This window comes from Ranitomeya imitator, chromosome 3 (assembly GCF_032444005.1).
Source record: "Ranitomeya imitator isolate aRanImi1 chromosome 3, aRanImi1.pri, whole genome shotgun sequence".
NCBI classification, from domain to species: domain Eukaryota; kingdom Metazoa; phylum Chordata; class Amphibia; order Anura; family Dendrobatidae; genus Ranitomeya; species Ranitomeya imitator.
In genome coordinates this window covers 196,741,584-196,813,672 of record NC_091284.1, presented here as the reverse complement: position 1 = coordinate 196,813,672, position 72,089 = coordinate 196,741,584, and positions in this window count along the sequence as shown.

Sequence of the window (72,089 nt, the reverse complement as noted above, 5' to 3'; positions counted from 1 at the left end):
ACATACAGTAATCAGACTAGTTCCCTGGATCAACACCCTATCAAGGAAACTAGTATATATAACCTGTAACATTATAAATTTCAAGAAAGTCATCCAGTCCCCTCTTAAATTTAAGTAATGAATCACTCATTACAACATTATACGGCAGAGAGTTCCATAGTCTCACTGCTCTTACGGTAAAGAATCCGCGTCTGTTGTTATGCTTAAACCTTCTTTCCTCCAGACGTAGAGGATGCCCCCTTGTCCCTGTCTCAGGTCTATGATTAAAAAGATCATCAGAAAGGTCTTTGTACTGTCCCCTCATATATTAATACATTAAAATAAGATCACCCCTTAGCCTTCATTTTTCCAAACTAAATAGGCCCAAGTGTAATAATCTATCTTGGTATTGCAGACCCCCAGTCCTCTAATAACCTTGGTCGCTCTTCTCTGCACCCGCTCTAGTTCAGCTATGTCTTATACACCGGAGACCAGAACGGTACACATTATTCTAAGTGTGGTCAAACTAGTGACTTGTATAGAGGTAAAATTATGTTCTCCTCATGAGCATCTATGGCTCTTTTAATGCATCCCATTATTTTATTTGCCTTTGTAGCAGCTGCCTGTCACTGGCCACTAAATGTGAGTTTGTCATCCACCCATACACCCAGGTCTTTTTCATTGACGGTTTTGCCCAGAGTTTTAGAATTAAGCACATAGTTATACAACCTGGCTTCTCCATGTGTCTTTGAGGGTTCATTGACTGTCAATGGAGAAAATCTGTATTACTTCAACTAGGGCTGTGGTCCCTTAAGCTGGCATCCTGTAGAATCTTTCAAATCTTGATCCCTCCAGTTGGAGTCATGGTGTCCTGGCTGTTGTTCTGTAGAGTCTCTCTGCAGAAGGATAAATGTCCCTATTTATACTCATATCTGTCCTCCAGGCCATCACCCATAGTTTAGGGTAGAGATTGGGAAGATGGTATGGGGCCAACTCTCATTGTTTATTTAGTCAATCTGCACAGTTTGTCCTTTACTTTTTGCAGGTCAACAAGCTACATGGACTTATACAATGTCTAATCAACATATTAGCAAACATTTATTGTTTAATGAATCTGTGCCCCTGTCCACCAAGGATAGGAGCACAAGGAAATGTAGGAGCTGATATAAGAGGTACACACTAATCAAAAAATGTAATAGCTTGAGAAGAAAGTTATTACATTAAAGTAAAAAAAAATAGCCAACTAATCAAGAGTATAATTAATGATCCAGTAGTTTACAGATTAAAGGGATATCAAAGACAGCTTGGTAGTTATTAACCAGATGAGCCAAGGGTTTTTTTTTGTAATTGAGTATAACTAGCATGTATAAAAGAGAAGGAAAAGATAGCAGAAAAAAAGAGTGGTTAAATATTTTGGTTAGGCAAATAATTTCAGTCAGGGAGAGAGACTGGATAAGGTATGAATGAGTAAAACTATTGTTTTTGGGTCAGATGCTGAAGAGCATAAAGAGGAAGTGTTGGAGAGTGGGGTTCAATGCTATTTTGTGGCTTGAATCTAAGTAGTAGGACCCCCAGCAATTGTATGCCTTTCATCTGTTCTATGGATAGGATGGGTAATCTGGCAAGCTGAGTCCAAAGGTGATAGACACTTGCCTCTGCAGAAATAATGGGCAAAAGAGTCTTAAGAGTGTAGACCTCAGACCTGTAGAGCAGCAGGATAAGCTTTGCAAGGCTATTGAAGCCATTTCTCTGTGAGAGCTAGCAGTTTGAGGCAAGTACTATACCTATGAAAGCTTTTTTTCTATCTGGAGGATCTCATATGTATTTGGCTTTATGAAACAACTTCTTTTAAGATTAAAATAATTAAAGGGCATTAATACATGGTGGTCAAATTACCTGTACAAAAAACTGGTAGAGTTAGCAGTTTACAAGAAATGGTGGGTTTACATTGTTTACATCTGCATGTGAATTTTTAAAATCTATTTGTGAAGGTGCAATAATCAGCAGTTTGTCCTTTTTTTATACTATTTCTGAAAATATTCTTTGTGATTGACAACATAGCAAGGTACAGATCAGTGTAACGATCTCCAAATAAAATGGTTTTAACCACAACCACAGCTGTATGCACTTTCACATCTGAATGTAATACAGCTTAAGTGGATTCTTAAACTAGTTATAACTTTTGGAATGTTTACTGGCCACCAAACACTTGAAAATGTTTTCCTACTGGAAAAAGCACAACCCAAAAAGATGTAAACTTGGATATTATCAAGTAGGAACATGCAGACGTAACATATGAACATCCAGTGGATACCTGGCCTACTTTATAGTAAACATCATGTCTACTACATGTTTGACATCAGGGACATATTCATGTAAAATATGTCCTATATGAATTGTAACTAAATGTACTGACGATATTCTCATGTGTGTACCTAGAGAGACTGTATCACGTTGTTGTACAAGATTTATGGGCATATATGCAGACCTCTCCAAGATTCATGTTTCTATTAGTCCTGCACCTGGTGACTTTATATTTAGGCAAATAATTAATTCAATATTTGTAATCATTTTTCAGGATGCCTAGTAATTATGAGAAGCACTATTGTTTATGAGTATCATTGCCCATAGTAATTTTGCTATATACTAAAAAGGTGTTTGTAAAGGATTTCTTTTTTTTAAACACTGCCGCTATTGATTATTGGTTGTGTTTGTATTGCAGCTCTAATCTATTAATTTAAATAACACTAAGAAACCCTTTAATAACCCTTCTGACTTTAAATAATAGGCATTGACAAGATTAAAGATTGTTTTCCCATCTTTAGGTAATGTTGAGTAAAAACATGTATTTTTGCAGTTTATTCAAAATTTGCAGCCATTCTTGAGATATTAACACTTTTTTTGTTTATGTAAGTTTACGTACAGCAGCGGTTGCCAAACGTGCTCAGTGCTTACAAGCTATTTTGTATTGAGTTGGTAAGTCCTGCATTAAAGCTGACTGGGCTCACTGGATCTCACAGTTGTAAAGATGAGATGGCAGGTTATCTGCCTTGCCTATGATTCCAGTAAGAAATCTATGAGACAGAAGATACGGTAATTCAAAGTGGTGTAAAATCAACACATTTCAAAATCATCCGAACAGGTTGTCCTGGAATCATCAGCAGCGCAGATAACCTGCTATCTTATCTTTACTACATTATTATCCTTTATGGGTTTGCAGCAGCTGATTATTAATTAGTGACGGAGCCAAATTTTTAAAATCTGACCAGTGTCACTTTATGTGTTAATAACTCTGGAACGCTTCAACAAATCCTGGGGATTTTGAAACTGTTTTTTCGTGACACATTATACTTTATGATAATAGTAAATTTAGATGGATATGTTTTGTGTTCATTTATAAAAAACATCAGAAATTTGAGAAAAATGTTAAAAAATTAACAATTTTCAAACTTTGAATGATTATCCCTTTAATCCAGATGGTCATATCACAGCAAAACATTAATAAATGCATGTCTGCTTTACATCAGCACCATTTGTAAAATGTTCTATTATTTTGTTGGCATTTTAGGGGGTTTCAAAATGTAGCAGCAATTTTTCAAGGAAATTTACAAAATTTATTTATCCATGTTTGAAGTGCCTTTAGGGGTCTCATATATTGGGAAACCCCCAAACGTGATACCATTTTATAAACAGCACCCCCTGACATATTGAGAACTGCAGTCAGGTAGTTTATTAACCCTTCAGGTGATTTTCAGAAATTAATGCAAAGTGGCATGACAGAAATGAAAATGTGTATTTTTACCACCTAAATGCCGCTAACTTCTGAACAGGTCACTGTAGGTGACAGACTCTAAGGCCGCTATTTGGTCATGAATTGCCATGGCAAACATCAGAACCACACAATCATGATCTGAGGGCACCAGTTGGGATAAATAGGAAGCCCCCACACTCTGTTAACCGTTTATATGATGTAGTCACTATTGACAGCAGCATCTATGGGGTTAAACATATATAGACGGTGACAACACTGACCATGGCTGATGCTGCAAGTTGTCAGCTATAGTGTACAGCTGACAGCTGCTGGATTGTCACTTCTATGGGGAGGCTATTCTCTTATATCTGAGGTCATTTAAAAGACGTATTGGCTGTCATTAAGGGGTTAAGCCTTTACAGTGGTTGTGTCTTAGACAAGGGGAGCATCTCCTGCACTGTAAATAATCTCATCATACTTGAACAAGACCATCTTGCACTTTACGTTTTCTCTCTTGCGTATTCTAGATTTCACAGTTAGCTCCTTAACAGGTGCCAGTTTTACTGCAGTGCTTACAATCGATGGTTGGTTTCCTAGCAAATGAGCTGAAAATAAATATACTCACAATTTTAATAAGCAAAAAATTGCAAATACGGTTATTTTTGCACGCACTATCCCCCCAAAAAATCTACGAAAATGGGAATAACCCTTAAATGTTCAATTAGAGAAAAGCTTCTCCATATTTCATGTTTACTTAGTTGGCTATGTACATTACTTTCATTTAAGCCGCGCTTCTACATAGCATAAATGTTGTTTTATTCCATTGCATTTTTTTGCAAGCAAAGAGGATGTGATTCATTTAAAACTCATGATCACTGTGCATTTAAGGACACTGTTTAAATTAACTTCTATGGAGGGCATGTTAAAAAATTCAATTACGGTACGATTTTGAGTGCAGAATTCCATTGTTTCTGCACTAAAAACACACAAAAAAACCCACTTATTGAAATCTGCACCAAAAAGTGCATGAAAAATGGGAAAACACCTTAAAAATGTAGAAAAAATGAACACATCAGAGCAGGTTGCTATTATGTTTTTTGAGTGAGACAACTAGAGAAAAAAATGCAGTGGAAAATAAAACACATTTTTAGTACACCGGAACTTGATCTCAAGAAGAAAACAAGTTGCCTCTGTTGCATTAACTGTAATCAGCAAGGCTGAAAAAGAACAGAAGTCCATGGATAAAAGTATTCATACCAGGGCAAAATAAAACTATGAGGCAGTAACAAACAGCAACCAAAAAAACTTAACTCCAAGTATCAGAATTAATTATTAGATTATTTACCCATCAAAATAATACAATAACTTACAACAGTCCCAAAATTCATTTAATCAATCACACCCTTAGGAGGCAAAGTTTTTTTTAGTCCTATCGCTCTTAATGTAAATCCATTGGATAAGAATGGTGAAACCTACTTTCCATATTTTGTAGCCTAGTGCTACCCCACCAGAGGGAACCACATATATCTCCTCCGCTGGGGGCAGATCTAATGGAGGACGTGATCCCAAAAGATCATTCAAACCTGTCCGATGCAACATTTGTTGTGCCAACATGTGCGCATGACAGCCTGGCGGGTCAGACCACAACACAACACTTGCAATATCGGCCCGAAGAGAATTGTGCAAAAGTTTGATGGCAATAGATACATTTTTACATCTTTTCTGCCAACAGTTGTCATCTATTGCATTGCCTTACACTTAAAAAATGGAGCCTAACGAAAATGATATATGTGAACCCAGCATTAGAACAATAGGAATTGTTAATAACTTTCATAGACATTTTATTCCATTTTTCAATCCAGTATGGCTCCACACATGAGAATTTTGTTAATACAATATATTATTATTCCTACTTATTATTATTATTATTACTTCTTATTTTGATGTCTTTTTCTTATATCCAAGTTGTTTCATTAATGTAATTTTTATTACCCCCATAAATCAAATGAATATGGTATAATATTCAGATAACTGCTATAAGTTTTAAGCACTTTGGATTTTTTTCATGGTTATGTCAGTAAAGAAGAGAAATATTAGAAAATATCAGACAAATCAGAGCACATGAGCTGTGGCTTGGATGACTACTGTGCTGTAGCTTAATCTTACCATGTGCATTTGATTATCTTTTGTCTACGCATTCCAACAAATGTTCAGCAGCATAGCTTACGGTAGACAGCTTGCAGAATGCCATTTTGGTGATCCATCGAGGGTCAAATGTGAATTAATGCGCAGATAATCCCCCACAGCCTTCTGCTTAGCCCTTAGACATTGCCTAATGATTGGAATAATGTAACATTTTACTCGTCTTACTGAAAGATGTGGCCATTCAATGAGCTTTAACTCAGACAAGCTATTAATGGACTTTGTTTTATAGCTATGATAGTGATGCATCATATTAAGTGTGAATTTAAAGGGACATCTCATTGAGTTACATTTACTGTTTACCTGTAGCAACAATGTTTTGTACATTTAATGCAATAAAATAATAATACAAAACAACCACGATTTGCATGTAATTTTTTCTCACATAATCACACCACGGACAAGACCACAGATGACCTTGTCCGAGGATGGAAATGTAATATGACTGTGAGAATTAGTAATTACCCTGAAAACCCTTGGCAGGTACAGACTGTAATTATCGTAACCTGTAGTATGTTGACAGAGATGTGGTGGGAAACTTGACATCTACAGGCTCTATTTTTTTTTACCATGAATGTTCCTGCTATTAAATTACTTTCATGAAAATTCTTATTAAAAGTGAGTTTCCACCTTCAAGTGATTTGTCATTGACAGGACAACACTTATTCAGAATGCAGCTTGCCTAGTGTTAAGCTAATTTCTCTAGGTGTGGCTACTAAAACCATATTGCAGGCAATCAAAAGGATTTAACCTCTTTAAGACTTATGACATATAGGTATGTCAAAGGTTGCCTCCCGCTCTTTGATGCGGGCTTTGGCACTGAGCCAGCATTTTTTCAGACACATAACAGCTGATTTGGTAATGTTAGGGGTCGAGTTCCCGCCTCTGCACAGGGGGAATCTCGAGCCATCTCCTCTGAGATCTCCCATTCCTCTCCAGCCACAGTGGAGCCTGATCAGCAGAGACGTCGGTCCCAGCATCTGGTTCAGCCTGATACTGTGTGGATGGTTTCGGCTGCTTTCCCAGGCTCGGCCATTGTAGCCAGTACTGTTAACGGCGAGCAGATGTCTCTGGGACTAAGCCCTGCTTTTTCCCTTCTGAGCATGCCCAGGGTAAGACCTCTCATTGGAGGTCAGGGGTCACATGCTCAGGAACTGCTGCAGCTCCCATTGGTCCTCTAGGAAGGTCCTGAAGTTGCTCTGGTATTGTATCAGCTTACATTGGTCTTCTAGAAAGTTCCTGAAGCTGCTGCAGCTATAAAAGGTTTGCATAGCCACCTGGCCATGCACTAGTATCACTTCATGCTATGAGCTTGCTAATTGTGGGTCACACCTGTATGATTGTATTCAGGGACCCAGCTGAAATGAGCCCCTAGAATACCGGCACCTCCAGTGAGGAGTTTTTGTGTGCTTCTCTGTGTGCGTGACCACTGACTGCCATCAGCTCAGCAGTTAGCTGTGTTCCCCTGTAACGCTAACAGGGCACAGCGTGTTCTTTTCTGTGTGACTCAGTGAAGTAACGGAGTTCACTTATACCGCCATATAATGCCATCATTTTCTAGCAGCAGGTTGTCTCCTGTGCGGAGGACCCCGAGCTGCGAACGCACCAATTATAACATCCATATTAACTTGGTGAGTTCCGCCAGTCCTCACAGATTAGCTGTCATTTGCCCCTAACAGCTGCTGGTGGAATCGTTATCCACCCATGGCTGTTAACATGTTAAATACCGCTGACATTCTATGAACATCACAAACCCCGCTCATCGGTGTCCCTGTCACATGATCACGGGGTGCTGAAGGGTTGGCATGACAACAGAGAGTCTGCAGGAGACCCCCATGGTTGTCATTGCACATCTATATGGAATGATCATTGCTGCTACACATAGCAGAGCTGAAGATCAGAAGATTGCAGGCTATTGAAGCAAGTGAAAAGTAAAAAAAGAAAAAGGTTTTAAACATTTTTGAAAAATTAAAAAAATATAAAAGTTCAAATCACTTTCATTTTGCCTCAATCAAAATAAAATAATAAAAATACACGTATTTGCTATCGCTGTGCTCATAAATGTCCAATCTGTCAAAATATAAAAAGAATTAATCCGATCAGTAAAGAACATAAAATGGGAGGAGTCCAAAAAAACTGATATATTTAATAACCAGCAAAGGCTAATCAGACTGCTGTGGTCAGATATTAATAGCCTAGGAAGGGGCCATGGATATTGGCCCCCTCGCCTACTAAAAACACCAGCCCTCTGCCTTCCAAAAATGGTGTATTCATTAAATGAATTCTGACGCTTAGCCTCAGCTCTTCCCACTTGCCATGGTGCATTTGCAATTGTTATAATGGTATTGGGGTTGATGTCAGCTGTGTTATCTACGCTGAGATCAAGCCCAGGGGTTAGTAATGGAGAGGCATCTATCAGACAACAACATTAATAACCACGTAGTGAAAATTGATAAAAGACACACACAAAGCAAAGTCCTTTAACTGAAATAAACGCTTCCTGACCCTCTTTTACCCATTTATTACGAACAAAAGAAAAATAAAAAATCCAAGATATACTTACCTGTCCACCAACAATCCAATAATGCACATGTCCCACGACGAGCTCCAACTTAGTTGAATTGCTGAGTGGTAATAAACATTACCGTTCAGCAAGGCAACAAGCTCACACTGAGCTGAGCGTGAGAACATGACTGAATGTGACCAGCTGTAAGCCGGTCACACGCAGCCAGTCACAGGTTACCAATGGTCACATGGCGTTCTCAAGTTCAGCTTATTGTGATCTGGCTGCTTTGCTGAGAGGTAACCTTTGTCACGGCTCTGCAATGCAACCAGACGTAGCTCAGTTGGACCTTGTCGTGAGACATGCATTACGAGCAGAGAGGTGAGTTTGATCCTTTCATTTTGATCTTAATAAATAGGTAAAAGAAGGTCGGGGAGTATTTATTTCATTTAAAGAACTTTTCTCTGTGTGTTTATTTCAACTAATGGACTTTACTCTGTCTGTGTCTTTAATAAATTTGACAACTGGGTTAGAATTGGGGTGTCTGATAGACACCTCTCCATTACTAATGCGTGGGCTTGATGTCAGCTGACATTACAAAGGTGACATCAATCCAAAAACCATTATCCCATTTGCCAATATACTATGAGCACCCCTCTGTTGTAATAACCAGCCAAGATAAAGCTGACATCTGAGGGTTGCAGGGCCTTCACTCCTCTTGGTATCTGTTGAATTATGGGTTATGTCTTTATAATCTGTACATGTTTCCTCTGATTTGTAAAATGCGGGAAAATAGGTTGGCTCTATAGAAATAAAATGTTTAATATTATTATCTATAAGTATTTATCTATTTTTTAGGTGTGACAATTTTAGGATTACAGTGATGTACATATAAAATGTTTTATGCAGCTCATTTCAAATATTATAACTTTTTTGTCAGTAAAGCAAATGTCACACAGTTTGTGGTGGAACCTACCTCAAATGTACTTTTTCGGCAACATTTTTCTTATTTTAATGATTGTCTACGAAAGAGCTCATTTTATCCAAATGATCCAGATGATATCATAATGAACCTTGGAAGTAATTTGGAAATAACATGTACACAAGGGTGTTCTAAATATAGTAAAATAGGCAGGGGATCAAATGGGGTTTAGAGCTTATGATGGCTTAGGAACATGGGCAGACTGGGTGGGCTAGGCTGTTTGTCTTTGGTATCTGATAGGACCATTTCATATTTTCTGAACAATGTACAGCTCAAATAGTGTGACATCTATCACAGACCTGGTCAAACCTATTTAAATATTACAACTCAGCTTATTAACTTTCTTTTCATGGGTTGCGTGTTGTCAGATATCACTCTGAGAGTCCATTCTGGAAGTGTTTTCCCTTATTGTACATTAAACCTAAAAGAATAAACACAACTTTGTGTGGAAATAAGAAAAGCTGTATTTTTCCTGCTGTTCAGCCAATAAATCTGATTCTTAAACTACTATCCATTGCCAAAACATCAATGTTTTAATCCATTTGTATATAGTTTATTTCTGTAAGAGCAAAACAAATGAATGGCTGTGAGGTTAATGAGTTATAGGGAATTTTTAAGAAGCTTCTCATGCAATTGCAGGATTGTGATAGAGATGGTGATGAAGTCCTAGCCTGTAGCATACTGTAACTATACAGAGTGCAAAGCTAGTAGTCACAACAACTAGACCCTACTTACAGTGGGGAAAATAAGTGCCGTAGTTGATACACTTAGAAAGAATGGAGAGGCCTGTAATTGTAATCTTAGGTACACTTCAACTGTGAGATGCAGAATCTAAAAACTAAAAAACACAAAATCACATTGAATGATTTTTAAATAACTAAATAACATTTCATTGCATAAAATATATATTTGATCGCCTACCAGCTAGCAAGAATTCTGGCTCTGACAGACCTGTTAGTTTTTCTTTAAGTAGTCGTCCTACTCTGCACTCATTACCTGTGTTAATTGCACCTGTTTGAACTCATTCACCTAAGGGAGCTATCTAAGGACTGATGTGCTCCATAATTCTCTTCTCGTTCTCTCAAGGAAAACAGAAGATAACTGTAGACAGAAACATTTAGGTATCTTTGCTACTGCTACTCAACTTTCCCTGACGGTCTCAGAGGCCTACTGCTACTGGCAACACGCATGACGGAGAACCAACCAGGAGTCTACACATTTTTAAAAAATAGTGGCAGACACTACGAAAGTAGAATCAATTTCACCACAGTAGAAATAGTATAATAGGGACTGACAGGTCTTCCACTACGCCCAATCCATCAGATGGACTCCCAACCAGGAGTGTTCACATTTCCAAAACTTATTGGAGAGACAATACCAAAGTGGCATCAATTTCACCACAGTAGAAATAGCATAACAGGGACTGACAAGTTTTCCACTATGCCATGCTAGCAGATGGACACCCAACCTGGAGTTAAAACATTTTAAAACATGAGTGGCTGACACCACAAAAGTGGAATAACTGTAACGAGAATAGAAATAGTATAATTGGGACTGTCACATCTTCCACTACAGCCAAACCAGCAGATGAAGACTAACCTTGACTCACCTAGTTTATACAGTCTGCGATTGGGATGTCCTTGGACATCCATGACTTGTTCATCTTAATGAAAGTTAGGTGGCCTACACTTTCAGGGGACAGCTAGTTATCCATCAGTATACCACCAGCAGCACTGAAGACACGTTATGAGAGAACGCTTTTTACCTCTACTCTAGTGTTGAGCGATACCTTCCGATATCCAAAAGTATCGGTATCGGATTGTATCGGCCGATATCCAAAAAATATCGGATGTCGCCGATACTGATACCCGATATCAATGCAAGTCAATGGGACCAAAATATCGGAATTAAAATAAACCCTTTCTTTCCTTGTAGGTTAATTCTGCATGAAAGAAAACAACTAAGAATAATGTAGGGTGTATTGGGGGAGGTGGAGGAGACATTAAAGGCATAGAGGTTTAGACCAATCAAATGGAATAGCAGAAATTAATTTTTTTTTACAGACGTTCGGAGTTACAAAGATATTGACTATGTTAAGATTATTTATATTTTGTCAGATATTTATGTTTCACTACTTCCATGCTGATCACCTTCATTTTAACTTCTTCCACACTTTCTTGTTCAACATCCTCAGCAGCATCATCTTTTCCATCAACTTCCTCTTCACCTTATTCATCTTCTTCTTCTTCACCTTCTTCGTATTATTTTTTTTTACATTCTTCATATTCTTTTTATTCTTCTTCATAATCAACTTCTTCATCTTCTTCATATTCTTCTTCATCATATTCTTATTTGTGACAGCCAGGCCTTCCTGTAGTTGTTATCTATCAAAGTTTGAAGATTACATCTTCTGTTCTGCCTGTCACAAAAGATTTACAACAGGATTTGTCCACGTTCAGTTTGGCCTGAAGCAGCAGGATTTTTCCAGGGGCACCACGAGGAGGAACGGACTCACCCCCATACACTGCTGAGTCTTCTTCTGCTTATAAGTTATAATTTAGATAATATCTTTTGCTCTGATTTTTAGTCTTATGCTTAATGTTCTTCTGCTTTTTGTTCTGCAGCTTCTTGTTCTTCAGGGTCGTCATCTTTAGGGTCTTGAACTTGGAAATGTAGCAGAAGGTACAAGAGCAAAAGACCCTTCCGAGAACCAGCTGACGGTACTGGAATCCGGATGGCTAGCCGAAGGTAGAAGAGCCAATGGAACTACCGAGGACCAGCTGACCGTACTGAAACCCGGTTACTAAACAGGAGGTACCCGTGCCAGAAAGCACTACCAAGGACCACCTGACATTGGTGGAACTCTGATACCCAGAAGGAGGCACCTAAGCCAAAGGCTCTGCCTGGAACCAGCTGACAGTATTGGAACCAGGGGGACCTATTCAAGCTTGTGTTCCTAAGAACCAGCTAATGGTGCTGGAACTCAGATAGGCAGCAGAAGGTCCACAGGAAAAAAATTGCTAGGCCGCGAGCCGCCTTAGTTACCGTAAACCCACAGTGTACAGGGGAAGCTTGTCCTATTGGCACAAGGGAACCAGCCTTCATTGCCAGTTCCCGCAGCCCACATAGAAAGCACCTAAACTGCAGGCACCATAGAGTCGGCTAACCAGACCTCAACACAACAGGACAACGTATTGGAGGCAAAGTGCCCTTGACACTACCCGGAAACAGCTGTCGTGCTGGAACCAGGCTGGGCAGCAGGGAGTAACCGTGCCAAAGACACTTCTGAGCAGCAACTGGCGGTGTTGGAGCCAGGGACAGCAGGAGGAGCAGAGTGTAGGCTGAAGCCTGCACTCGAGGCAGTTTAATATCTGTTGTTGTGTCAGTGTGGCGGTCGCTGGACACATTGCCGGATACACAGCTGGGGTTCAGCTGACGTTACTGAAACCCAATAACACGGCAGCTAGTGTTGACTGTGCAGACAGCACTTCCAGGCAGCAACTGGCGATGTTGGAGCCCAGGGACAGCAGGAGGAGCAGAGTGTAGGCCGAAGCCTGAACTCGAGGCAGTTTAATATCTGTTGTTTTGTCAGCGTGGTGGTCGCAGGACACATTGCCGGATACACAGCTGGGGATCAGCTGACGTTACTGAAACCCAATAACACGGCAGCTAGTGTTGACTGTGCAGACAGCACTTCCAGGCAGCAACTGGCGGTGTTGGAGCCCAGGGACAGCAGGAGGAGCAGAGTGTAGGCCGAAGCCTGCACTCGAGGCAGTTAAATATCTGATGTTGTGTCAGTGTGGCAGTCGCAGGACACATTGCCGGATACACAGCTGGGAATCAGCTGACGTTACTGAACCCCACTGACACATGAGCAAGTGTTTTTCTCTGTGCAGCCAGCACTTCAGGGCACCAACTAGTGGTGTTGGAGCCCAGGGAATCCAGGAGGAGCAGAGTGTAGGCCGAGGCCTGCACAGGAGGCAGTTTAATGACTGTTGTTGTGCCTGCATGGCGGTCGCAGGACACATTGCCGGATACACAGCAGGGGAGCAGCTGGCGTTACTGAACACCACTGACACATGAGCGAGTGTTTTTCTCTGTGCAGCCAGCACTTCCGGGCACCAACTGGCGGTGTTTGTGCCCAGGGAAAGCAGGAGGAGCAGACTTTAGTTATTGCCGCACACACAGCAGGGGAACAGCTGACTTTACTGAACCCCAATAACAGAGGAGCGACTGTTGACTGTGCAGACAGCACTTCCGGGCACCAACTGGCAGTGTTTGTACCCAGGAAAAGCAGGAGGAGAAGACTTTAGTTATTGCCGCACACACAGCAGTGGAGCAGCTGACAATGCTCAACCCCACTAACACAGGAGCTAGTGTTTTTCTCTGTGCAGACAGCACTTCCAAGCACCAACTGGCGGCCCAACGTTAATCAGGGTGTAGGCTGAGGCCTAATTGGAGCAAGTTTAATATCTGAAGTAGTGTGAGTGTGGATGGAGCAGGAGAAATTGCCGGATACACAGCAGGGGATCAGTTGACATTACTGAAACCCAATAACACTGGGCCATGTGTTGACTATGCAGATGGCACTTCTGAGCAGCAACTGGTTGTGTTGGAGCCCAGGGATTACAGTTCAGGTGGTAGAAACATGAACACAATAGTAGACCTGGATACTGTTGCCAACCAAGTATTTAATCTGGAAGAGGACTGGCAAATTCCTGTGAGATCCAGGCCTTGTTCATTTTCAGAAAAGTAAGCCGGTCAACATTATCGGAGGATAGTCACATGCGACGGACTGTTAGTACACCACCTGCGGCACTAAAGACGCATTCTGATAATACACTAGCAGCAGGGCAAGCCAGCACCTCCAATGCATACTGGCTAAGCTCTGGCCATGTATCCAACTTAGAGACCCAAAACTTGAAGGGGTAAGAGCCGTCTGGGAGTACAGAGAGGGCAAGCCATGTAGTCTGCCACCATCTGACGGAAACGCTGCCTCCTGCTGACTGGAGCCGTCTGTGATGGTGTAGACATTTGTGGCGGGCACACAAAACTTTGCCACTGTTGGGCCCTATTGGTCTTGCCTTGTGCTGAGGCACTGCTTCTGCTCCCTGTTTGTGCTGAGCTTCCTCCACTGCCTCGATGCACAAAGCTGCTTTGTAAAGCACTAGCAGAACTCCTCTCGATTGGACTGGAGAAGATGATGGACTGCACCAGTGTGTCTTGGTACTACCGCATTTTACGCTCCCGGTTCAACGGTGTTATGAGGCTTTGAAAGTTGTCCCGGTACCGAGGATCTAGGAGGGTGTACACCCAATAATCAGCCATGTTGAGAATGTGGGCGATGCGGCGGTCGTTTCTCAGGCACTGTAGCATGAAATCAACCATGTGCTGCAGACTGCCAACTGGCCAAGAAACGCTGTCCCCTGCTTGAGGCGTGATCTCTGCCTGCTCTGCATCACCCCACCCTCGCTCTACATACTGACTACTGGTGAGTTGTGTAATTCCCTCCTCTGGACTGATCTCTTCCTCCTCCATTGACTCCTCCTCATCCTCCTCACAAAGTGTCCCCTGCCCTGGCCTTTGTGAGGAACCACATGGCGCAGACTGTCTAGAAGCAGATGGCATTTCTACCTCCTCATCCTCCACCTCTTCCACCACCTTTTTCCTTAGCGCTTGCACTGTTCTTTCAGGCAGGCACGTAAGGGGACAGTCATGCTGACTAGTGTATCATCTGCACTCGCCATCCGCGTGGAATCATCGAAGGTATGCAAAACCTGGCAGACGTCCTTCATAGTGGCCCATTCAGTGGTTGTAAAGTCTGAACAGCGCGCACTGTGACTTCTTTGCGCCTGATGCAGCTGGTACTCCATTACTGCTGGCTGCTGCTCACACAACAATTCCAACATATGTAATGTTGAATTCCACCTGGTGGGTAGGTCACATATGATGCGATGTTCCGGAAGGCGGAATCGGCGCTGCAGAGCTGCAATGCCCGATCTTGCCATGCTGGAACGCTGCAAATGAGCACACTCTAGGCGGACCTTGTTCAGCAGTGCATCAAGATCTGGATAGTCCCTCAAAAAACTCTGCACAACCAAGCTGAGCACATGTGCCAGACATGGGATGTGAGTGAGGTTTCGGCCATTGTCACACACTACCATGCCTGGCTGGAGATTCGCTGGCACAAACCACACGTTGCTCTCCTGCTTGATGGCATTCCAGAGCTCCTGTGCTGTGTGGCTTCGATTCCCCAAAGAAATTAATTTCATTACGGCCTGTTGACGTTTAGCCACGGCTGTGCTCATATCGGTCATAACAGGTAAACGTTCACAGGTCAAGGTGGAGATAGTCCATGACAGCTCCTGCAGCGATGATTCTGAGGAACTGGAGTATGAGGAGGAGGCAATGTGTACAGACAGGATTCCTGCAATCCTTGGAGTTTCCAGAACACGTACAGTGCCACTCGCAAGATCTGTACCCTTATCCACAACATTGACCCAATGGGCAGTGAGGGACAGGTATTGTCCCTGTCCATGGTGACTGGTCCACGCATTGGTGGTGAGGTGGACCTTGCTACTGATGGCATTTAGTAGCGCATGTTTAATGTTTCCCTCCACATGCTTTTGCAGGGCAGGGATGGCTTGCCTGCTGAAATAAAAGTGGTTGGGCACATTGTATTGTGGGACTGCCAATGCCATCAAGTTACAGAAGGTGTCAGTCTCCACCAGCATGAATGACAGCATTTCAAGGGACAGTAGTTTTGCAATGCCAGCATTTAGAGCCTGTGCTCGGGGGTGGTTTGTCAAGAATGGCCGCCTTTTCTCCCATGCCTGTGCTACCGATGGCTGTAGACTGGGCTGGGAGTGTGAGGATGACTGGGAACGTGGTGCTGTGGGTGGAATTACACTGGGTCTCTGGACAACAGTGCCAGAGGTTCTTCCATGGCGATCCTGGGAGGAAGCTGAACCAGCTGTGTGTGAGCTGGAGGAAGAGGCAACAACACATGCTGAAGAGGTGGTAGTTGCTGCTGTTGGTTGGCCCAGGTCTTCAGTGTGTTTTTGTAACTCCACCACGTGCTTGGTCCGCACATGTTTCCACATATTTGTGGTATTGAGGTTGCTGACACTTTTCCCTCTTTTGACATCTGCAACTGTGTCAAAAAAGGACCAGGCACTGCAAGTCTTGGGAGCACCCGTTTTGGCATTTGGAAGAGGCATGCTCCTAATGGGTGCCGAAGTGGAGGCTACAGGTACCGCAGTCTTACCCCTTCCTCTCCCTCTTTGGGCCATTCGGGGAATCTCTTCCTCAGAGCTGCTCCCACCACCTTCCTGTACCTCACGCCACGATGGGTCAAGGACCTCATCATCTTTATTACGCTCTTCCACCAACTGCTTCTCCTGGGTAGTCTCGGCAGCACAGTACGCACCAGAAAATGGCACCTGAGTCTCATCATCAGATGCGTACTGAGGTGTGCTGACTGGAGGCACTGGCCCACCCGCCTCTTCAGAATTAGAGAGACAAATCTGTTGGGCATCACTGCATACTGCCTCTTCTTCCATTTCTCCAATGCTGCTTAGCTGGTCCCTTCTTTCCAAGCCAAGAGATTCAGTGAACAGAAGTAGAGATGGCTCCTGTCCTGGGTAATTTGGCAGGTGGTGAAGAGACAGATGGGTGCTCTCCAGTGCTCTGTGCCTGAGAGGATGTGGCACTAATTGAAGTCGATGCTTTAACTGCCATCCATCCGACAACGGCTTCAATTTGTTCTTCCCGCAGCAGCGGGGTACGGCAATCTCCTACAAAGCTGCGCATGAAGGACTGTTCCCTGCTGAAACTGGGTGATGATGAGTCATGGGTGCCCGCAGCAGGCACAGAATCCCCACGTCCTCTCCCTGCTCCACGCCCACGCCCACGTGCCTTACTCCCTGCCTTCTTTATCTTTGTAGACTGATAAAGATGGGCAGAAAAGTACTAATGGCTTAGTGTGCTTGTTCCTGAACAGCTCCTAATAGGTATAAGAAACACTAATTTTCAAAAGTGTGGACTAGACTATTATATGAGCTAATGTGGCCTACATAACTGTAAAGTGGTGTGTTTGGTGAACTGTATTAATTTTTTTATTTTTTGCAGAACAGACTACAGAGTGAGCTACACTCACACACAGACCGTGCAGACAGCCGTGAACGGCGCTGCAAGGCCAGAAAAATCTCCTCTATGTACTCCTATATAGTGTTTTTCCACAATCTACCAGGATACGGATGGAAATCCACTAATAGGATAAATTTAAACAAATGTGCAGCAGGCTGCACTAATTGAGAAACGGACAATGGAACGGTATGAGGCAGTGATGCACCCTGAGCTGACTACAACCGGCTGTGGCGGTAGAACAGACTACAGAGTGAGCTGCTCTCACACCGACACCTTGCAGACACCTGTGAACAGCGCTGCAAGGCAAAAGCATGGTTCTCACACAGCGGTTGCTAAATTAGCCTGGGTAAAGCACAATGAAGCAAATCGCTATAACTAAACTGGCCCTCAGTCAGAACACAGCGTCCTGTCCCTAGCTGAATTCACAGCAGAGTGAACCCAAAATGGCAGCAGCGACTTTTATAGCGCATCATGCCATCATTTCAGCAGCCAATCACAGCCATGCCAGTAGTTACATGCCTACCATGCAGAACAGGATGTGCCCACACTTCTAATTAGAGTTGAGTGAACATGATCGGCTCCCTCCTTAATCGGCAAGCTTATAGCACTTGCCGACTAGTTGTATAGGGAACCTGGCTTCCTGGATCCTGCTGTCTGCCGCCGCAGCTACATGTGCCGCGGCTGTGTGACAGGTACAACACATGCATGGAGAGCCTATATGTTGGTAGGCGCTATAAGCTTTCCGACTAAGGAGGGAGCCGATCATGTTCACTCAACTCTACTTCTAATCATTCCTCATTGGCTGAATTCTGGCTGTTTGAATTATGGGAACTTCCGATTCCGGTATCCGATATACTGAAAGTATCGGAACTCGGTATCGGAATTCCGATACCGCAAATATCGGCTGATACCCGATACTTGCGGTATCGGAATGCTCATCACTACTCTACTCAGTTTTTTTGCCAAGTTGGCGGATTGTGTGAGTTGGCTCATCCTTTGCAGGGTCAATAATTGCCCAGACTAGGCAACCCTTGCCACCCCTGCCAGCTGCAGATGCAGTTGTGGCTGAGAATGCATTGCTTGTCGTGGCTGCATCACAACGTGTCTGCGACATACGGCGCAATGTATGTCGCCGTTGTAACATTTTCTGCCTCAGATGACCTACTCTGCTGTGTGCCTCTATGTTCACGCCAACTGGGATCTAACACGTCATCATCATTATCCTCTGTGTTAACACATTCTTCGCCCTTGAAGTCACCCTCCTCCTCTTCCTGCCCTGACAGCACAGTACAGTCCGTGTGAGCCTCAGATATGAGTCTCATCAGGATCACTTCCCCCCATGCGTTAAGATCTGATAAGGAGGGTCAGGATGCTAAAAGTTCTTTTCTAGTGCAGTAATGCAATTCAATTTTTAAATGTCATGCGTGCATGCTATAGCACTACAGAGTGCTACTTTATTTGTTTAGTTGTATATGGAGATGGCTACTCTTAGTAAGCACCTGTACATGCCGATTTCTGTTTGGAAGTGATGGTAAGTTTTTTGATATTTATATGCATTATCTCTCTGACTGAGCACTCCATCCCTCAGCCTCAGGCATTTTTAATTACAGCAGGATCTTACCTTCCCATAGAGATGCAGACTTTAGTCTAAGAGAGGATTCACATTAGGCAGGTCCTGGCAATGAGAGTATCCTTGTTATGGCTGGCGGGTACATATGAAATGGCCAATTTATGCTCTAAGTAATCTCAATTTTTCATATTTTCTAGTGCAGTAATGCAATTCAATTTTCATATTTAATGTTTGCATGCTATAGCACTACAGAGTGCTAGTTTATTTATATAGAGGGTCAGGATGCTGTTCGGAACCTACTTTGTCCTGCCCCAGATCCAAGCTAAAAAAAATTTTAGGCATCAGTGCAGATTTCCTCCTCTTGACTCTGTAAAACTTTTGGTTACACTTATGATGACCATGGCATAGAATGTGTGAACAGCTCTTCAGACTCGCCAATCTGTGGTTCTGTACAGTCAGTTGTACGGTTGGAGAGTTGAGATGCAGGGGGAAACAAGGGAAATTTAGGTGCCACCTCTGTGGACTGTTGTGGGTATGATGTTGAGGTTGAGGAAGGGGAGGAGAGGCTACTTGAAGCTGCGCTCGCCATCCACTTGAGCACATGCTATTTCTGGCTTCATCACCAAGGTGTACCGCTGTGCATCTGCCAAAGAAAGGTAGTGGAGTAGCCCATCCAGTAGCATAAGTTGTCAGATGTCTTTACATAGAACGTGATGTTATTGGTTCACTAGTGCTTTCACTAACCTTACCACATACTCCACGGACACCTTGAACACAAAGCCTAATTCCCCATCACTTTATAACAGCCATGTTACTCAGATAGTAAGGTATTAGCACAGTATTAGCAACAAAAAAATAGATTTTAAACTCTGCACCACCTTGTTAGGGGTCGAGTTCCCGCTTCTGCACAGGGGGAATCTCGAGCCACTTCCGCTGCGGTCTCCCATTCTTGTCCAGCCGCAGTGGAGCCTGCTCAGCAAGGACGTCGGTCCCAGCGTCTTGCTCATTCTCACTCTGTTCTGAGAGTTAGTGCTGCTTCTCCAATCTCTGCCATTAAAGTCAGTGCCGGTCAGCAGCGAGCGGACTTCTCTGGGACTAAGTCCTTGTCTGCATGTACTGAGCATGCCCAGCGTAAGGTCTCCCGTTGGAGATCGAGGGTCATGTGCTCAGGCTCTGCAGCACATTCCATTGGTCCTCTTGGCAGGTCCTAGAAGGGCAAAAGTGCTGTGGCCACTTCCTGTGCTGCTGCTATATAAACTGCGCATGACCGCACGGCCATGCGCTAGTATTGGAAGGTGTATGGCTGCTACCTAGCGCCCGACTTAGCCTACAGCACTAAACACACATCACAGCGTCCTGTAGCTGTGCCTGCCAGTACGGCGCCGTGCGCCTGCCTTGCGCTTTCCATACCCGAGTCTGGGTGGTTAGTGGCGTCCGTTAGTGCGGCATCGCTCGCACTCTTGTGCACATAGATTTCTTAAGGTTCTCTACACACCCAGTTGCGGTGTTACGCCAGCAAGGGTCTAATCGGGCTCCAATCCCTTCTGGGGTTAAGTCCGCTGACCACTTGCTCGCGCACTAGTGCGGTACTGCGGTCCTGTGAATTAACAGGATCGCTTTCTTCACGCTGGGTGAGGTTTAACCCACGCATGTATACTTTAGTGTACCGCCATATGGTCTGCAAATTGCTAGCAGCAGGTTCTCACCTGCACGGTGGACCCCGGACTGCGAACGCACCTTTATCATCTGTCTTGGTGCGTTCCGCCAGTCCTAACAGAATACTAGCGCCAGGGTCTGGCTAGTAAAATGGCGGACGATCAGCGTTTACAGCGGTACATCCAGCAGCTGGAGGGAAGGTTGGCGGCTCTTGAGCGTTCAACCTCAGCTGTGGATGTTACTGCTGTCGCTGTTCAGGCTGCAAGTGTGGCTGCAGCTACCTTGTCCACTGCCGCTCCTGTACCGACGCTATCTCGCCTCCCGCTACCAGAGAAATTTTCTGGTGACAGTAAGTCCTGTAGGGGTTTCGTGAGTCAGTGCTCAATACATCTCGAGCTTCTGGCCTCTCGTTTCCCTACAGAGCGGGCTAAGGTGGGCTTTATAATTTCCTTATTGTCGGACAGGGCGTTGCAGTGGGCTACGCCGCTGTGGGAGCGTGGCGATCATGTGGTGCAGAGTGCTCCGTTATTCCTGAGCACTCTGAAACAGGTCTTTCTAGGACCTCGTGTCACCCATGACACGGCGCTCCAACTGTTGGCACTGACTCAGGGCTCGTCCTTGGTCAGCCTTTTTGCCGTCCATTTCCGCACTCTGGCATCTGAGCTGGAGTGGTCGGATAAAGCCCTTATCCCTATATTTTGGAGGGGGCTGGCTGACCACGTTAAGGATGCTCTGGCCACTAGGGAGATTCCCGCCACACTGGAGGAGTTAATAGCAGTATCTACTCGCATTGACCTCCGTTTTCACGAGCGGAGGTTAGAGCGAGCCCAGTGTAGGCAGAGGTTTCGGCTGGCTCCCACCTTCGCCAAACCTTTGGAATCTCCAGTTCAGGCTCCTGAGTTCCAGGAACCTAAGGTGGTGTCACGAGCGGGATCTAAGTCCCAGACTGCTCGTGCACTCCAGGGTTGCCATGTTTGCCAACAGTCAGGACATCTTGCCACCAGATGTCATCAGCGGTCGAGGAAACGTCAGCGTCTAGTGGTAGTAGGTGGAGGTGCACTAGACACTGCGACGTTTGCCTCCAAATTGTCCTTTAAGGGGACAATTACCTTTGGCTCATCCTCCCACTCGGTAGACCTCTGCGTGGATTCTGGGGCGGAGGGCAATTTTATGTCTTCTGCCTTCGCCCAACGTCACGCAATACCCCTGGTTATGCTATCCCAACCAGTAACGGTACGAGTGGTGAATGGGTCGACACTCCCCGCACAGATAACACATCAGACCATCCCTGTTACTCTGTCCCTGTCGCCATCCCATCAGGAGATTATTTCTCTGCTCGTCATTCCTGAGGGTATTGATGAGGTCCTGTTGGGGATACCTTGGCTACGGTACCACTCTCCTCACATCGAGTGGTCCTCAGGCAGAATTCTGGGATGGGGTGAATCATGTGGGGGTAGGTGTCACCGAGAGTGCGTTCAGGTTGCTACTACTGAGGTACCCGCAGATCTATCCTCTCTTCCCAAGCAATATTGGTCTTATGCAGACGTGTTCTCCAAGAAGGCGGCGGAGACCCTTCCGCCCCATCGCCCCTATGACTGTCCTATCGATCTCTTGCCTGGTGCTGAGCCTCCCCGGGGTCGAGTCTATCCATTATCTCTCCTGGAAACGGAGGCAATGTCTCAGTACATACAAGAGAATCTGGCAAGAGGGTTCATCAGGAAGTCAGTGTCACCTGCTGGGGCAGGGTTCTTCTTCGTGCAGAAGAAGAATGGAGAACTACGTCCATGCATAGACTACAGGGGTCTTAATGCTATCACAGTTAAGAACAAGTACCCTTTGCCGTTGATATCTGAGCTTTTCGATAGGCTTCGGGGAGCTAGAGTGTTTACGAAACTAGATCTGCGGGGTGCTTACAACCTGATTCGCATCCGTGAGGGGGACGAGTGGAAAACGGCATTTAACACCAGAGATGGGCATTATGAGTATCTGGTGATGCCCTTCGGGCTCTGTAATGCACCTGCCGTTTTTCAAGACTTTGTCAACGACATCTTCCGGGATATGCTTTCCACCTCGGTTGTAGTCTATCTGGATGATATTCTCATCTTTTCTCCAGATATTGACTCCCACCGGAGAGATGTTGGCAGAGTCTTCGACCTCCTACGGGCAAACTCTCTTTACGCAAAGTTGGAGAAGTGTGTGTTTGAGCAGGAGTCCTTACCTTTCCTGGGCTATATCATCTCCGCCCAGGGATTGGCTATGGATCCTGCCAAACTACAGGCTGTGATGGACTGGCAAGAGCCCCATTCTCTTAAAGCGGTGCAGCGCTTTATGGGGTTTATAAACTATTACCATCAGTTCATTCCCCACTTCTCAACTCTGGTAGCTCCCTTGGTAGCCCTCACCAAGAAGGGAGCGAATCCCAAATTGTGGTCGGAAGAGGTCTCCAAGGCCTTCACTTCTATTAAGTCCCACTTTGCTAGCGCTCCCATCTTACATCGTCCCGATGTGGATAAGCCATTCCTACTGGAGGTGGATGCCTCGTCCGTTGGTGCTGGAGCAGTCCTCTACCAAAAGGATGCTCAAGGTCGGAAGCATCCATGCTTCTTCTTCTCCAAGACCTTCACGCCAGCGGAGAGGAACTACTCCATCGGGGACAGGGAGTTGCTAGCAATGAAGTTGGCCTTTTCGGAGTGGAGACACCTTCTGGAAGGTGCGCGGTTTCCCTTCCAAGTTTACACGGACCACAAAAATTTGGTCTATTTGCAGACAGCCCAGCGGCTAAATTCTCGCCAGGCCAGATGGTCCCTGTTCTTCTCCCGGTTCCACTTTTCCCTTCATTATCTCGCCGGGGAGAAGAATATCCGTGCTGACGCTCTCTCTCGCTCCCTTATGTCAACTGAGGAGGAGGAAGAGGAGCCTCGGCTTATTGTCCCTTCCGAGAGCCTGAGAACCGTGGCGCCGGTTTCGCTAGAGTCTGTGCCTCCGGGCAAGACTTTTGTGCCCATTAATTTGCGACCGGAGGTTCTCTCTTGGGCTCATTCGTCCAGGGTGGGTGGACACTTTGGGACAAAGAGGACATCTGAGCTACTGGCGAGGACGTACTGGTGGCCGCATATGGTCCGGGATGTCAGGGATTATGTTCTGGCGTGTGTCTCCTGCGCCAAAAATAAATCTCCGCGTCAAAGGCCAGCTGGTTTGCTCTATCCCTTGCCGGTGGCAGATAGGCCCTGGGAGATGGTCGGGATGGACTTTGTTGTGGGTTTGCCCAAGTCTCGCGGCTGTACCATCATTTGGGTCATCACCGATCATTTCTCAAAAATGGTGCATTTGGTGCCGCTGCCGCGGTTACCTTCTGCACGGGCCTTGGCAGCGTTGTTCATTAGACATATCTTCCGCCTACATGGTATGCCAGACAAAATTGTCAGTGACCGGGGTCCCCAGTTTGCGTCTCGGTTCTGGAGAGAGCTCTGTCGTCTTCTCAGTATTGAGTTGAATCTCTCTTCCGCTTATCATCCCGAGAAGAATGGGTTGGTAGAGAGGGCCAACCAGACCTTGGTCACATACCTGCGACATTTTGTTTCAGCCAGGCAGGATGACTGGGCATCCTTGCTATCATGGGCAGAGTTTGCACTGAACAACGCCGTAGCCGACTCCACTGGACAAACCCCATTCCTCCTCAACTATGGTCAGCATCCACGGGTACCTGTGCCTATGCCCGTGTCTTCCGCCGACTCCAGGGTGGCAGACTGGGCTGTGGAGGCACGGGATATTTGGGACCGCACTCAGGATGCCATTCGGGCCTCTAAGGAGAGAATGAGGTCCTCCGCTGATGCTCATCGGCGCCCCGCTCCGACCTTTGCTCCTGGCGACTTGGTGTGGCTCTCCGCCCGTAACATCAGGCTGCGAGTTGAGTCCACTAAATTTGCTCCTCGCTACTTGGGTCCATTCAAGGTCCTCGAGCAGGTTAATCCTGTGGTCTATCGTTTGGCCCTTCCACCACGCCTGGGTATCACCGACACCTTTCATGTGTCCCTCTTGAAACCCGTGTATATGTCCCGGTTTTCCGAGTCATCTGCTGGGACATCGGGTTCGTCTACGGACGATTATGAGGTGAACGCTATTTTGGGGTGCAAGGTGGTGCGTGGTAAAAAATTTTATTTGGTGGACTGGAAGGGTTATGGCCCCAAGGACAGGTCCTGGAAGCCTGTTGAGCACATTCGGGCTCCGCAGCTCATTGCTGCCTTCGAACGTAGCGAGGCCCAAGGAGGGGGGGCCCTAGGAGGGGGGGTAATGTTAGGGGTCGAGTTCCCGCTTCTGCACAGGGGGAATCTCGAGCCACTTCCGCTGCGGTCTCCCATTCTTGTCCAGCCGCAGTGGAGCCTGCTCAGCAAGGACGTCGGTCCCAGCGTCTTGCTCATTCTCACTCTGTTCTGAGAGTTAGTGCTGCTTCTCCAATCTCTGCCATTAAAGTCAGTGCTGGTCAGCAGCGAGCGGACTTCTCTGGGACTAAGTCCTTGTCTGCATGTACTGAGCATGCCCAGCGTAAGGCCTCCCGTTGGAGATCGAGGGTCATGTGCTCAGGCTCTGCAGCACATTCCATTGGTCCTCTTGGCAGGTCCTAGAAGGGCAAAAGTGCTGTGGCCACTTCCTGTGCTGCTGCTATATAAACTGCGCATGACCGCACGGCCATGCGCTAGTATTGTCTTACAATTGCTTATGTGTGTATGTTGTGAGTGCAAGTCGTCCTTGGAAACCCCTACCCTATTGAATGTCTGTTCGCGGAAGGTGTATGGCTGCTACCTAGCGCCCGACTTAGCCTACAGCACTAAACACACATCACAGCGTCCTGTAGCTGTGCCTGCCAGTACGGCGCCGTGCGCCTGCCTTGCGCTTTCCATACCCGAGTCTGGGTGGTTAGTGGCGTCCGTTAGTGCGGCATCGCTCGCACTCTTGTGCACATAGATTTCTTAAGGTTCTCTACACACCCAGTTGCGGTGTTACGCCAGCAAGGGTCTAATCGGGCTCCAATCCCTTCTGGGGTTAACTCCGCTGACCACTTGCTCGCGCACTAGTGCGGTACTGCGGTCCTGTGAATTAACAGGATCGCTTTCTTCACGCTGGGTGAGGTTTAACCCACGCGTGTATACTTTAGTGTACCGCCATATGGTCTGCAAATTGCTAGCAGCAGGTTCTCACCTGCACGGTGGACCCCGGACTGCGAACGCACCTTTATCATCTGTCTTGGTGCGTTCCGCCAGTCCTAACACACCTCTGCAAACAGCTGAATTTCAGCAGCAGTAAATTCCAAGGTGAAATATAGCATTCTGCATCGCGTTAGTCACAGAAGAAATAATTTTTTGAGTGTGCATGAGGCCTGTATGACAAAGAAGATATGCTACAAACAATTTGAAAGTCAAATGTCCCCCACTGTATGACATTAGGAACACAAGAACTTTTTGATGGCCTCTGGATCAGACCTCTATAACACACTAGATGCTACAAACTATATTTTAAAGTATTGTCCAGTTCAATTCAATAAACCTTTACCAGAGGGTAAGAAACTTCCCTAAGATAAATCTTTCAATTAAAAAAAACGAGGTGTATGTAAACCAAGGTAAAAAGGGAGTATTGCACACAAATATAAATTAAAAATTATTTTTTATTGAGATTTGATAAAATAGTATATTAAATTAAGAAAGATACAGAATAAGCTGGAGGGACCAGAATTTACAAGTATTGCTAGAACATGATGGCATATTATCTCATGGAAAAATTCATTGGTTTAAAGTGCATAAATAATAAGGTATAGTACCATTTGAAATAAGGATGCTTTATAATCAATTGTATCTTATTGCGCAAAACCCTGTTGTGATAACAGCTGTTCAGGAATAAGCACACTAAGCCTTTAGTACTTTTCTGCCTATCTTTATCAGTCTACAAATATAAAGAAGGCAGGGAGTAAGGCATGTGGGCGTGGGCGTGGAGGAGGGATAGGACGTGGGGATTCTGTGCCTGCTGCGGGCACCCGTGACTCATCATCACCCAGTTTCAGCAGGGAACAGTCCTTCATGCGCAGCTTTGTAGGAGATTGCCGTACCCCGCTGCTGCGGGAAGAACAAATTGAAGCCGTTGTCGGATGGATGGTAGTTAACACATCGACTTCAATTAGTGCCACATCCTCTCAGGCACAGAGCACTGGAAAGCACCCATCTGTCTCTTCACCACCTGCCAAATTGCCCAGGCAGTCAGAGAGCCCAGGACAGGAGCCATCTCTACTTCTGTTCTCTGAATCTCTTGGCTTGGAAAGAGGGGGCCAGCCAAGCAGCATTGGAGAAATGGAAAAAGAGGCAGTATGCAGTGATGCCCAATAGCTTTGTCTCTCTAATTCTGAAGAGGCGGGTGGGCCAGTGCCTCCAGTCAGCACACCTCAGTACACATCTGATGATGAGACTCAGGTGCCATTTTCTGGTGCGTACTGTGCTGCCGAGACTATGGTGGTGGGAGCAGCTCTGAGGAAGAGATTCCCCGAACCGCCTAAAGAGGGAGAGGGAGGGGGAAGACTGCAGTGCCTGTAGCCTCTACTTCGGCACCCATTAGGAGCATGCTTCTTCCAAAAGCCAAAACGGGTGCTCCCAAGACTTGCAGTGCCTGGTCCTTTTTTGACACAGTTGCAGATGACATTTGCTTATTCAAATGCAAGGTGTGTCATCAGAAAGTCAAAAGAGGGAAAAGTGTCAGCAACCTCAATACCACAAATATGTGGAAACATGTGCGGACCAAGCACGTGGTGGAGTTACAAAAACACACTGAAGACCTGGGCCAACCAACAGCAGCAAATACCACCTCTTCAGCTCGTGTTGTTGCCTCTTCCTCTAGCTTACACACAGCTGGTCCGGCTTCCTCCCAGGATCGCCATGGAAGAACCTGTGGCACTGTTGTCCAGAGACCCAGTGTAATTCCACCCACAGCACCACGTTCCTAGTCATCATCACACTCCCAGCCCTGTCTACAGGCATGGGAGAAAAGGCGTCCATTCTCGGCAAACCACCCCCCGAGCACAGGCTCTGAATGCTGGCATTGCAAAACTACTGTCCCTTGAAATGCTTTTTTTCAGGCTGTTGGAGACTGACACCTTCCGTAACTTGATGGCATTGGCAGTCCCACAATACAATGTGCCCAGCCACTTTTATTTCAGCAGGCAAGCCGTCCCTGCCCTGCAAAAGCATGTGGAGGGAAACATTAAACATGCGCTATTAAACGCAGTCAGTAGCAAGGTCCACCTCTCCACCGATGCGTGGACCAGTCACCATGGACAGGGATGATACCTGTCCCTCACTGCCCATTGGGTCAATGTTGTGGAACCAGGTACAGATCTTGCGAGTGGCGCTGTACGTGTTCTGCCAACTCCAAGGATTGCAGGAATCCAGTCTGTACACATTGCCTCCTCCTCATGCTCCAGTTCCTCAGAATCATCACTGCAGGAGCTGTCACGGTCTAGCTCCACCTTGACCTGTGAACGCTTACCTGTTACGACCGATATGAGCACAGCCGTGGCCAAACGTCAGCAGGCCATACTGAAATTAATTTCTTTGGGGAATCGAAGCCACACAGTGCAGGAGCTCTGGAATGCCATCAAGCAGGAGAGCAACGTGTGGTTTGTGCCAGCGAATCTCCAGCTAGCCATGGTATTGTGTGACAATGGCTGAAATCTGGTGGCAGCTCTGGCCCTAGGTAACCTCACTCACATCCCATGTCTGGCACATGTGCTCAACTTGGTCATGCGGAGTTTTTTGAGGGACTATCCGGATCTTGATGCACTGCTGCACAAGGTCCGCCTAGAGTGTGCTCACTTGCGGCGTTCCAGCATGGCAAGATCGCGCATTGCAGCTCTGCAGCGCCGATTCCGCCTTCAGGAACATCGCATCATATGTGACCTACCCACCAGGTGGAATTCAACTTTACATACAGTATATGGCAAAAAGTATATAAAGTGCTATGCAGTGCATATGGTTATAAATGAAGAAATCAGGGTCTAATCTGGCTCAAAAAGGCACACATGTAGCAGACCTAGTCCTATACCTGTGAACGCAGTGTTAAACAACCAAATGCATTGGTGATTGAATGATGCATAGGAAAAGGGGGGAGACAAGATAAGAGAAAAAAACTACCGTATATACTCGAGTATAAGCAAAGATTTTCAGCCCACTTTTTTGGGCTGAAAGTCCCCCTCTCGGCTTATACTCGAGTCATAACCAGGGGTCGGCAGGGAAGGGGGAGCGGAGGCTGTCTAATAATACTCACCTACTCCTGGTGCGGTCCCTGCAGGTCCCTGCTTCCCCGGCGCCGGCAGCTTCTTCCTGTACTGAGCGGTCACATGGTACCGCTCATTACAGTAATGAATATGTGGCTCCACCTCCCATAGAGGTGGAGCCACATATTCATTACTGTAATGACCGCTCAGTACAGGATTTTCCTGCGCCCTGATTGGCTAACCGCAATGTGCACACATGAAATTAGGAAAAAAAATTAAAAAGTTTACAAGAACGCTGTGCCTCTGAGCTCTGCAACCCCCCTTGCCTCATCAAACACATGCAAAACACTCATGATACACCACTATTATCGTTGCAAAAGTGCTGAAAATACTTTTGTGGCAATGTAAATATTTTCCCGCACTTTTTACCAAATGATAGCTATTTTTACCAATTTTATAAAATTTTGCTTGTTTCCGATCACAAATCAGAATGTGCTATATTCGTGCCGAATTTATGTTTGGTGATTGTTTTCTGAACAAATTCGCTCATCACTATTCCCAACCTGTCATATTCCCTACTTCTATTGCTTGTAATTATTTGGTATGTTTAGGGACTGACCACTGCACAACCCCCTCACCACATTTCTTTATGACCAGCCTATCAACTCTGCCTGTGCTATATCCTGTATCTGGCTCAGTTTTAAGAATCTGATAATGATTAGCACAGGCCTCTCGCCTCTGTTTCATACCTGAATGCATTTTTAAGCAAATATATTGTGAGTAAGGAGTCGGACCTGTCTGCTCAATTTATCATCTAAGTGCAGCACTCAAGTGTACTGCCATGAATTAAGGCAGAATTGAGCCAGAAGGGAACTGAAGGTAGCTGGATAGATAGTCATAATAAACAATGTTTCTTTTTGTTTTCACTCTCATTACCATAGTCCTTCGCTTCATAGTAATCCCCCTAATCCCTATACTTAGTATGAAACGGATATTCTCCCTTTCATCCTCCCCATACATCTCACCTCCTTCTCAGAACTGTTCTTTAACATACAATAACTTCCACCTACTAACACTTTCTCTACTTCTCACTGCCGGCGATATCTCTCCAAATCCTGATCCTCCTCACCACAGTCAGTTCTGCCTCCCATCCATGACCTATCACAAATTTTCCCACAGTTTCTAACCTTATACCCATACACCCAGCCGCTGTTCCCCCAGTCCATCCAACAGGAACTATGTGGAACATTCACTCTGTCTACTACAAACTTTCATAAATCCATGATATTTTCATTACTAACAAACTTTCCTTCCTTGGCATCACTGAAACCTGTCTCACCCCTTCTGACACAGCCTTTCCAGCTGCACTTTCTTGTGGTAGGTTCCATCTTTCCCACACCCCAGCAACAAACATGGTGCAGGAGTTGGCTTTATCATGTCTGATAAATGCTCTTTCACCCCCAATTCCACTGCCACCCTCCGTTATTCTTCCTTCTTTTGAAGTGCAATCTGTGCGCATCTGCTCCCTTTCCAACATCCAGCTGGCTGTCATTTACTGCCCACCAAGGCCATTCACCATTTTTTTACCATGTTTCCACCTGGCTACTTCATTTCCTTTCTTCTGACATCTGCACAAACATCATGGGTGACTTCAACATCCTCATTGACACTTCCCACTCAGCTGTCTCTAAGCTTCTATCTCTCACTTCCTCCCTCGGCCTTGCTCAATGGTCTTGCACAGCCACTCACAAAAATGACCACACACTGGACCTAATCTTCACCCGCCTCTGTTTCCTATCTAACCTCTCCAACTCAACTCTCTCTCTGTCGGACTACAACCTACTTATATTCTCTTCCTTCTCCTCTCCAGGTGCACAATCCACAGTGCATAAACTTGCACACTATCTCAGAAATCTCAAACACCTTGATCTACACTCACTTTCTGAATCCCTTCTCCCTCTCAAGTATAAGTCCCTAACACAATAAAGTTGCTGCTGCTGCCTTATATAACACCACAGCAGCTGCAGTTCTTATATCAGTCACCCTACTCACACACACCAAAGCTTGCACAATCAACAGGCAACCCTGGCACATCAGCCTGACTAAAGAACTGAGGTGGGTTTCCAAGGTTGCTGAGTGGAGATGGAAAAGATCATATTCCAACGAGAATTTCATCACATTCAAACAGTCCCTTATTACTTTCAAATCCACCTTCACCTCAGCAAAACAAACATACTTCTCATCTCTCATATCCTCCTTGTCTCACAACCCTACACAGCTATTCAACACTTTCAATTCTCTCCTCCATCCCCTAGCGCCCCCTCCCTCTCCTCTCATCTCAGTTGAAGACTTATTCATCAAGCAGAAGATTGATAACATCAAAGTTTTGGCCTATAGTCGTCACAGCACTTCCTCATAACTACTCAGCCCCTACCTCCAAAACCAGCTTCTCCGACATAACAGAAGATCAACTTTCCTCTCTACTCTCCAGACCACATCTAACCACTTGTGCACTTCAACTGATCCCATCCCTCTTCATTCCAAACCTCACAACAGTATTCATCCCAACACTAGCCTATCTCTTCTTGCTATCACTGTTATCTTCCCCTCTTGCGTCAAACATGCCTCCATCACACACATCCTCAAAAATCGCTCCCTTGACCCATTCTCTGTATCTAGTTATTGCCCCATATCACATCTCGTCTATGCCTCAAAATTACTGGAAGAACACATCCATCTTGAACTGTCCTCCCACCTCTCCTCCTACTGCCTCTTTGACCGCATACAATCTGGTTTCTGACCGCATAGTCCCACTGAAACTGCCCTGACAAAAGTCACCAATAACCTACTAAGCACCAAATCCAAATTACAGAACTCTGTCCACCTACTCCTGGACCTCTCCTCTGCCTTCGACACAGTGGACCATTACCTCCTAGAACAAATTCTATCATCACTTGGCATTACAGACTTGGCCTTATCCTGGATCTCTTCATACCCAACAGACTGGATATTCAGCATCTCCCACTCACACACCACCTCCTCATCTCACCCTCTATCTGTCGGTGTCCCCCAAGGTTCAGTTCTAGGACCGCTGCCCTTCTCAATTTACACCTTTGGCCTAGGACAGCTCATAGAGTCTCATGGCTTTCAGTATTTTTTGTATGCTCTTGACACACAGATCTACCTGTCTGGACCTGAACCAGCTTTTTGACTCAGCCACTTTTAGGTGGCAAAAATATCAGCTTGATAGACCACTAATGTTAGAAAGATTTAAGGGTAGTAACACAGGTAGTTGACTGATAAATTCATGCACAGTAGAAATTTGATAATGGCAAAGTAGCAGTCAGCCATGGGCCATGCATGAGGTATTGCATGAGGTAACAGAGGGCCACCATTTAGAGCTTTGAATTAAAGTTTAAATTAAGATGAAGTGGCTGAGGGACTGGTTTAAGCCTGCTATGCTGTGAGCCCTGATACCTTGTGGAATAGCTTTTTTGCTCAGCCACACTCACAAATATCAGCTTTGTAGACTACTATTGTTAGAAACATTTAAGGATAGTAACACAAGTAGTTGAATGAAAGTAGGTGCAGGCCTGCCGGTCAGGGAGCCCTACTGCTACAGGCAATCCACCAGATGGAGACCCAACTTGGAGCCTTCACATTTCAAAAAAAAAATATTGCCACACATCACTAAAGTGGCATCAATTTTCCCAGAAATACTATAATGGGGCTCTGACACCCCTTTCACTACACGCAACTCACAATATGGGGATACACCTTGGAATCTCCACATTTCAAAACATTATTGCCACGCACCTCTAAAGTGGAATTTTCTCAGAGTAGAAATTGTATAATGGGGCTCTGACACCACTTCCACTACCTGCAACCCACAAGATGGGACCCAACTTGGAGTGTCCACATTTCAAAAAGTTATTGTCCCACACCACTTAAGTTGCATCAATTTGAAGCATTTCAAGGTCCTGGAGTGGCCTAGCCAGTCTCCAGAACTGAACCCAACAGAAAATCTTTGGAGGGAGCTGAAACTCAATGTTGCCCAGCAACAGCCCTGAAATCTGAAAGATCTGAAGAAGATCTGTATGGAGGAGACGGCCACAATCCCGGCTGCAGTTTGTGCAAACTTGATCAAGCACTACAGGAAACATCTTACCTCTGTAATTGCAAACAAAGGTTTCTGTACCAAATTTTAAGTTCTGTTTTCCTAATGTACCAAATACTTATTTCATGCAAAAGAATGCAAATTTAGGAAAAATAATATAATGTGATTTTCTGCATTTTCTTTAAGATTCTGTTTTCACAGTTGAGCTGTACCTACGATAAGAATTACAGACCTCTCCAGTCTTTGTTGGTGGGAAAACTTGTAAAATTGGCAGTGTATCAAATACTTATTTTCCCCCTGTAGTTAAGGTTCCCATAGGTTTCCAATGCTACGCAAAAGAACATCATAACTGTGTGCATGTAATGTGGTGGCACAGTTACATAATCAAGTGAAGAAAACAGAGGTGCGCACACCTATTCCACCTCCCTCACGCTGAACTGCGTTCATCAGCCACTCCGGACTATGGGTGCAAAAAGAAAAAGAAGAGCACTCACCATCCGTACAAAAGGTCCGTTCTTTATTTATGGCTTCACAATAAAATAGCAGGACATGGCAGGGAGAAACAGTGGAGAAGGACGACGGCCGTTTCGCACCGCGCTTCTACGTATCCGATGTTAACAGGTTGGTAGACTACTTATGCATTTCCGCTCAAGGAGTACTAACCCTGCTGTATGTGTCACCACTCTTCAACACTCCTACTGGTAAGTAAAACTTTAAAATCAAACAACGTAAAACATACATAACTGAGAACAAAGACTAAATCTGAGAGCACTATAAAGACCATATAAAACACCAATTACCAAACGACATTGCAATAATTATCTATAGAAAGACAGACATAGCTGTCCTTTCATTTAACCCTAGAGGGCCCGTGGCATTAACTCTCAATATCCACCTCCCCTCCCTCCTCAACAGCAGCCTATTTTGATCGCCCCCTTGCTCTGGTAGCGTTACCTTCCCGCAAACCGCAAGCAGGTTGCATCCCCGTCGTCGTTCTCCACTGTTTCTCCCAGCCATGTCCTGCTATTTTATTGTGAAGCCATAAATAAAGAACGGACCTTTTGTACGGATGGTGAGTGCTCTTCTTTTTCTTCATGTTTTTTACATAATCAAGTGTTTCAGAGTTATCTCACTATAAAACCTCAATTCTAAAAAAGTTAGGACAATGTGCAAAATGTAAAGAAAACAAGAATACGATGATGTGGAAATCTCTTACAGCCAAGTTTTATTTACAACAGAATATAGGACACAGATGAAAATGTGAAAGTTGGACATTTCACCATATTCCATTTGAAAAAAAAATGAACTCATTTAAAAATTGATAGCAGCAGATCTTAAAAAATCGAAACAGGGCCATGTCTACCGTTGAATAACATTCTCTTCTTTTTTACAATCGTCTGTAAAAGTCTGGAAACTGAGGACACCAATTGCTGGAGTTTTGGGAGACGAATGCTGTCCCATTCTTGTCTGAGATAGGATTGTAGCTGCTCATTTTATAAAGCATCAAATATTTTCTATTAGTGAAAGATCTTCACTGCAGGGGGCCAGTTCATCACCCCAACTTGTCTTCTCCAAAGCCACACAGTTGTGATGGAGACAATGTGGTTTTGTATTGTCTTGCTGCAAGGCTTTCCCACAGTTTGATGCTATCTTGATGGAACATACAGTATATTGTTCTGAAACCTCTTTATAATGCTGATCATTGATAGTGCCTTTCAGGATGTTTAAGCTGTCCATTCCATAGGCACAAATGCAACACCATACCATCAGAGATGCAGGCTTTTGAACTGTGCTCTGAAAACAAGCTGGATGGTCCCTTTCATCATGAATCTTCAGGATACGGCAAACGTGGTTTCTGTAAAACTTTGATTAATCTGACAACAGAAAATTTTTCCAGTTTGCCTCAGTCTATTTTAAATTAACTTTAGCCCAGAGAACACTGCAGCATTTCTGGATTTGTGTAAATATGTAACTTTTTATATGATAGATCCTTGACTTGTATTTGTGGATTACAATACAAAGATGTGTTCACAGAAAATGATTTATGGATGTATTCCTGAGCCCATGTAGTTATTTGTATGACTAAATCATGCCTATTTTTATGCTTGAGGGCCCGTAAATGACTAGCATGTGGATTTCTCCTGAATCTCTGAAACTTTTGATGATAGTAGGTACTGTAGATGGTGAAATGTTCAAAGTCTTTCAATTTCATGTTGAGGAACATTTTTCTGAAACTGCCCAAAGTTTTTGTAATTATTCACTGTTAACCCAGTGTGCCGTCAGCGAGATGTACCTGGGATTGCACATTGGAAGAAATAGTGGGGGCAGGGGACTGAATACCTTGGGACAACTGCCGCCATTAGGTTGTGGAAAGCTTCGGTCTTCATGGGCCTAAAAGGCAACATTTCAAGCGCATGCAGATAAGAAATTTGTGAATTTAGTACTGTGGCCTGTAGGGTGTTGGAGGCGTACTTCTTCTTGCATTCCAATGACTCTTGTATGGACAACTGAAGGCTGCGATAGGCCAAGGATGTGGACGTGCTTCATGATGGTGTTAGTTGAGTCTGGGTAATGGCAGGTGCAGGGCAGGAGGCATCTTCACATGCACCATGGACAGGGGATTTAAATTCACGCACAACAGTGGAAGAAGGAGTGGCGTTACCTGCAGACACTGTTAATGGTGCCTGTGGTTCGGCCCACAAAGTTGAGTGCTTTGCTGCCATGTGCCTGGTCATGCTGGTGGTGGTCAGGCTGGTAGTTTTGCTACCCTTGCTGATGCTGGCATCGCAGATGTTGCAAATGGCCTGTTTGGTGTTATCGGCAGAGTCTTTAAAAAACAACCAGACTCAGGAAGACCTTACAGTTGGACTGGCAACTTCCGTCATGTTGGTGTTGCGTGGAACGGTTGCCCGCCTTCTGTCTACAGACAACACACTCCGTCTTCCTGCCTGTTGGGGTGCTACGCCTTCATACCCCTGTGTGCTGCTGTCCTCGCTCTGCATGTCCTCCTGCCAGTTGGGTCAGTTACTATATCATCCACGACCTCTTCTTCCTCTTCTGCACCCTGGTCCTCCTGCAGAGTTTCTGGCAATTGTGTCTCATCATTGTTTACCTCTTGTAACACGTTAACACCATTGCCGTCATGTGACGACCATGAATGCTCAAATATTTGGGCATTGCTACATGGAATCTCATCTTGCCTCTCTTCATGTGGACCAGGAGAGAGGCACGAATCGATAAATGGAAAAGTGAGCAACACTTCGGAGTGTTCAAGTGTTGGATTAATTGTCTCAGGGCACTCAGCATGGTGGGAGGAAGAAGGATCAGGGTGAAGAATATGTGGTGCAGAGTCACGGCTACTCAGACTTGACGATGTGGAAGACGGTGCTGGTGGTGGTGGCAAAGTGACTGGAAGCAATAGCCGCCATCCAACCAACTACCTTTTCATGCTGCTCTGGTGTCAAGAGTGCTGTTCTGCCGTTCCCTATGAATTCTGACAGGAATCTGTTGAAAGAAGATGTGGGTGATTGTTGTGGCCCACTTTCAGCTTGCCCTCGACCTCTGCACGCATCATCACCATCCCCACCACTTCCCCGTCCCTTTCCACGCGCCTTACCGATTTTAATAAAAAGTTGAATGCAAGCTTTGACTCTAATGTAATGACTCAATTTGTAGGCCACAGATAGATGTGGCGTGTCACAGAGATATCAGACTGATCAATATGTGGCTGGTATTTTTTATTTTTTACCATAAAAATAGTGTTTTGAACTAGGGTAGCAGACAGCAAAAAAGTGTAATGTAGGCCTGAAAAGCAATTATTTGTAGAGCACAGATAGACCAGGCGTCTGAAGGAGATAACAGACTGCTCAGTACGTGGCCTGTATTTTTTTATTTTTTTACTCCAAAATAGTGCATAGACCTAGGGTAGCAGACAGCAAAAAAAATGGAATGCAGGCCTGAAAAGCAACTACTGTATTTGTAGAGCACAGATAGATGCGTCTGACGGAGATAGAACACTGTTAAATATGTGGCCTGGATTTTTTGGGGCCCACCAAAATTGTGTCAATAAGGCTAATTCAGACTTGCTTTGTGCACTGCACGTCACTATGCGTCGTTTTGTAGAAAAAACGCATCCTGGAAAAGTGCTTGCAGGATGCGTTTTTTCTCCATAGACTAACATTAGCGATGCAGTGCGACGCATTGCCACACGTCGCAAATAGGGTTGAGCGAAACGGGTCGTTCATTTTCAAAAGTCGCCGACTTTTGGCAAAGTCGGGTTTCATGAAACCCAATCCGACCCCTGTGCGGGATCGGCCATGCGGTACGCGACTTTCGCGCCAAAGTCGCGTTTCAATGACGCGAAAAGCGCCATTTCTCAGCCAATGAAGGTGAACGCAGAGTGTGGGCAGCGTGATGACATAGGTCCTGGTCCCCACCATCTTAGAGAAGGGCATTGCAGTGATTGGCTTGCTGTCTGCGGCATCACAGGGGCTATAAAGGGGCATTCCCGCCGACCGCCATCTTACTGCTGCTGATCTGAGCTTAGGGAGAGGTTGCTGCCACTTCGTCAGAAGCAGGGATAGCGTTAGGCAGGGTCCATTAACCACCAAACCGCTTGTGCTGTAATGATTTCCACTGTCCAACACCACCTTCGGTGTGCAGGGACAGTGGAAGCTACATTTTTTTCTTCTCAGCGCTGTAGCTCATTTGGCTGCCCTAGAAGGCTCCCTGATAGCTGCATTGCTGTGTGTACGCCGCTGTGCAAACCAACTGCTTTTTTCAAAGCACAAATCCTGTTGTTCCTTCCTTTCTGCACAGCTATCTTGTTTGTTTGTCCACACTTTTTATTTAATTTGTGCAGCAGTCCACTCCTTATTGCTGCCTGCCATACCTGGCTGAGATTACTGCAGGGAGATAGTAATTGTAGGACAGTCCCTGTTTTTTTTTTTTGTGGGAGATTAAGATTGGCATTCCTGCTAGAGTGCCATCCCTGTGCCATCTCTCAGTCAGTGGGCCATAGAAAGCCTATTTATTTTTTTGCTTGATTTGGGTTCTAAAATCTACCTGAAAAAATCACTACATCAATCAGTGGGAGAAAAATATTGGCCTCAGGGCTTGTGTGCCACTCCTGACTCCTGTGTGTGCCATCTCTCATTCAGTGGGTCATAGAAAGCCTATTTATTTTTTTGCTTGATTTGGGTTCTAAAATCTACCTGAAAAAATCACTACATCAATCAGTGGGAGAAAAATATTGGCCTCAGGGCTTGTGTGCCACTCCTGACTCCTGTGTGTGCCATCTCTCACTCAGTGGGCCATAGAAAGCCTATTTATTTTTTGCTTGATTTGGGTTCTAAATCCTACCTGAAAAAATCAATAAATCAATCAGTGGGAGAAAAATATTGGCCTCTGGGCTTGTGTGCCACTCCTGACTCCTGTGTGTGCCATCTCTCACTCAGTGGGCCATAGAAAGCCTATTTATTTTTTTGCTTGATTTGGGTTCTAAAATCTACCTGAAAAAATCACTACATCAATCAGTGGGAGAAAAATATTGGCCTCTGGGCTTGTGTGCCACTCCTGACTCCTGTGTGTGCCATCTCTCACTCAGTGGGCCATAGAAAGCCTATCTATTTTTTTGCTTGATTTGGGTTCTAAAATCTACCTGAAAAAATCACTACATCAATCAGTGGGAGAAAAATATTGGCCTCTGGGCTTGTGTGCCACTCCTGACTCCTGTGTGTGCCATCTCTCACTCAGTGGGCCATAGAAAGCCTATTTATTTTTTTGCTTGATTTGGGTTCTAAATCCTACCTGAAAAAAACAATAAATCAATCAGTGGGAGAAAAATATTGGCCTCTGGGCTTGTGTGCCACTCCTGACTCCTGTGTGTGCCATCTCTCACTCAGTGGGCCATAGAAAGCCTATTTATTTTTTGCTTGATTTGGGTTCTAAATCCTACCTGAAAAAATCAATAAATCAATCAGTGGGAGAAAAATATTGGCCTCTGGGCTTGTGTGCCACTAATGACTCCTGTGTGTGCCATCTCTCACTCAGTGGGCCATAGAAAGCCTATTTATTTTTTTGCTTGATTTGGGTTCTGAAATCTACCTGAAAAAATCACTACATCAATCAGTGGGAGAAAAATATTGGCCTCTGGGCTTGTGTGCCACTCCTGACTCCTGTGTGTGCCATCTCTCACTCAGTGGGCCATAGAAAGCCTATTTATTTTTTTGCTTGATTTGGGTTCCAAAATCTACCTGAAAAAATCACTACATCAATCAGTGGGAGAAAAATATTGGCCTCAGGGCTTGTGTGCCACTCCTGACTCCTGTGTGTGCCATCTCTCACTCAGTGGGCCATAGAAAGCCAATTTATTTTTTTGCGTGATTTGGGTTCTAAATCCTACCTGAGAAAATCAATAAATCAATCAGTGGGAGAAAAATATTGGCCTCTGGGCTTGTGTGCCACTCCTGACTCCTGTGTGTGCCATCTCTCACTCAGTGCGCCATAGAAAGCCTTTTTTTTTTATTTTGTTTCTAAAGTCTCCCTGAAAAAAAAAAAAAAAACAGTGGGAGATTAATATTGCCCTTTCTGCTTGTGTGCCAGTCTTGACTCCTGGGTGTGCCATCTCTCTCTCTCTCTCAAATTGTGGGCCATAGAAAGCCTATTTATTTTTTTGCTTGATTTGGGTTCCAAAATCTACCTGAAAAAATCAGTACATCAATCAGTGGGAGAAAAATATTGGCCTCTGGGCTTGTGTGCCACTCCTGACACCTGTGTGTGCCATCTCTCACTCAGTGGGGCATAGAAAGCCTTTTTTTTTTTTTTATTTGGTTTCTAAATTGTCCCTGAAAAAATCATTTTATTCTATTTGGTTTCTAAATTCTTCCTGAAAAAATCATTTTATTTTATTTTGTTTCTAAAGACTCCCTGAAAAAAAAAAAAAATAGGTGGGAGATTAATATTGACATTTGTGCTTGAGTGACAGTCCTGCGTGTGTGGCATCTCTGTGATTTGGTGCCACAGAAAACAGAGTATGTAACATTGTGCCTGGTTTTCCTTGTGGTCTCACCAACCTGTAAAGGGATATTGAAATCATACTGAAGTTATAGCTCACCGTGTAAGTTGTTTGACAGCAACAAATAAAGTTACTTTGGTTAAGTTTTTAAAACAATGAGGAAGTCTTGTGCAAGAGGTCGTGGCCGTGGGCGTTCATTGTCAGCTGGTAATGATGGTAGTGGTAGTGGAGCATCAGGTGGTCGTGGGAAAAAAAATATTCCACCTAAGTCTGGAGCTGTGGAGCCAGGTTCGTCGTCTGGCTACACAAGGCCTCGAACGCTCTCTTTTCTGGGAGTAGGAAAACCGCTTTTAAAGCCGGAGCAGCAACAGAAAGTTTTGGCTTACCTTGCAGACTCAGCCTCTAGCTCTTTTGCCTCCTCTTCTGAAACTGGTAAATGTAAAAGCAGCGCGTCGCTTGTGGATGTTCACGGTCAGGGACAAGTCGCTTCCTTGTCCTCTTCAGCAAAAACAACAACAAGAGAGAAGGAGGCAGCAGGCGACACAACGGGTTACTCCATGGAGCTCTTTACACATACCGTCCCTGGCTTAGAAAGTGAAGCAGTTAACAGTCCATGCCCATTACAAGTTGAATCTGACATGGAGTGCACTGATGCACAGCCACAGCCAGACTACTATGCTGGTCCTTTGACTCAGACCACAACATTGCCCTCTCAGGGTACTGATCCACAATCAGACCCTGATGAGACTATGTTGCCCCGTCACGAACGCTATACCACCGACCGACACGGTGACACAGACGAAGTTGCACACGAGCTAGAAGAGGAGGTAATAGATGACCCAGTTGTTTACCCCGATTGGCAGCCATTGGGGGAACAGGGTGCAGGCGGCAGTAGTTCAGAAGCGGAGGTGGAGGAGGGGCCGCAGCAGGCATCAACATCGCAACAGGTTCCATCTGCCGGGCCCGTATCTGGCCCAAAACGCATGTCAAAGCCAAAACCTGTTGGAGGACAGCGTGGCCATCCGGTTAAAGCTCAGTCTGCAATCCCTGAAAAGGGATCCAATGCTAGGAAGAGTGCAGTCTGGCATTTTTTTAAACAACATCCAATTGATCAGCGCAAAGTCATCTGTCAAAAATGTTCAACTAGCTTAAGCAGAGGTCAGAATCTGAAAAGTCTCAATAAGACATTTAACCACCATGCATTTTCAAGCCTGGACTAACTACCAAACGTCCCTTAAGGTTGTAGCACCCTCGGCCAATGAAGCTAGTCAGCAACGCAACATCCCTTCCGTCACTGTAAGGCCACCATTTTCCGCACCACCGGCAGTATCTGTGCAGGTTTCTTTGCCAGCCAAAAGCAGTCAGGGTCAGGGAATCACCAGTTTTGTAGGAGGAAATATTGCATCTAGGGCACCGGCGGAAACAATACCGTCTCCAACCGTCTCTCAGTCTGCCATGTCCACCGGCACACCCGCAAGTTCCACGATCTCCAGCTCTCCAGTCCAGCTCACCCTACATGAGACTCTGGTTAGAAAAAGGAAGTACTTATCCTCGCATCCACGTACACAGGGTTTTAACGCCCACATAGCTAGACTAATCTCGTTAGAGATGATGCCCTACCGGTTAGTTGAAAGCGAAGCTTTCAAAGCCCTGATGGAGTACGCTGAACCACGCTACGAGCTACCCAGTCGACACTTTTTTTTCCAGAAAAGCCATCCCAGCCCTGCACCAGCATGTTAAACAGCGCATCGTCCATGCACTCAGGCAATCTGTGAGTACAAAGGTGCACCTGACTACAGATGCATGGACCAGTAGGCATGGCCAGGGACGTTACGTGTCCATCAGGGCACACTGGTTGAATGTGGTGGATGCAGGGTCCACAGGGGACATCAATTTCGGGACAGTTGTGCCTAGCCCACGGTCTAGGAAACAGTTGGCTGTAGGCGTTCGCACCCCCTCCTCCTCGTCCTCCTGCAGAAGCAACAGCTCTTCCACAGACCGCAGTCAGCCAACCACTCCATCGGCAGCTGACACTGTTGCACACCAGTTGTCCCATTATGGGCCAGCTACTGGCAAGCGTCAGCAGGCTGTAATGGCTATGAAGTGTTTGGGCGACAACAGACACACCGCGGAAGTTCTGTCCGAGTTCTTGCAACAAGAAATGCAGTCGTGGCTGGGCACAGTAGATCTTGAGGCAGGCAAGGTAGTGAGTGATAACGGAAGGAATTTCATGGCTGCCATCTCCCTTTCCCAACTGAAACACATTCCTTGCCTGGCTCACACCTTAAACCTGGTGGTGCAGTGCTTATTGAAAACTTATCCTGGGGTCTCCGACCTGCTCCTCAAAGTGCGTGGACTTTGCTCACATATCCGATGTTCGCCTGTACACTCCAGCCGTATGCAGACCTATCAGCGGTCTTTGAACCTTCCCCAGCATCGCCTAATCATAGACGTTGCAACAAGGTGGAACTCAACACTGCACATGCTTCAGAGACTGTGCCAACAGAGGCGGGCTGTTATGTTTTTGTGGGAGGATACACATACACGGGCAGGCAGTAGGATGGCAGACATGGAGTTGTCAGGTGTGCAGTGGTCGAAGATACAAGACATGTGTCAAGTCCTTCAGTGTTTTGAGGAATGCACACGGCTGGTTAGTGCAGACAACGCCATATTAAGCATGAGCATCCCCCTAATGTGTCTGCTGATGCAAAGTTTGACGCACATAAAGGATCAGGTGTCTGCACCAGAGGAAGAGGAAAGCCTTGATGACAGTCAGCCATTGTCTGGTCAGGGCAGTGTACAGGACGAGGTAGCAGGCGAAGAGGAGGTGGAGGACGAGGAGATGATGGGGATGAGTATATTTTTAATGAGGAAGCTTTCCCGGGGGCACTGGAAATTGGTTGCGTGGCAAGGCCGGGTTCTGGTTTTTTGAGGGACACAAGTGACGTAGATTTGCCTGAAACTGCCCCTCAACCAATCACAACCGCAGATTTGACAACTGGAACTTTGGCCCACATGGCGGATTATGCCTTACGTATCCTCAAAAGGGACACACGCATTACTAAAATGATGAACGATGACGATTACTGGTTGGCCTGCCTCCTTGATCCACGCTATAAAGGCAAATTGCAAAATATTATGCCACATGAGAACTTGGAACTAATATTAGCAACCAAACAATCAACTCTTGTTGACCGTTTGCTTCAGGCATTCCCAGCACACAGCGCACGTGATCGTTCTCACACGATCTCCAGGGGGCAGCAGACCAGGAGTGTTAGGGGTGCACACATCAGAAGTGGCGTTGGACAGAGGGGTTTTCTGACCAGGTTGTGGAGTGATTTTGACTGCAGACAGGACAGGTACTGCTGCATCAATTGAAAGTGACAGGAGACAACATTTGTCCAGTATGGTTACTAACTATTTTTCATCCCTTATCGATGTTCTCCCTCAACCGTCATTCCCATTTGATTACTGGGCATCCAAATTAGACACCTGGCCAGAATTGGCAGAATATGCATTGCAGGAGCTTGCTTGCCCGGCAGCTAGTGTCCTATCAGAAAGAGTATTCAGTGCTGCAGGTTCAATATTAACCGAAAAAAGGACTCGTCTGGCTACCCAAAATGTTGATGATCTAACATTCATTAAAATGAACCACAACTGGATTTTGAATTCTTTTGCCCCACCTTGCCCGGCAGACACCTAGCTTTCCTATGAAAAGCTCTTGCCTGTGGACTACTGTGAATTACTTTTGTAATGTCTAATTTGCTGCAGCTGATTGTCCAGCATACGACATGTTTACACCTCACTAAATGGCCAAACTCCCCACACGGGGCCGTGGTATCGCGACTTGGCGCAAGCACACGTGAGAGTGCTGTTTGTCTGAAGAGGTGGGTGTGCCCGCTTTTGGTCGACGGCATTGCCACTGGGTCCCTCATAGTACAATAAAGTGTCTCTGGCGGTGGTGGTGCGCACCCAACGTCAGACACACTGTTGTAACATGAGGGGCCCTGGGCCTGTACCGCCGGCCACAAGAGAGTTCACCCACCCCCAGGTCAAACATTGCTCTACCACTTCCACAGTTATCTCTCACACTTCCACCAATGTTTAGTCTATGCGCTGACATCCTTCCATTCCTGCCACTGACAATACCATTGTGTTGACATGTATGATGGTACTTAACATAGTCAGGGGCAGTGTCCTCTATTTACCACAGTAAATACTTTGCGCTAAATTAGTAGGTCTGAAACTCCGCAGAGGATCCCACCCCTGAACCTAATGATTGCACCCTTTAGTGTTTTCATTTTGTTTTAATGCGAGACATTCACATTTATTTATTGTTTTGGACTACTAACTGGCAGACACTCATTACAATCGCCCTCCGCTGACCAGACCACTGCTGCCCGTGTACCCCTGGAACCAAATTTAAATTGTCTACAGCCAGCCCATTTTATTATGTTAGGCCTTTGAAGCCTGTCTGCGGTCCCTCCTTCCACTAGGCCTCCACTGACCAGACCACTGCTGCCCGTGTACCCCTGGAAACAATCATAAATTGCCTACAGCCAGCCCATTTTATTATGTTAGGCCTTCGAAGCCTGTCTGCGGCCTGTTCTTTCAACTACTACTACACTGACCTGTCTACTGCTGCCCGTGTACTCCTGGAACCAATTATAAAGTGCCTACAGCCAGCCCATTTTATTACGTTAGGCCTTCGAAGCCTGTCTGCTGTCCCTCCTTCCACTAGGCCTCCACTGACCAGACCACTGCTGCCCGTGTACCCCTGGAACCAATTTTAAATTGCCTACAGCCAGCCCATTTTATTACGTTAGGCCTTCGAAGCCTGTCTGCTGTCCCTCCTTCCACTAGGCCTCCACTGACCAGACCACTGCTGCCCGTGTACCCCTGGAACCAATTTTAAATTGCCTACAGCCAGCCCATTTTATTATGTTAGGCCTTCGAAGCCTGTCTGCTGTCCCTCCTTCCACTAGCCCTCCACTGACCAGACCACTGCTGCCCGTGTACCCCTGGAAACAATCATAAATTGCCTACAGCCAGCCCATTTTATTATGTTAGGCCTTCGAAGCCTGTCTGCGGCCCGTTCTTTTAACTACTACTACACTGACCTGTCTACTGCTGCCCGTGTACTCCTGGAACCAATTATAAATTGCCTACAGCCTGTCCAATTTTATTATGTTAGGCCTTCGAAGCCTGTATGCGGTCCCTCCTTCCACTAGGCCTCCACTGACCTGTCTACTGCTGCCCGTGTACCCCTGGAACCAATTTTAAATTGCCTACAGCCAGCCCATTTTATTATGTTAGGCCTTCGAAGCCTGTCTGCTGTCCCTCCTTCCACTAGGCCTCCACTGACCAGACCACTGCTGCCCGTGTACCCCTGGAACCAATTTTAAATTGCCTACAGCCAGCCCATTTTATTATGTTAGGCCTTCGAAGCCTGTCTGCTGTCCCTCCTTCCACTAGGCCTCCACTGACCAGACCACTGCTGCCCGTGTACCCCTGGAACCAATTTTAAATTGCCTACAGCCAGCCCATTTTATTATGTTAGGCCTTCGAAGCCTGTCTGCTGTCCCTCCTTCCACTAGGCCTCCACTGACCTGTATCCTGCTGTCCGTGTACCCCTGGAACCAATTATAAAGTGCCTACAGCCTGTCCAATTTTATTATGTTAGGCCTTCGAAGCCTGTCTGCGGTCCCTCCTTCCACTAGGCCTCCACTGACCTGTCTACTGCTGCCCGTGTACCCCTAGAACCAATTTTAAATAGCCTACAGCCAGCCCATTTTATTATGTTAGGACTTCGAAGCCTGTCTGCTGCCCGTTCTTTCTACTACTACTACACTGACCAGTCTACTGCTGTCTGTGTACCCCTGGAACCTATTTAAAAGTGCCTACAGCCCAATATTTTTTTATGTTAGGCCTTCGAAGCCTGTCTGCCGCCCGTTCTTTCTACTACTCCTACACTGACCAGTCTACTGCTGCCCGTGTACCCCTGGAACCAATGTTAAAGTGCCTACAGTCCAATATTTTTTTATGTTAGGCCTTCGAAGCCTGTCTGCGGCCCGTTCTTTCTACTACTACTACTACACTGACCAGTCTACTGCTGCCCGTGTACCCCTGGAACCAATGTTAAAGTGCCTACAGTACAATATTTTTTTATGTTAGGCCTTCGAAGCCTGTCTGCGGCCCGTTCTTTCTACTACTCCTACACTGACCAGACCACTGCTGCCCGTGTACCCCTGGAACCTATTTTTTATTGCATAGAGCATCCTTTTTTTAATAGTAGGCGTACAAAGTCTGTCTGCGGTCCACTATTGAAATTGTCCTCCACTGCCCAGAGCAATGCTGCCTGTGTACCCCTGTAACCTTTTTTAAGCTGCAGTGAGCCACATTTTTGGTTTAAGGCCTACTACCTGTGTCTGTCTGCGCCACTCAATTCAGCTGTGTTCCTTTTAAAAAAGCTGAGCGTCAATAGTCTTGTTTTCAGCCTCTAGGAATTTTAAAACTGCATTGGGGGTACAACTTTGGTAGGGCCTACTAACGGTGTCTGCCGCCCCAAGGTGTGCCCCAGGTTTCGTCCACATTGCTTCGATCTTCCTACTCTCGTTTTGTAGTTGGTGAAAACTACACTGCATTAGGCCTACAAATTGGGTATGGGGGGTAGAGACGGTGTGTTCCACTCCAAGGTGTTCCCCAGGTTTTTTCTCCATTGCTTCAATCTTAATGCTCTCGTTTAGTAGTTGTTGGAAACTACACTGCATTAGGCCTACAAATTGGGTATGGGGTGTAGAGACGGTGTGTTCCACTCCAAGGTGTTCCCCAGGTTTCCTCGCCATTGCTTCGATCTTAATGCTCTTGTTTTGTAGTTGTTGGAAACTACACTGCATTAGGCCTACAAATTGGGTATGGGGTGTAGAGACGGTGTGTTCCACTCCAAGGTGTTCTCCAGGTTGCCTTTCCTGAGCTTCTATCTTCAGGCTCTCGTTAGTAGTTGTTGGAAACTACACTGCATTAGGCCTACAAATTGGGTATGGGGTGTAGAGAGATGGTGTGTTACACTCCAAGGTGTTCCCCAGGTTTCGTCCACATTGCTTTGATCTTAATGCTCTCGTTTAGTAGTTGTTGGAAACTACACTGCATTAGGCCTACAAATTGGGTATGGGGTGTAGAGACGGTGTCTTCCACTCCAAGGTGTTCTCCGGGTTGCCTTTCCTGAGCTTCTATCTTCAGGCTCTCGTTTAGTAGTTGTTGGAAACTACACTGCATTAGGCCTACAAATTGGGTATGGGGTGTAGAGAGATGGTGTGTTACACTCCAAGGTGTTCCCCAGGTTTCGTCCACATTGCTTCGGTCTTCCGACTCTCGTTTAGTAGTTGTAGAAAACTACACTGCATTAGGCCTACAAATTGGGTATGGGGTGTAGAGACGGTGTGTTCCACTCCAAGGTGTTCTCCAGGTTGCCTTTCCTGAGCTTCGATCTTCAGGCTCTCGTTTAGTAGTTGTTGGAAACTACACTGCATTAGGCCAACAAATTGGGTATGGGGTGTAGAGACGGTGTGTTCCACTCCAAGGTGTTCTCCAGGTTGCCTTTCCTGAGCTTCTATCTTCAGGCTCTTGTTAAATAGTGGTTAAATGGAACAACTGCATTTGGCGTACTAGTTGGTTTGGGGCCTACTAACAGTGTCTGCAGCTCCTTGCTGTTCTCCTGGTTTCCTGTCCTGAAATTCCGTTTTCAGGCTCTCGTTAAGCAGTTGTTAATGTTAGACTGCATTTGGCCTACTACTTGGGTTGGGGCCTACTATCGGTGTCTGCCACTCCTTGCTGTTCTCCTCCACTGAACAAAGCTGTGCCGCCTGTTTACTACGGTTGCCAATTTTGAACTGCATTTCGACTACTTACTGATTTGGGCCTACTCTCTGTGTCAGCCTCTCATTCCAGTTGTCCTCCACTGCAATGCCCCCTGGTTAGTCCTGTGTTACCAATTTTGAACTGCATTTAGCCAACTTTATTCTTTGGGCCTATATCTGTGTTTCCTCCTCATCCTGCCCATTGCCCAGCCAGTGATAGATGAGTCTGCTGGTACATTGAACCATAACGCAAAATTCCCCGTTCACGCTACACAGCAAGATTGTGACCCTGCTGAAAGTCAGGTTCCTCTTCCCACATACCATACCACCTTACACGGGGACAAAGAGGAAGGTACAGATGAAAGTGCAGGTTCCTTCATCAGGTGGGGGGAGGAATACTAGTTGGCGACGTCACTGGCACAGGGCCTCTCATAGTACGCAAAAGTGTTGCTGCCGGTGGGAGGCGCCCCCACCGTGCAAACACACCGCTGTACTTTGAGGGGCCCTGTGCCAGTGCCAATGCCAACTAGTGGGCCCCCCCTGCTTGCTCAGGATCACAGCACTTGCAAAGTTTAAATACTTACCTCTCCCTGCTCCACTGCCGTGACGTGTTCCAGATGTCATGGGCCCACTAATTACTTGAAGCAGCCCTACCCCCCACAACTTTAGCCAAATGACCCCCAATTTCAAATGCCTTCCAATTATTATAAGGTAAATTTTGATTGACAAGCTTCTGTAACAAGAATGGATGTTCTTGCCATTAAAATGGGCAGTGTAGGTGTTTTCCTGGCCTCCACTCACTGCTGACTATGCTCCCCCATTGACTTGCATTGGGTTTCGTGTTTCGGGCGATACCCGACTTTTCGCGATAATCGGCCGATTCCACTCGACTCGACTTCTAAGATAGTCGGGTTTCGCGAAACACGGCTCGACTCTAAAAAGGTCAAGGTCGCTCAACCCTAGTCGCAACCATCGTGTGACGGTTGCGTCGTGTTGCGTTGGTCCGTCGCCACCAAAAAACGCTGCATGTAATGTTTTTTGGTGCATCATTATCGTCTTTTCTGACCGTGCATGCGCAGTCGGAACTCCGCCCCCGCCTCCCCGCACCTCACAATGGGGCAGCGAATGCATTGAAAAACAGCATCCGCTGCCCCCTTTGTGCGGTGCTTCCACAGTATGTGTCGGTGCACCACAACGTTGCATTGTGACGTGCAGTGCACAACGCTAATGTGAAAGTAGCCTAAGTAGGCTATGACACAAAAAAATGTTGGAGTACTAAAATTGTAAAATATTTAGCTCAATGATATGCGATGCGTGTGGCAGACAAAACACAGTGATAAATGTAAGAACTGTAGCTAAATATTTTTTGACCAGATAAAGATTTTTTTTGGTGTCCAAATATGTTGTAAGACACTTCAAAAAATACTACAGTACCAAAAAACAGGCCAGAATTTTCAGCGCATTCACTGATGCCTGGGACAAAAAAAGCAGTTTTAAACTGCTAGATTTTCACTCTGCTCTATTAAAATGACCTGGCTGTAGTCAGCATTGTGACCAAGCAAATAAATGTAAAAAAAGGGGGGCTCTGGATTGCTTTGTAATAAAATTAGCATGATTCAGGTTCCAAAAAAAATTAATCCTAGCCACAGATGCCTGCAGCTAGGTGTATATAATATATGCAGCAGCAGACAGTAATGGACCATCTTGATGTATGCAGTAAGATTTATATACTCACATACAGTGCCTGCATGCCTTGCACTGATGTGGATATGCGCACATCGACTCGCTGTCTATTGAGCATTGCAATCAATATACCCCCTAATAAGCCCTAGAAAGGACTGTTGGTTTATCTGGATTTGTGGATTCTGTGAGTCCAGAGCTGAATGCGCCGAGCAGGGCAGCGTCCGGTCTCTTATAGACCTGATGACGCTGTGCACCAGCCAATCACTGTAATACCACAACAAAGGTAGCTGTGGTATTACAGTGCATGGTAGACAATCCATGTATGTTCATTGGTGCTCTAAAGAGTGCCAAAATTGCAGGGCGGAGACCCGCTCTCCCGCCGAATAATCCCAGAAATGCTCGGTGCTCGCCGAGTGCACCGAGTACAGTGATACTCAGGCGAGTGACGAGTAGTGGCGAGCACGTTCACTCATCACTAAAAGAGACTTTTTCTTCTGGTTGCTATGACTCTTCAGGATCTCAGCTTAGGGTACTAAGGATCCAGCTGGAAGGACACAGGACTCCTTCATTGACCATCACTGAAAACCCAGAAACATCTTAAAGAATTCAGGTTGGAGCAATCGCTTGACCTGGCCACATACATCACTTTTCTCGGTTAGCTTCCTAAGCTTGTTGTTACCTCCTCGCTGTGGGGGCCGCCAAAAGCAGGGAGCCACTGGCAGGGATATGTGACACTGGAAGCAGCTCTAATCCCAGCAAGTCAGTGGAAAGGTGAGACTCTGTAATTTGCACCATCTTTTGTATTAGCTGGGACTTTTCTGTATGATCTTGTGTGTTGGTGGTTCAAAAATTATTGCCACACTCTTTTAACCTCACCCTGTGTTGTCTAAGTAGTGTTTTGCCCAAGGAGAGCGATAGCGGGAGATCAGTAATATGAGCCCGGGTCCATGCAGTCTTTCTAAAGACAGTCTGGCCACCCACTGACCCCTGTGTCTCCACAGTGTGCAACCAAGTTTTAATTATTAGCACCTTTATTGAGGCACATGCTGTTTATTCAGTTTCTTCCTTTAACTTGCAACATGTAAGTTGAAAAGCAATGTTTCATTGTTATATTACTTTGGACCACTCATTAAAAAATAAGGATTTAACTTTGGTACATTTCCATTTATTTCTGAAGATATTGTACAGTCTATGAAAACATGAAGGGGTGTCGATAACGATGAGCAGGACTGTAACTATTCACCCCATTAAAGTACTTTGCAGAGCCTCTTTTTGCAACAATGACAGCTGCAAGTCGCTTTGGATAAGTCTCTATGAGCTTGTCACATCTTGCCACTGGGATTTTTGCCCATTACGTAAGGCAAAACTGTTGCCTTCAAGTCTGACCACAGATTCTCAATTGGATTAAGATCTGGGCTTTCACTAGGCCATGCCAAAATATTCCAAATATTTACACATTTCCCCTTAAATCACTAAAGTGTGGCTTTAGCAGTATGCTTTTGGGTCATTGTCCTGTTGGAAAGTGAACCTTTGTCCGAGTCTCAAATCATTGACAGACTGAAATGGGTTTTGCTCAAGATTATCTCTGCATTTTGCACCAATACATCTTCCCCTGAACTCAAACCATTTTGCCTGACCCTGCTACCGAAAAACAGCCACACAGGTGGACTTCCGTTCACTAAGCATGTGACTTATGAAGGTAATTGTTTGCACCAGAAATTTTTAGGGGCTTCATAGGAAAAGGTGTGAATACATATGCTCATGCCAATTTTCAGTTACTTGATCCCATAAATTTAATTTATGCCTATATTTTTCTCACAAAACCAACTTAGGCTATTTAGTCTATTTGCACAATTTTTCAATTTTTACTTCTTGCTTTTGCAATTTCAATGTTAAGGAATGGAAAGATTCTAAAACAGCAATACAATACACATGACAAGTAGAGATGAGCAAACCCGAACTTAAAAATTCATGAGATAGAAAGAGAATTTTCCAGCTTAAAAGTTTGCATCCTCAATGTTTTCAATGAGGTTCAGATTTTGGTTCAAGTTCTGGTAAAGTTCTGGTACCCGAACCAAACTTTGGATTAAAGTCCAGGTATGGTACCAGAACCCAAACTTCCACAGATCCGCTCATCCTTAATGATAAGCAGTGCTACAATTTTTTAAATATCCAATATCTAACTCCCATTCATGGCTGATACATCCCAGGATTGTTTTTTTAAACAATAATTACTACTACTAATGATAATTATCATGAGTATTTTATAAAAACAATTTCTGTATTAAAACTTCAGACATTTAATCAGTAATTTCAGCAAATCATTGTCCTATAGTGTAAATGTGAAGTTTGTGAAATACAATGTAATATCTATGGCTATCTGCTGTAGTTTAACCCCTTTCTACCATTGGACATACTATTCCGTCCATGTGGGGTGGGCCCTACTTCCCAAGGACGGAATAGTACATCCAGAGCGATCAGCCATGCTCACGGCCGCTGACTATCGCAGCTGACATCCGGCACTATGTGCCAGGAGTGGTCACGGACCACCCCCGGCAGGCACACTGCGATCAAACATGATCACTGTGTTCTAGCGGTATAGGGAAGCATCGCGCAGGGAGGGGGCTCCCTGCGTGCTTCCCTGAGACCCTCGGAGCAGCGCGATGTGATCGTGTTACTGTAAGGGTCTCTTACCTCCTCCTCCCTGCAGGCCTGGATCCAAAATGGCTGCATCCGGGTCCTGCAGGGAGGTGGCTTACCAGCGCCTACTCACAGCAAGCGCTGGTAAGCCTCCCTGCTGTGCCTGTGTGATCGCTGATCTGACACAGTGCACAGCAAAGTGTCAGATCAGTGTTCTGTCAATAAAATGTGAGCCCTTCCCCCCCCCCAGGGGCAAAGTAAAAAAAAAAAAATTTTACATGTGTGAAAAAAAATTCCTAAATAAATAATAATAATAAAAAATATTGTTCTAATAAATACATTCCTTTATCTGAATAAAAAAACAAATAATAAAAGTACACATATTTAGTATCACCGCGTCCGTAACGACCTGACGTATAAAACTGTTCCACTAGTTAACCCCTTCAGTGAACACCTTAAAAAAAAAAAAAGGCAAAAAACAACACTTTATTATATCATACCGCCAAGCAAAAAGTGGAATAACATGCGATCAAAAAGACGGATATAAATAACCATGGTACCGCTGAAAACATCATTTTGTCCCGCAAAAAACGAGCTGCCACACAGCATCATCATCAAAAAAATAAAAAAGTTATAGTCCTCAGAATAAAGTGATGCAAAAATAATAATTTTTTCTATAAAATAGTTTTTATCGTATAAAAGCGCCAAAACATTAAAAATAATCTAAATGAGGTATCGCTGTAATCGTACTGACCAGAAGAATAAAACTGCTTTATTCAATTTACCAAACGCGGAACGGTATAAACGCCTCCCCCCCAAAAGAAATTCATGAATAGCTGGTTTTTGGTCATTCTGCCTCACAAAAATCGGAATAGAAAGCGATCAAAAAATGTCACGTGCCCGAAAATGTTACCAATAAAAATGTCAACTCGTCCCGTAAAAAACAAGACCTAACATGACTCTGTGGACCAAAATAAGGAAAAATTATAGCTCTCAAAATGTGGTAACGCCAAAAATATTTTTTGCAATAAAAATCGTCTTTTAGTGTGTGACGGCTGCCAGTCATAAAAATCCAATAAAAACCCGCTATAAATAGTAAATCAAACCCCCCTTCATCAACCTCTTAGTTAGGGAAAAATTAAAAAATTAAAAAAAGTATTTATTTCCTTTTTCCAATTAGGGTTAGGGCTAGGGTTAAGGTTAGGGCTAGGGTTGGGGCTGGGTTTAGGGCTAAAGTTAGGGTTAGGGTTGGGGCTAAAGTTAGGGTTAGGGATGGGGCTAAAGTTATAGTTAGGGTTTGGATTACATTTACGGTTGGGAATAGGGTTGGGATTAAGGTTAGGAGTGTGTCAGGGTTAGGGGTGTGGTTAGGGTTACCATTGAGATTAGGGTTAGGGGTGTGTTTGGATTAGGGTTTCAGTTATAATTTGGGGGTTTCCACTGTTTAGGCACATCAGGGGCTCTCCAAACGTGACATGGCGTCCGATCTCAATTCCAGCCAATTCTGCGTTGAAAAAGTAAAACAGTGCTCCTTCCCTTCCGAGCTCTCCCGTGCACCCAAACAGGGGTTTACCCCAACATATGGGGTATCAACGTACTCAGGATACATTTGACAACAACTTTTGGGGTCCAATTTCTCCTGTTACCCTTGGGAAAATACAAAACTGGGGGCTAAAAAATAATTTTTGTGGGAAAAAAAGATATTTTATTTTCACGGCTCTGCGTTATAAACTGTAGTGAAGCACTTGGAGGTTCAAAGTTCTCACAACACATCTAGGTAAGTTCCTTGGGGGGTCTAGTTTCCAATATGGGGTCACTTGTGGGCAGTTTCTACTGTTTAGTTACATGAGGGGCTCTGCAAATGCAACATGACGCCTGCAGACCAATCCATCTAAGTCTGCATTCCAAATGGTGCTCCTTCCTTTCCGAGCTCTGCTATGCGCCAAAACGGTGGTTCCCCCCACATATTGAGTATCAGCGTACTTAGGACAAATTGGACAACAACATTTGGGGTTCAATTTCAACTGTTACCCTTGGGAAAATACAAAACTGGGGGCTAAAAATCATTCTTGTGGAAAAAAAAGATATTTTGTTTGCACGGCTCTGCGTTCTAAACTGTAGTGAAACACTTGGGGGTTCAAAGTTCTCACAACGCATCTAGGTAAGTTCCTTGGTGGGTCTAGTTTCCAATATGGGGTAACTTGTGGGGGGTTTCTATTAATTAGTTACATTAGGGGCTCTGCAAATGCAATGTGACACCTGCAGACCAATCCATCTAAGTCTGCATTCCAAATGGCGCTCCTTCCCTTCTGAGCTCTGTCATGCACCCAAAAGGTGGTTCCCCCCACATATTGGGTATCAGCGTACTCAGAACAAATTGGACAACATTGGGGTCCAATTTCTTCTCTTACCCTTGGGAAAATAAAAAATTGGGGGCAAAAAATAATTTTTGTGAAAAAATATGATTTTTTATTTTTATGTCTCTGCATTATAAACTTCTGTGAATCACTTAATGGGTCAAAGTGCTCACCACACATCTAGATAAGATCCTTAGGGGGTCTACTTTTTAAAATGTTGTCACTTGTGGGGGTTTCAATCTTTAGGCACATCAGTGGCTCTCCAAACGCAACATGGCGTCCCATCTCAATTCTTGTCAATTTTGCATTGAAAAGTCAAACGGCGCTCCTTCCCTTCCGAGCTCTCCCTTGCACCCAAACAGTGGTTTACCCCCACATATGGAGTATCAGCGTACTCAGGACAAATTGTACAGCAACTTTTGGGGTCTATTTTCTTATGTTACCCTTGGTAAAATAAAACAAATTGGAGCTGAATTAAATTTTTTGTGTAAAAAAGTTAAATGTTAATTTTTTATTAAGCATTCCAAAAATTCCTGTGAAACACCTGAAGGGTTAATAAACTTCTTGAATGTCTTTTTGAGCACATTAAGGGGTGCAGTTTTTAGAATGGTTTCACACTTGGTTATTTTCAATTACCGTACATTGACCCCTAAAAATGACTTCAAATGAGTTGTGGTCCCTAAAATAAAATGGTGTTGTAAAAATTAGAAATTGCTGGTCAATTTTTAACCCTTATAACTCCCTAACAAAAAAAAAATTTGGTTCGAAAATTGTGCTTATTTAAAGTAGACATGTGGGAAATGTAACTTATTAAGGATTTTGTGTGATATATCTCTGTGATTTAATTGCATAAAAATTCAAATTTGGAAAATTGTGAAATTTTCAAAATTTTCGCCGAATTTCCGTTTTTTTCACAAATAAACGCAGGTAATATGAAAGATATTTTACCACTATCATGAAGTACAATATATCACGAGAAAAAATTGTGAGAGTCGCCAGGATATGTTGAAGAGTTATAACCTCATAAATGGACAGTGGTCAGAATTGTAAAAATTGGCCAGGTCCTTAACATGCAAACCACCCTTGGGGGTAAAGGGGTTAATATTCCCATTCAGTTATAGAATTTTAAGTACAGATGATTTTTCTTAATTAGCACTTATGACTTAAGTACTGCATTGGATATCTCATTAAATATCCATTGCATTATATTTAATAGCACTGTGGTGTGCATACTACAGTAAGGGTTTTCATATCTAAACCCATTCATAACAGCTGGCATATGCCAGGATTATTTGAAGCTCCAAGTTATTCAGTCAATAGGTCTCTGTACAGACATTACGTGGGAGATATTATTCTGTTGTCAACAAGTAACATGTGCAGGATATAGGTATTAGGTAAAAGAGTTTTGTCATTCATATTTATATCTGAAATGACGCTTCTTCCCTCACTATCTGAATGTCAAATTTCTAGACCATTACTGCAGAAAGTCATTTGGAATGTTAAAGTTCATAAAGGGAAAGAGAGGAACAAGCAGGAATCTAATCTGCGTAGAACACTTAAGCTGGCAATGCCCATTAGAGTAATGTCAGCTGGACTTGTCGGTTGTAGAGGGTCCAGCCAGTCATCTAATGTGTAGGTGGAAGCTTTCTGACTCTTCAACACTAGTGTCAGTGACAGAGACATCCAGAAATTGTATTTTAATTATTTTATTCTCATAGGAGATAAGTCACCACTATAGGTACAGTGGGGCAAAAAAGTATTTAGTCAGTCAGCAATAGTGCAAGTTCCACCACTTAAAAAGATGAGAGGCGTCTGTAATTTACATCATAGGTAGACCTCAACTATGGGAGACAAACTGAGAAAAAAAATCCAGAAAATCACATTGTCTGTTTTTTTAACAATTTATTTGCATATTATGGTGGAAAATAAGTATTTGGTCAGAAACAAACAATCAAGATTTCTGGCTCTCACAGACCTGTAACTTCTTCTTTAAGAGTCTCCTCTTTCCTGCACTCATTACCTGTAGTAATGGCACCTGTTTAAACTTGTTATCAGTATAAAAAGACACCTGTGCACACCCTCAAACAGTCTGACTCCAAACTCCACTATGGTGAAGACCAAAGAGCTGTCAAAGGACACCAGAAACAAAATTGTAGCCCTGCACCAGGCTGGGAAGACTGAATCTGCAATAGCCAACCAGCTTGGAGTGAAGAAATCAACAGTGGGAGCAATAATTAGAAAATGGAAGACATACAAGACCACTGATAATCTCCCTCGATCTGGGGCTCCACGCAAAATCCCACCCCGTGGGGTCAGAATGATCACAAGAACGGTGAGCAAAAATCCCAGAACCACGCGGGGGGACCTAATGAATGAACTGCAGAGAGCTGGGACCAATGTAACAAGGCCTACAATAAGTAACACACTACGCCACCATGGACTCAGATCCTGCAGTGCCAGACGTGTCCCACTGCTTAAGCCAGTACATGTCCGGGCCCGTCTGAAGTTTGCTAGAGAGCATTTGGATGATCCAGAGGAGTTTTGGGAGAATGTCCTATGGTCTGATGAAACCAAACTGGAACTCATTGGTAGAAACACAACTTGTCGTGTTTGGAGGAAAAAGAATACTGAGTTGCATCCATCAAACACCATACCTACTGTAAAGCATGGTGGTGGAAACATCATGCTTTGGGGCTGTTTCTCTGCCAAGGGGCCAGGACGACTGATCCGGGTACATGAAAGAATGAATGGGGCCATGTATCGTGAGATTTTGAGTGCAAACCTCCTTCCATCAGCAAGGGCATTGAAGATGAAACGTGGCTGGGTCTTTCAACATGACAATGATCCAAAGCACACCACCAGGGCAACGAAGGAGTGGCTTCGTAAGAAGCATTTCAAGGTCCTGGAGTGGCCTAGCCAGTCTCCAGATCTCAACCCTATAGAAAACCTTTGGAGGGAGTTGAAAGTCCGTGTTGCCAAGTGAAAAGCCAAAAACATCACTGCTCTAGAGGAGATCTGCATGGAGGAATGGGCCAACATACCAAGAACAGTGTGTGGCAACCTTGTGAAGACTTACAGAAAACGTTTGACCTCTGTCATTGCCAACAAAGGATATATTACAAAGTATTGAGATGAAATTTTGTTTCTGACCAAATACTTATTTTCCACCATAATATGCAAATAAAATGTTAAAAAAACAGACAATGTGATTTTCTGGATTTTTTTTTCTCAGTTTGCCTCGCATAGTTGAGGTCTACCTATGATGTAAATTACAGACGCCTCTCATCTTTTTAAGTGGTGGAACTTGCACTATTGCTGACTGACTAAATACTTTTTTGCCCCACTGTATCTTTCTCCCCTCTCTATATATAAAACCCTTGCATATTTGCCAAGAGTGGATATGTATGATAAGATCATGAAAGATAACCCATTTATTTGAATAGGAGAGTGTCAGTTCTATTCACCACCACTATAAAATGTGCAAAGCTATAATTCCAATATTGTTCCCATAATGTACAAAGCTATAAATCTTACATACAACCCCTGGCAAAAATTATGGAATTACTGGCCTTGAAGAATGTTCATTCAGTTGTTTAATTTTGTAGAAAAAAAGCAGATCACAGACATGGCACAAAACTAAAGTCATTTCAAATGACAACTTTCTGGCTTTAAGAAACACTAAAAGAAATCAAGAACAAAAAAATGTGGTAGTCAGTAATGGTTACTTTTTTAGCCAAGCATAGGTTAAAAAATAATGGAATCACTCAATTCTAAGGAAAAAATTATGGAATCACCCTGTAAATTTTCATACCCAAAAATAACACCTGCATCAAATTAGATCTGCTCGTTAGTCTGAATCTAAAAATGAGTAATCATACCCTGGAGAGCTATTGCACCAAGTGGACTGACATGAATCATGGCTCCAACACGAAAGATGCCAATTGAAACAAAGGAGAGGACTATCAAACTTTTAAAAGATGGTAAATCATCACGCAATGTTGCAAAAGATGTTGGTTGTTCACAGACAGCTGTGTCTAAAATCTGGACCAAATACAAGCAACATGGGAAGGTTGTTAAAGGCAAACATACTGGTAGACCAAGGAAGACATCAAAGCGTCAAGACCGGAAACTTAAAACAATATATCTCCAAAACAGGAAATCCACAACAAAACAAATGAGGAACAAATGGGTGGAAACTGCAGTCAACGTCTGTGACCGAACTGTAAGAAACCGCCTAAAGGAAATGGGATTTACATACAGAAAAGCTAAACATGAGCCATAATTAACACCTAAACAGAAAAAAAAAACAAGGTAACAATGGGCTAAGGAAAAGCAATTGTGGACTGTGGATGACTGGATGAAAGTCATATTCAGTGATGAATTGCAAATCTGCATTGGGCAAGGTGATGATGCTGGAACTTTTGTTTGGTGCCGTTCCAATGTGATTTATAAAGATGACTGCCTGAAGAGAACATGCAAATTTCCACAGTCATTGATGATATGGGGCTGCATGCCAGGTAAAGGCACTGGGGAGATGGCTGTCATAGCATCTTCAATGAATGCACAAGTTTATGTTGGTATTTTGAACACTTTTCTTATCCCATCAATTGAAAGGATGTTTGGGGATGATGAAATCATTTTTCAAGATGATAGTGCATCTTGCCATAGAGCAAAAACTGTGCAAACATTCCTTGAAAAAAGACACATAAGGTCAATGCCATGGCCTGCAAATAGTCCGGATCTCAATCCAATTGAAAATCTTTGGTGAAAGTTGAAGAAAATGGTCCATGACAAGGCTCCAACCTGCGAAGCTGATCTGGCAACAGCCATCAGAGAAAGTTGGAGCCAGATTGATGAAGAGTACTGTTTGAGACTCATTAAGTCCATGCCTCAGAGACTGCAAGCTGTTATAAAAGCAAGAGGTGGTGCAACAAAATACTAGGGATGTTTTGGAGTGTTTTTTTGTTTTTGTTTGTTTTTCATGATTCCATAATTTTTTCTCCATGCTTCGTTAAAAAAAGTAACCATTATTGACTACCACATTTTTTGTTCTTGATTTCTTTTAGTGTTTCTTAAAGCCAGAAAGTTGCCATTTGAAATGACTTTAGTTTTGTGCAATTTTTTGTGATCTACTTTTTTTCTTCAAAAGTAAACAACTGAATGAACATCCTCCAAGGCTGGTGATTCCATAATTTTTGCCAGGGGTCGTAGTTTCCATAATGTACAAAGCTAAAATTCCAATATAGTTCCCATAATGTACAAAGCTGTAATTCCAATAGTTCCCATAATGTACAAAGCTGTATCCTTTCCAGTGCACCACAGCCAATTCAATAAGCTGATGTTGGTGACCTATATTACAGTATCCCTCTAACCTTTTCAACAGTTTGTGCTGTTGGAGCTCCTCTTCTTTTGGAGTGGACTAGATAAGATAGGACTAGGAGAATAATTTCCCCAAAGACATCAATGAGACTTAGACCGGGGTCACACTTGCGAGTTCAATGCGAGAAACTCGCGGGAGTCTCTCACATCAAGTACTGGCACTGCCGCCAGCACTTGGGACCGGAGCGTGCGGCTGTATGTATTTCTTTGCAGCTGAACGCTCCGTTCCCGAGTGCCGACGGCAGTGCTGGGACTTGATACGAGAGACTCGCATTGAACTTGCAAGTGTGACCCCGGCCTTAAAGTAACTCTGTCACCACAGAATGACTGTTGATACCAAGTGCCGGCTCTTGGTGCATCATGGGGGGTCCAATCATTTTAATACACCTTCCCACCAGCTTACTTTCCATCCATCTCCTCCCCTCTGTGCCTGTATGAAGCCAGAGGTGTCAATCAAGATAAAAATCAAGAGGAGACAGAGTGGGAAGGTGCATTTAAATGATTGGCCTTGCCATGAAGCACCGACAGGACTTTATTTGAACAGTCATTCTGTGCTGACAGTGTCCCTTTAAGTGCCCATAGCCATAATACCTGTTCACTGATTAATGATTTCCTGAATCAGTTTTGGTAGTTGCTGACCACTAAATACTGTGAACATCCCATAAGACTTCCTGTTTTAGGGACGCTCTGACCCGTCAACTATCCAATTGCTCTTATTTGGCTATTTTTTTCCAAAATCCCTGTGATCACTTGTTTTGCCCATTTTTCCTGCACAGCAACATCAAGAACTTACTGATCACTTGGCGCCTTATATATCCTACCCCAGTGACAGGTGGCAGGGTCATGAGATAACCAACATGTAATACTGACCTTTAAACAATCTTCACACAATACGTACAGTAATGTTATGATTAGGTAATTCAGAACCACAATGGACCTTGAAGTTCAGAGCACACAAAGTGACCTGACAATAACCAAAAGACATAGGACGAGCTCTGAGACGTGGGAACTCTGCTGACCGCAATCCCTAATCCTATCCAACCACACTAGAGGCAGCCGTGGATTGCGCTTAACGCTCCCTATGCAACTCGGCACAGCATCGTTTTTCTTCTGCCCCTGTGTTGTGTCAACCTGATGTTTCGCTTCCGTTCCAGGTCGAGGTTGATGCTCCTGAAATTGAAGCGGGGGCTGTTTTGTCGCAGAGAAGTTCTGATTTCTCGGTGATGAAACCATGCGCCTTCTTTTCCAGGAAGTTTTCGCCTGCTGAGCGAAATTATGATGTTGGCAATCGAGAGTTGCTGGCCATGAAGTGGGCATTCGAGGAATGGCGTCATTGGCTTGAAGGAGCTAAGCATCGCGTGGTGGTCTTGACTGATCACAAGAACTTGACTTATCTTGAGTCTGCCAAACGGTTGAATCCTAGACAGGCTCGTTGGTCGCTGTTTTTCTCCCGTTTTGACTTTGTGGTTTCGTACCTTCCGGGCTCTAAAAATGTGAAGGCGGATGCCCTGTCTAGGAGTTTTGTGCCCGACTCTCCGGGATTGTCTGAGCCGGCGGGTATTCTCAAAGAGGGAGTAATTTTGTCTGCCATCTCCCCTGATTTGCGGCGGGTGCTGCAAAAATTTCAGGCTAATAAACCTGATCGCTGCCCAGCGGAGAAACTGTTTGTCCCTGATAGGTGGACGAATAAAGCTATCTCTGAGGTTCATTGTTCGGTGTTGGCTGGTCATCCTGGAATCTTTGGTACCAGAGATTTGGTGGCTAGATCCTTTTGGTGGCCGTCTTTGTCGCGGGATGTGCGTTCTTTTGTGCAGTCCTGTGGGATTTGTGCTCGGGCTAAGCCCTGCTGTTCTCGTGCCAGTGGGTTGCTTTTGCCCTTGCCGGTCCCGAAGAGGCCTTGGACACATATCTCTATGGATTTTATTTCGGATCTCCCCGTCTCTCAAAAAATGTCAGTCATTTGGGTGGTTTGTGATCGCTTCTCTAAGATGATCCATTTGGTACCCTTGTCTAAATTACCTTCCTCCTCTGATTTGGTGCCATTGTTCTTCCAGCATGTGGTTCGTTTACATGGCATTCCAGAGAACATCGTTTCTGACAGAGGTTCCCAGTTTGTTTCGAGGTTTTGGCGAGCTTTTTGTGCTAGGATGGGCATTGATTTGTCTTTTTCCTCGGCTTTCCATCCTCAGACTAATGGCCAGACCGAACGAACGAATCAGACCTTGGAAACATATCTGAGATGCTTTGTTTCTGCTGATCAGTATGATTGGGTGTCCTTCTTGCCTTTGGCTGAGTTCGACCTTAATAATCGGGCCAGCTCGGCTACCTTGGTTTTGCCGTTTTTCTGCAACTCTGGGTTCCATCCTCGTTTCTCTTCAGGGCAGGTTGAGTCTTCGGACTGTCCTGGTGTGGATACGGTGGTGGACAGGTTACAGCAGATTTGGACTCATGTAGTGGACAATTTGACCTTGTCCCAGGAGAAGGCTCAATGTTTCGCTAATTGCAGACGCTGTGTGGGTCCCCGACTTCGTGTTGGGGATTTGGTTTGGTTGTCATCTCGTCATATTCCTATGAAGGTTTCCTCTCCTAAGTTTAAGCCTCGTTTCATTGGTCCGTATAGGATTTCTGAGGTTCTTAATCCTGTGTCTTTTCATTTGACCCTTCCAGATTCTTTTTCCATCCATAACGTATTCCATAGGTCACTGTTGCGGAGATACGTGGCACCTATGGTTCCATCTGTTGATCCTCCTGCCCCGGTTTTGGTGGAGGGGGAATTGAAGTATATTGTGGAGAAGATTTTGGATTCTCGTGTTTCGAGACGGAAACTCCAGTATCTGGTTAAGTGGAAGGGTTATGGTCAGGAAGATAATTCCTGGGTCTTTGCCTCTGATGTCCATGATGCCGATCTTGTTCGTGCCTTTCATATGGCTCATCCTGGTCGGCCTGGGGGCTCTGGTGAGGGTTCGGTGACCCCTCCTCAAGTGGGGGGGTACTGTTGTGAATTCTGTGGCAGAGCTCCCTCCTGTGGTCACGAGTGGTACTGCGGCTTCTGAGTTTCCTTCCTCAGGTGATGTGGTGAAGTCGTTAGGTGCTGCTCTATTTGACTCCACCTAGTGCTTTGCTCCTGGCCTCCAGTCAATGTTCTAGTATTGGTCTTGCTTCCTCCTGGATCGTTCCTGTGGCCGTCTGCTCTGCATAAGCTAAGTTTTGCTTGTGTTATTTTTGTTTTGCTATTTTTTCTGTCCAGCTTGCTTAATTGTTTTTTTCTTTCTTGCTGGAAGCTCTGGGACGCAGAGGGAGCACCTCCGTACCGTTAGTCGGTGCGGATTGTCTTTTTGCCCCTCTGCGTGGTTGTTTGTAGGGTTTTGTGTTGACCGCAAAGTTATCTTTCCTATCTTCGGTCTGTTCAGTAAGTTGGGCCTCACTTTGCTAAATCTATTTCATCTCTGCGTTTGTATTTTCATCTCTACTCACAGTCATTATATGTGGGGGGCTGCCTTTTCCTTTGGGGTATTTCTCTGAGGCAAGGTAGGCTTGTTTTTCTATCTTAGGCCTAGCTAGTTTCTCAGGCTGTGCCTAACGCTCCCTATGCAACTCGGCACAGCCTGAGAAACTAGCTAGGCCTAAGATAGGCCTGTGAGTAGAGATGAAAATACAAACATAGAGATGAAATAGATTTAGCAAAGTGAGGCCCGACTTTCTGAACAGAGCGAGGATAGGAAAGGTAACTTTGCGGTCAACACAAAACCCTACAAAAACCACGCAAAGGGGGCAAAAAGACCCTCCGTACCGAACTAACGGCACGGAGGTACACCCTCTGCGTCCCAGAGCTTCCAGCAAGCAGGAATAGACAAGCTGGACAGAAAAAACAGCAAACAAAATAGCAAAGCAGAACTTAGCTATGCAGAGCAGCAGACCACAGGAACGATCCAGGAGGAAACCGGTCCAATACTAGAACATTGACTGGAGGCCAGGATCAAAGCACTAGGTGGAGTCAAATAGAGCAGCACCTAACGACTTCACCACGTCACCTGAGGAAGGAAACTCAGAAGCCGCAGTACCACTCGTGACCACAGGAGGGAGCTCTGCCACAGAATTCACAACACAGTAACTTCCATATACTTTTAGCTTAATGCTTTGCGTGTGCATACTCTTTACATGTTGCAATCTGTTTATCCCAACAATATAACAAGGAGCACATGTTATACTTCTCCACCACTTTTACTATAGCAGTGAGATCTTTTTATTTGTTTATATATTCCCTCTTATAAGCCCAAACGAAACATAAATATTACATACGTAAATTCTTTTATCTAGATCTTTTAGTCTGATGTACAGAAAACGAATGATTCTGGCCATTTATCTCTGGGATTGGTAGAATGGTATCCATTAATACCATATGACCACGTCTTTTACCCCCTTATATGGCTGCCAACAGAGTACTTGCTGACATCAATTATCACTGTTCAGGGCTGATCAAAATATACATGTCTGTAATGCTTTGACTTTGCTGCTCCACATTTTTACAAGATAAAGCTTACACTGAAATCCTTCTACATCACATGTTCTTCCTTAGTAGGTGTATAAACATCAAACCTGATCCTCTCTTGGCTGCAGGCCATGGTTACATGTGAGTGGAAAGAAAGGGAATGTAATTGATCATTGGTTGTTTTGTTTATGGGTGAGAGATGGTTATTTTTAACTGTCTGGTTCTGTACGTCAGGAGCCTGAAATTAGTACCAAATTCCACAATCTAAGCCTCTTCAGCACATTCCTAAAGCAAAAAAAAAGCATACGGTGATTTGACATATGGGAAATTTCTCCATAAGATTGGTTTTTCTAGTTAAGTCTTGGATATTTCAATAACTTGCAAACTCCAGATTCACTACTGTAATACTGTAAATGTAAATCAGCTTAACCTTCATGTATCACTATATTTTACATGATGAGCTGTGACGATGTGGTTGTAACTATTATGATAATTTACATTTTGGCCAACTGTCTCCTCCAATAGACAACCTGTATCTGAGCCACTCATTAGTAAAGAGTTGTATAGTTTTTATAAATGTTGGTTATATTGTTGAGTGTAAAGAATAAGAATGAGGAAAAATGTAATCTCAGTGACTAACACGATGAAATGATTTGTGGTCCTTCACACTGAATCTATATATAATGCATGCATAGGGCCTCACTGACCAACAGATAGCAAAATAGCATCTTTATGCTGTTTACCTTCTTGGTTCATGTGAAGAAAGTGTAGCATGTGGCTCCAATTTAAAGGGGTTTTCCCATGAACAAAGTTAATTTTAAAGTTGCGTTTTAGTAATACATCTCAACATAATAATAATTTCCACAATTGGATGTGTTTACATTATTTTTCCTGTGCTGAGTAGTGTTGAGTAGTGTTGAGCATTCCGATACTGCAAATATCGGGTATCGGCCGATATTTGCTGTATCGGAATTCCGATACCGAGTTCCGATATTTTTGCGATATCGGAAATCGGAATTGAAAGTTCCTATAAGTTCCCAGTCATCTTCGGTGTGTGCGGTGCGTATGGTTCCCAGGGTCTGGAGGAGAGGAAACTCTCCTTCAGGCCCTGGGATCCATAATCATGTGAAAATAAGAATAAAAAAAAAAAATATGGATATACTCACCCCTTCGGCGAACCCTGGCTGTCACCGCTGCAAGCATATGCCTCCGTTCCTAAGAATGCAGTGAGTGAAGGACCTTCGATGACGTCACAGTCACGTCACACGGTCACGGTCAGAAAGAATTATTTGCGATCTTGTGCGGTAATGTTTGCATACTTTCTTTTGCTTTCTCCCCTGCCCAGGAGCTGTGGTATGATCAGACCATGCCCCTGCACTTTCAAACACAGCCATTACACAGTACACAGCAGGGGAACATTTATAAGATTATCTCAGCACAGGAACATTTTATTTAAATACATGCAATTGTGGAAATTATTCCAAAGTCTATTGATTAAAATGAACTTTGTTTGTGGGAAAACCCCTTTAAAAAGAACAAATTCAGTCAGTTACAGTTCAGCTTCTTTACATTCAGTGGCACAGAAAGATTCCTGCATAAATGAGCTGTTCAAGACTATGGGCAGAACCCTGATCAGCAAAAGAATCTGTCCCAGAGCTTATTTTAAATTAATGTGGGAGTTTTATACATATTATTATTGACATACCAGAAAAACATGGATTTCTCTGGAATAAGACATCAGATCACATATATCAAGGTTTCATGTTATTCAGCTTTCTATGACCTACATGCCCATGTAGATGGCTTAGGGAGGTTTATCCTACTGACAGATTCCCTTTAAGGTTGCACTACACACCATGTTGTTTAATAATGCTGAATTTAATTGCGCTAAATAGAACACAAAAGAAATGTGTAACCATCTACTTTCAGGACCTGTTCACTTCATAGCAGCCATATACTAGTATTGTGTGACTTTGAAGAGACCTTAAATGCCAATGTACTTCCAATAACTTTCAGGTGGATATTTCACAAAGTCCATTCCCTTTTCTTTAGAGCCCTGCTTTTTTCCCGGAACCTACTCTCTAGAGTCTCAGTCGCATTACTGTGGAGACACTTGTGCCTTGGTCCGCTAGCCGAAACCGCATGGACCAGGGATTATCCCATTGAATGCCCTCTCTCCTTTTAAAGTGGGCATAACGCTGTTCAGACAATGCAGGGTGAGGGTAAGACAGTATGGCAATACTTTATTGAACCACAAAACAGGCAGATAACATAGTTTACAGTCCCAGCAAAATACCCAAGATGGTGCAAAATTACAGAGTGTCACCCTTCCACTGACTCTCCAGGATAAGAACAGCTGTGACTTCAGAGCTTCCAGGGCCAACTATCCCACCTGTGGCATGCACAGAGAGAAGAGATAAGGACAAGCTTAGGAAGATGACAGTCAATTGAGATACAAGGCCAGTTGACCAGAGGATCACAAACTGGCTTCTCCAAACATCTCCATGGAGCCAGGTGTTAGGACTGGCAGAACGCACCAAGACAGATGATATAGATGCGTTCGCAGTCCGGGGTCCACCGTGCAGGTGAAAACCTGCTGCTAGCAATTTGCAGACTATATGGCGGTACACTAAAGTATACACGCGTGGGTTAACCTCACCCAGCGTGAAAGAAGCAATCCTGTTGAGTCACAGGACCGCGGTACTGCACCTAAAGCGCGAGCAAGTAGTCAGCGAACTCAACCCCAACTAGGATTGAAGTCCGATTAGACCCTTGCTGGCACAACACCGCAACTGGGTGTGTAAGGAAACTGAACAACAATATTAAGGCACAAGAGTGCATGCGGTGCCGCACTGACGAACGCCACTAACCACCCATGCTTGGGTAAGGAAAGCACAGAGGAAGTGCACGGCGCCGTACTGGCGGTCACAGCAACTGGACGCTGTAATGTGTGATTAGTGCTGTAGGATAAGTCGGGCGCTAGATCGCAACCATACACCTTCCGCGAACAGTCATTCAATAGGGTAGGGGTATCCAAGGACGACTTGCACTCACAACATACACACATTAACAATAGTAAGACAATACTAGCGCATGGCCGTGCGGTCATGCGCAGTTTATATAGCTGCAGCACAGGAAGTGGCCACAGCACCTTTGCCCTTCCAAGACCTGCCAAGAGGACCAATGGAATGTGCTGCAGAGCCTGAGCACATGACCCTCGATCTCCAACGGGAGATCTTACCCTGGGCATGCTCAGTACGTGCAGACAAGGACTTAGTCCCAGAGAAGTCCGCTCGCTGCTGACCAGCACTGACTTTAATGGCAGAGACTGGAGAAGCAGCAGTAACTCTCAGAACAGAGTGAGAATGAGCAAGACGCTGGGACCGACGTCTTTGCTGAGCAGACTCCACTGCGGCTGGACAAGAATGGGAGACCGCAGCGGAGGTGGCTTGAGATTCCCCCTGTGCAGAAGCGGGAACTCGACTCCTAACACCAGGTGACTTGCGGGTTCCATTTCTGGCCCCCACATATGTATCCATGGGGCTCAAGCAACCGGTGGGTCCAAATCCTAAGTACCCCAAACATATACATGTATTCGCAATGGTCAATGGAGCAGATCTGTATTCTTCCAGCCTGGGCTGTGGTTCCCTAAGATGGCATCTGGTTCAATGACAAATCAGTGTCCCTCGTGATGGAGCCATGATGTCTTCACAGCCATCCTGTAGAGTGTCTCTGGTTCTTTTGATCTCTGGATCTCTTGGCTGTCTGGATGTCTGGAGGCATCTATGCATATGGAGTTATCTATCCTTTTTATAGTTAACACATGTCCTTCAAGTCAACATTCACAGGTAAAGTGGAAGAATGGCGATGAGACCAACTTGCATTGTATCATTATGTAATCTATTTGTATAATTTTCCTTCCTCTGTTTTGTAAGTCAACAAACTGACTGGCCTGGACAATGTGTAATCAACATATCAGCAAATATCATTAGTAATCCAGGATAACAGCACAATATGTTACATCAAATATCAACTTACAAGTCAATATTACATAATTTATTTCTTGACCAACCAGAAAGAAAGTCAATAAATAGATGGATAACAGTCTATTTCTCCTGGTTTGCTGAAAATAGACGTCTTGTTAATTAAGACAAAATGCTGTGTCCTCACAATTACCTGATAATGGCTTTAAAGAGTTTGTACCAAATTTGAAAACTATCACCCATTTATAAATTAATTTGCTGATGGTAGGTGACTCCCACTGATATTGATGGGTATTAGCGGAACCTAGTCTGAATGGAGTGGCAGAAGAGCATGTGCACCATCGTTCCACTTATTTTCTGTTAGACTGCTGGAGATACTTAAATCCACAGCTCACCTTTCTCTTACTCCCTCCTGATAAGTTTTCTTAGGCAGACTTGCCACAGACCTAACCATACCTCACACTTCAGTGGTGGGCAGCACAGAGCACTGTAAATCACCCACCGTACTGCGCATCCATCTACTTGACTCACAAGTGGTTACTAAGTTAGCTCATCGCCTGCTCTTGAGACAATCAGTCCTTGCTCAGCAAAACAGCTGAATTAGTGCCCAACAAAAGGTGAACCTTCTCATAGCTTCCCCACAATCATGCATCTAGACTTTTAGTCCCCTTTTCAGCGAAAAAACCTCTCTGCTTCCGGTCCATTAAAGCTTCTGATGACCAACTCTGCAACAGATAAGTGGACCAGTCTCTGATATAGTCGTTTCATATGCCACAGTTGCTCGAGGCACCACAAATAGATCAGCTGCAGTTTTGCCTATCGGCTCTAAATGTCTCCCTTTTATCTTCTAACTCCTCTTTTCAGCACATCCTCCTCACAGTTTGATGGTGCAGCACAATGGCATTACTGAGTACACGTTGTACACATCAAGCTCTTTTTGGAATGGATTACCCAGGACACTCCAGTTAATCCCCAATATCCACAATTTTAAACATGTCCAAAAACCACATTTGTTCAGACTGGCCTATAGCCCCAACATACTTTTCTAACTATCCCTGCTTTGCCCATACAAAATTTTCTTAAAGCCCAGGATCCTCGCATCATCTGTTCTCACACCCTTCATGCAATTAAAAGCCCTCAAGGTCTGTACTATTACACATAATGGTTAATTACATGTAGCATTACGTGAATATCATATTTATTATATTGATGGTTGGACCATACATTACAAGCAATTGTTACCATCCATCCTTCATGTCTCCGCTATGTCCTCATAGATTGTAATCTTGCCTGCTGGGTCCTCACTCCTCTTGGTATCTGTTGATTTATGTTATTGTTACTCTGCAATGTATTTATTGTCTGTACAAGTCCCCTCTAAAATACAAAGAGCTGAGGAATAAGTTGGCGCTATAGGAATAAAATTATTATTATTATTATTATTATTATTATTATTATTATTATGGACTATGCTGATTTCCGTACCTCCTTCTGCAGCTTAAAGTCAAGAAAAGTGGTTTTCCCTGGGCAAATGATAGCATCATTACCTGGCAGCTCCACTTAGCATCGAGGCTCGCCTTCTAAGTAACCTACAAGGAAAGAACATTATGTACACAACATAACATGAACAATATTCACTTACGTTATGTACAATCTGGAACAAATAGTCTGAAAATCAGAAAACTTGCATTGATTCCAAAACGGTCTAGCTAAAAGGTCAGCGAAAAATGGAATAGTTGATAGGATATAATAGAAGTTTATAACTCTGAATACTTCTTCGAATTAGAAGCAAATAATAAGGAAATTCTTAAGTGAATTTGAACAATTTGATTCTCACAAATCGCCAAAAAAATGATTGCCACATTTTTACACACTGCAAAATTGGCTCTCTTTGCCTCCTGCAAGTTAATTATTTGAGAGAAGTGGAGGGCATTATGAAATATATGGCACGTCACTCATCTCAGTCACAGCAGAATGATGTTACCTTCATCTGCAACACCGTCAGTTTGAGTCAGTGTTTTCTCACTGAATGGGCTACCTGATAACAAATGGCTAAGATGGATAATTTTTGGATCAATTTTTAATTTAAAAAAACGTAAAATGTCTGTCAGTACACTGTATAGGCTGATGTTTACTGCCAAATTACCATTCAAAACGAAAGATGTGTTTGCATTAAATTGAAAGGGATTCGGATCAAGTCACAGGATTTACTTGGACTCCCTGCAATTCAAATCCAATTTTTAGGGAAAAAAATTGCTGAACCTGGGGAATTTGAATTTCAAATGATTCGCCATTTTTGCTCAGCATGTCAGGTCTTGCAATCATATGTTGCATCAACAAGGATCATGAAGCCTAGGATGTTAGCCCCTTCCCGACCTGTGACACAGCATATGCATCATGAAAGTCGGTGGCATTCCGACCTGTGACGCATATGCGGTGTCACAGAATGATCACGTTTCTGCAGGTCGGGTAAAAGAGTTAACTGTAATTTCTCCCGACCTGCAGGGACAGGGGGAGTGGTACTTCAGCCCAGGGGGAGTGGATTCGCCCCCCTTGGCTACAATCATGACTGTTTTACGTTCACTTTCAATCAGAGCAATCCTAATATTTCACCAATGAAAATTGGTGAAATATTACAATCCAGCCATGGCCGATGCTGCAATACCATCGGCCATGGCTGGAGACAACTATCTGCCCCCGCCACCGCCACTGATCTCCTCCCCTCCATCCTCCGTCCTGTTCTCCTCTCCCCTCCGTCCTCCTGTCCGCTCCCCCGTGCTCTGATCCCACCCCCCATACTTACTGAGCTCCGGTGTCTGTCTGTCTTCTCCATGGGTGCCGCCATCTTCCAAAATGGCGGGTGCATGTGCAGTGCGCCCGCTGAATCTGTCCGCCAGCAGTTTCATTCCACGTACATTTTGATCACTGTGATAGGTTCTATTACAGTGAACAAAATAAAAAAAATAGTAAATAACCCCCCCCCCCCCTTTATCACCTCCATAGGTAAGGACAATAATAAAATAAAGAAAATATATTTACTTATTTTTCCACTTGGGTTAGGGTTGCAATTAGCTTTAGGGTCAGGGTTGCAATTAGGGTTAGGGTTGCAATTAGGGCTAGGGTTGCAATTAGGGTTAGGGTTACAATTAGGGTTAGGGTTGCAATTAGGGTTAGGGTTAGAATTAGGGTTAGAATTAGGCTATGCGCACACGGTGTGGGTTTGGCTGCAGTTCCGCAGCGGATTGGCAGCTGCAGATTCGTAGCAGTTTAACATCATGCTTACAGTACCATGTAAACCTATGGAAAACCAAATCTGCTCTGCCCATGGTGCGGAAATGCTGCGTTGTATTTTCCGCAGCATGTCAATTCTTTGTGCGGATTCCGCAGCATTTTACATCTGTTCCTCAATTGGAATCCGCAGGTGAAATCTGCACAAAAAACACTGGAAATTAGCGGTAAATCCGCAGGTAAAATGCAGTGTCTTTTACCTCTGGATTTTTCAAAAACGATGTGGAAAAATCCTCACATGAA